Raw genomic sequence first — 72089 nt, 5'->3', positions numbered from 1 at the left:
ACGAAGGGGCCAGTAGTGGAAAAAGGAATATCTGCAAATAAAAACTACACAGAAGCATTCTGTGAAACTTCTTTATGTTCTCTGCATTCAACTAACAGAGTTGAACGTTACTTTTGATTGAGCAGTTCTGAAACTCTCTTTCTGTAGAAACTGCAAGTGGATATTCAGAACGCTTAGGGGCCTATAATGGAAAAAGGAATATCTTCAAATAAAAACTACACAGAAGCATTCTGTGAAACTTCTTTCTCTTCCGTGCATTCAACTAAGAGAGTTGAAGATTACTTTTGATTGAGCAGTTCTGAAAGACTCTTTCTGTTGAAACTGCAAGTGGACATTCGGAGCGCTAAAGGGCCTATAGTGGAAAAAGATATATCTTCAAATGAAAACTACCCAGAAGAATTCTGTGAAACTTCTTTCTGTTCTGTGCATTCAACTAACAGAGTTGAAGCTTACTTTTGATTGAGCAGTTCTGAAACACTCTTTTTGTGGAAACTGAAAGTGGACATTCAGAGCGCTAAGGGGCCTATAGTGGAGAAAGGAGTATCTTCAAATAAAAACTACACAGAAGCATTCTGTGAAACTTCTTTCTGTTCTATGCATTCAACTAACAGATTTGAACTTTACTTTTGTTAGAGCAGTTCTGAAACACTCTTTCTGTGGAAACTGCAAGTGGACTTTCAGAGCGCTACGGGGCCTATAGTGGAGAAAGGAATATCTCCAAATAAAACATACGCAGAAACGTTCTCTGAAATTACTTTCTGTTCTGTGCATTCAACTAACAGAGTTTAAGCTTTCTTTTGATTGAGCAGTTCTGAAACACTCTTTCTGGAGAAACTGCAAGAGGACATTCGGAGCATTCCCGGGCCTATTGAGGAAAAAGGCCTATAACCAATTAAAAACTACACAGAAGAATTCTGTGAAACTTCTTTCTGTTCTGTGAATTCAACTAACAGAGTTGAACCTTACTTTTGATTGAGCAGTTCTGAAACACTCTTTCTGGAGAAACTGCAAGAGGACATTCGGAGCATTCCCGGGCCTATAGAGGAAAAAGGCCTATAACCAATTAAAAACTACACAGAAGAATTCTGTGAAACTTCTTTCTGTTCTGTGAATTCAACTAACAGAATTGAACCTTACTTTTGATTGAGCAGTTCTGAATCATTCTTTCTGTAGAAAATGCAAGAGGATATTCCGTGCTCTAAGGGGCCTATAGTGGAAAAAGGAATATCTTCAATTAACAACTACACAGAAGCATTCTGCGAAACTTCTTTCTGTTCTGTGCATTCATCTAACAGAGTTGAAGCTTACTTTTGATTGCGCAGTTATGAAACACTCTTTCTGTAGAGAGTGTATGTGGACATTGGCAGCTCTATGGGGCCCATAGTGGAAAAAGGAGAATCTTCAAATAAAAACTACCCAGAAGCATTCTGCGAAACTTCTTTCTGTTCTGTGCATTCAACTAACAGAGAGGAAGCTTACTTTTGATTGAGCAGTTCTGAAACACTCTTTCTGTATAAACTGCAAGTGGACATTCACAGTGCTATTCTGCATGTATTGGAAAAAGGAATATCTTCAAATGAAAACTACACAGAAGCTTTCTGTGAAACTTCTTTCTGTTCTGTGCGTTCCACCAACAGAGTTGAACCTTAATTTTGATAGAGCAGTTCTGAAACACTCTTCCTGCAGAAACTGCAAGGGGATATTCTGAGCACGAAGGGGCCAATAGTGGAAAAAGCAATATCTGCAAATAAAAACTACACAGAAGCATTCTGTGAAACATCTTTATGTTCTCTGAATTCAACTAACAGAGTTGAACGTTACTTTTGATTGAGCAGTTCTGAAACTCTCTTTCTGTAGAAACTGCAAGTGGATATTCAGAACGCTTAGGGGCCTATAATGGAAAAAGGAATATCTTCAAATTAAAACTACACAGAAGCATTCTGTGAAACTTCTTTCTCTTCTGTGCATTCAACTAAGAGAGTTGAAGATTACTTTTGATTGAGCAGTTCTGAAAGACTCTTTCTGTTGAAACTGCAAGTGGACATTCGGAGCGCTAAAGGGCCTATAGTGGAAAAAGTTATATCTTCAAATGAAAACTACCCAGAAGAATTCTGTGAAACTTCTTTCTGTTCTGTGCATTCAACTAACAGAGTTGAAGCTTACTTTTGATTGAGCAGTTCTGAAACACTCTTTTTGTGGAAACTGAAAGTGGACATTCAGAGCGCTAAGGGGCCTATAGTGGAGAAAGGAATATCTTCAAATAAAAACTACACAGAAGCATTCTGTGAAACTTCTTTCTGTTCTATGCATTCAACTAACAGATTTGAACTTTACTTTTGTTAGAGCAGTTCTGAAACACTCTTTCTGTGGAAACTGCAAGTGGACTTTCAGAGCGCTACGGGGCCTATAGTGGAGAAAGGAATATCTCCAAATAAAACATACACAGAAACGTTCTCTGAAATTACTTTCTGTTCTGTGCATTCAACTAACAGAGTTTAAGCTTTCTTTTGATTGAGCAGTTCTGAAACACTCTTTCTGGAGAAACTGCAAGAGGACATTCGGAGCATTCCCGGGCCTATAGAGGAAAAAGGCATATAACCAATTAAAAACTACACAGAAGAATTCTGTGAAACTTCTTTCTGTTCTGTGAATTCAACTAACAGAGTTGAACCTTACTTTTGATTGAGCAGTTCTGAATCATTCTTTCTGTAGAAAATGCAAGAGGATATTCCGTGCTCTAAGGGGCCTATAGTGGAAAAAGTAATATCTTCAATTAACAACTACACAGAAGCATTCTGCGAAACTTCTTTCTGTTCTGTGCATTCAACCAACAGAGTTGAAGCTTACTTTTGATTGCGCAGTTCTGAAACACTCTTTCTGTAGAGAGTGCATGTGGACATTGGCAGCTCTATGGGGCCCATAGTGGAAAAAGGAGAATCTTCAAATAAAAACTACCCAGAATCATTCTGCGAAACTTCTTTCTGTTCTGTGCATTCAACTAACAGAGAGGAAGCTTACTTTTGATTGAGCAGTTCTGAAACACTCTTTCTGTGTAAACTGCAAGTGGACAATCACAGTGCTATGGAGCATGTACTGGAAAAAGGTATATCTTCAAATGAAAACTACACAGAAGCTTTCTGTGAAACTTCTTTCTGTTCTGTGCATTCCACCAACAGAGTTGAAACTTAGTTTTGATAGAGCAGGTCTGAAACACTCTTCCTGTAGAAACTGCAAGGGGATATTCTGAGCACGAAGGGGCCAATAGTGGAAAAAGGAATATCTGCAAATAAAAACTACACAGAAGCATTCTGTGAAACTTCTTTATGTTCTCTGCATTCAACTAACAGAGTTGAACGTTACTTTTGATTGAGCAGTTCTGAAACTCTCTTTCTGTAGAAACTGCAAGTGGATATTCAGAACGCTTAGGGGCCTATAATGGAAAAAGGAATATCTTCAAATAAAAACTACACAGAAGCATTCTGTGAAACTTCTTTCTCTTCTGTGCATTCAACTAAGAGAGTTGAAGATTACTTTTGATTGAGCAGTTCTGAAAGACTCTTTCTGTTGAAACTGCAAGTGGACATTCGGAGGGCTAAAGGGCCTATAGTGGAAAAAGATATATCTTCAAATGAAAACTACCCAGAAGAATTCTGTGAAACTTCTTTCTGTTCTGTGCATTCAACTAACAGAGTTGAAGCTTACTTTTGATTGAGCAGTTCTGAAACACTCTTTTTGTGGAAACTGAAAGTGGACATTCAGAGCGCTAAGGGGCCTATAGTGGAGAAAGGAGTATCTTCAAATAAAAACTACACAGAAGCATTCTGTGAAACTTCTTTCTGTTCTATGCATTCAACTAACAGATTTGAACTTTACTTTTGTTAGAGCAGTTCTGAAACACTCTTTCTGTGGAAACTGCAAGTGGACTTTCAGAGCGCTACGGGGCCTATAGTGGAGAAAGGAATATCTCCAAATAAAACATACGCAGAAACGTTCTCTGAAATTACTTTCTGTTCTGTGCATTCAACTAACAGAGTTTAAGCTTTCTTTTGATTGAGCAGTTCTGAAACACTCTTTCTGGAGAAACTGCAAGAGGACATTCGGAGCATTCCCGGGCCTATTGAGGAAAAAGGCCTATAACCAATTAAAAACTACACAGAAGAATTCTGTGAAACTTCTTTCTGTTCTGTGAATTCAACTAACAGAGTTGAACCTTACTTTTGATTGAGCAGTTCTGAAACACTCTTTCTGGAGAAACTGCAAGAGGACATTCGGAGCATTCCCGGGCCTATAGAGGAAAAAGGCCTATAACCAATTAAAAACTACACAGAAGAATTCTGTGAAACTTCTTTCTGTTCTGTGAATTCAACTAACAGAATTGAACCTTACTTTTGATTGAGCAGTTCTGAATCATTCTTTCTGTAGAAAATGCAAGAGGATATTCCGTGCTCTAAGGGGCCTATAGTGGAAAAAGGAATATCTTCAATTAACAACTACACAGAAGCATTCTGCGAAACTTCTTTCTGTTCTGTGCATTCATCTAACAGAGTTGAAGCTTACTTTTGATTGCGCAGTTATGAAACACTCTTTCTGTAGAGAGTGTATGTGGACATTGGCAGCTCTATGGGGCCCATAGTGGAAAAAGGAGAATCTTCAAATAAAAACTACCCAGAAGCATTCTGCGAAACTTCTTTCTGTTCTGTGCATTCAACTAACAGAGAGGAAGCTTACTTTTGATTGAGCAGTTCTGAAACACTCTTTCTGTATAAACTGCAAGTGGACATTCACAGTGCTATTCTGCATGTATTGGAAAAAGGAATATCTTCAAATGAAAACTACACAGAAGCTTTCTGTGAAACTTCTTTCTGTTCTGTGCGTTCCACCAACAGAGTTGAACCTTAATTTTGATAGAGCAGTTCTGAAACACTCTTCCTGCAGAAACTGCAAGGGGATATTCTGAGCACGAAGGGGCCAATAGTGGAAAAAGCAATATCTGCAAATAAAAACTACACAGAAGCATTCTGTGAAACATCTTTATGTTCTCTGAATTCAACTAACAGAGTTGAACGTTACTTTTGATTGAGCAGTTCTGAAACTCTCTTTCTGTAGAAACTGCAAGTGGATATTCAGAACGCTTAGGGGCCTATAATGGAAAAAGGAATATCTTCAAATTAAAACTACACAGAAGCATTCTGTGAAACTTCTTTCTCTTCTGTGCATTCAACTAAGAGAGTTGAAGATTACTTTTGATTGAGCAGTTCTGAAAGACTCTTTCTGTTGAAACTGCAAGTGGACATTCGGAGCGCTAAAGGGCCTATAGTGGAAAAAGTTATATCTTCAAATGAAAACTACCCAGAAGAATTCTGTGAAACTTCTTTCTGTTCTGTGCATTCAACTAACAGAGTTGAAGCTTACTTTTGATTGAGCAGTTCTGAAACACTCTTTTTGTGGAAACTGAAAGTGGACATTCAGAGCGCTAAGGGGCCTATAGTGGAGAAAGGAATATCTTCAAATAAAAACTACACAGAAGCATTCTGTGAAACTTCTTTCTGTTCTATGCATTCAACTAACAGATTTGAACTTTACTTTTGTTAGAGCAGTTCTGAAACACTCTTTCTGTGGAAACTGCAAGTGGACTTTCAGAGCGCTACGGGGCCTATAGTGGAGAAAGGAATATCTCCAAATAAAACATACACAGAAACGTTCTCTGAAATTACTTTCTGTTCTGTGCATTCAACTAACAGAGTTTAAGCTTTCTTTTGATTGAGCAGTTCTGAAACACTCTTTCTGGAGAAACTGCAAGAGGACATTCGGAGCATTCCCGGGCCTATAGAGGAAAAAGGCATATAACCAATTAAAAACTACACAGAAGAATTCTGTGAAACTTCTTTCTGTTCTGTGAATTCAACTAACAGAGTTGAACCTTACTTTTGATTGAGCAGTTCTGAATCATTCTTTCTGTAGAAAATGCAAGAGGATATTCCGTGCTCTAAGGGGCCTATAGTGGAAAAAGTAATATCTTCAATTAACAACTACACAGAAGCATTCTGCGAAACTTCTTTCTGTTCTGTGCATTCAACCAACAGAGTTGAAGCTTACTTTTGATTGCGCAGTTCTGAAACACTCTTTCTGTAGAGAGTGCATGTGGACATTGGCAGCTCTATGGGGCCCATAGTGGAAAAAGGAGAATCTTCAAATAAAAACTACCCAGAATCATTCTGCGAAACTTCTTTCTGTTCTGTGCATTCAACTAACAGAGAGGAAGCTTACTTTTGATGGAGCAGTTCTGAAACACTCTTTCTGTGTAAACTGCAAGTGGACAATCACAGTGCTATGGAGCATGTACTGGAAAAAGGTATATCTTCAAATGAAAACTACACAGAAGCTTTCTGTGAAACTTCTTTCTGTTCTGTGCATTCCACCAACAGAGTTGAAACTTAGTTTTGATAGAGCAGGTCTGAAACACTCTTCCTGTAGAAACTGCAAGGGGATATTCTGAGCACGAAGGGGCCAATAGTGGAAAAAGGAATATCTGCAAATAAAAACTACACAGAAGCATTCTGTGAAACTTCTTTATGTTCTCTGCATTCAACTAACAGAGTTGAACGTTACTTTTGATTGAGCAGTTCTGAAACTCTCTTTCTGTAGAAACTGCAAGTGGATATTCAGAACGCTTAGGGGCCTATAATGGAAAAAGGAATATCTTCAAATAAAAACTACACAGAAGCATTCTGTGAAACTTCTTTCTCTTCTGTGCATTCAACTAAGAGAGTTGAAGATTACTTTTGATTGAGCAGTTCTGAAAGACTCTTTCTGTTGAAACTGCAAGTGGACATTCGGAGGGCTAAAGGGCCTATAGTGGAAAAAGATATATCTTCAAATGAAAACTACCCAGAAGAATTCTGTGAAACTTCTTTCTGTTCTGTGCATTCAACTAACAGAGTTGAAGCTTACTTTTGATTGAGCAGTTCTGAAACACTCTTTTTGTGGAAACTGAAAGTGGACATTCAGAGCGCTAAGGGGCCTATAGTGGAGAAAGGAATATCTTCAAATAAAAACTACACAGAAGCATTCTGTGAAACTTCTTTCTGTTCTATGCATTCAACTAACAGATTTGAACTTTACTTTTGTTAGAGCAGTTCTGCAACACTCTTTCTGTGGAAACTGCAAGTGGACTTTCAGAGCGCTACGGGGCCTATAGTGGAGAAAGGAATATCTCCAAATAAAACATACGCAGAAACGTTCTCTGAAATTACTTTCTGTTCTGTGCATTCAACTAACAGAGTTTAAGCTTTCTTTTGATTGAGCAGTTCTGAAACACTCTTTCTGGAGAAACTGCAAGAGGACATTCGGAGCATTCCCGGGCCTATAGAGGAAAAAGGCCTATAACCAATTAAAAACTACACAGAAGAATTCTGTGAAACTTCTTTCTGTTCTGTGAATTCAACTAACAGAGTTGAACCTTACTTTTGATTGAGCAGTTCTGAAACACTCTTTCTGGAGAAACTGCAAGAGGACATTCGGAGCATTCCCGGGCCTATAGAGGAAAAAGGCATATAACCAATTAAAAACTACACAGAAGAATTCTGTGAAACTTCTTTCTGTTCTGTGAATTCAACTAACAGAGTTGAACCTTACTTTTGATTGAGCAGTTCTGAATCATTCTTTCTGTAGGAAATGCAAGAGGATATTCCGTGCTCTAAGGGGCCTATAGTGGAAAAAGTAATATCTTCAATTAACAACTACACAGAAGCATTCTGCGAAACTTCTTTCTGTTCTGTGCATTCAACCAACAGAGTTGAAGCTTACTTTTGATTGCGCAGTTCTGAAACACTCTTTCTGTAGAGAGTGCATGTGGACATTGGCAGCTCTATGGGGCCCATAGTGGAAAAAGGAGAATCTTCAAATAAAAACTACCCAGAATCATTCTGCGAAACTTCTTTCTGTTCTGTGCATTCAACTAACAGAGAGGAAGCTTACTTTTGATGGAGCAGTTCTGAAACACTCTTTCTGTGTAAACTGCAAGTGGACAATCACAGTGCTATGGAGCATGTACTGGAAAAAGGTATATCTTCAAATGAAAACTACACAGAAGCTTTCTGTGAAACTTCTTTCTGTTCTGTGCATTCCACCAACAGAGTTGAAACTTAGTTTTGATAGAGCAGGTCTGAAACACTCTTCCTGTAGAAACTGCAAGGGGATATTCTGAGCACGAAGGGGCCAATAGTGGAAAAAGGAATATCTGCAAATAAAAACTACACAGAAGCATTCTGTGAAACTTCTTTATGTTCTCTGCATTCAACTAACAGAGTTGAACGTTACTTTTGATTGAGCAGTTCTGAAACTCTCTTTCTGTAGAAACTGCAAGTGGATATTCAGAACGCTTAGGGGCCTATAATGGAAAAAGGAATATCTTCAAATAAAAACTACACAGAAGCATTCTGTGAAACTTCTTTCTCTTCTGTGCATTCAACTAAGAGAGTTGAAGATTACTTTTGATTGAGCAGTTCTGAAAGACTCTTTCTGTTGAAACTGCAAGTGGACATTCGGAGGGCTAAAGGGCCTATAGTGGAAAAAGATATATCTTCAAATGAAAACTACCCAGAAGAATTCTGTGAAACTTCTTTCTGTTCTGTGCATTCAACTAACAGAGTTGAAGCTTACTTTTGATTGAGCAGTTCTGAAACACTCTTTTTGTGGAAACTGAAAGTGGACATTCAGAGCGCTAAGGGGCCTATAGTGGAGAAAGGAATATCTTCAAATAAAAACTACACAGAAGCATTCTGTGAAACTTCTTTCTGTTCTATGCATTCAACTAACAGATTTGAACTTTACTTTTGTTAGAGCAGTTCTGCAACACTCTTTCTGTGGAAACTGCAAGTGGACTTTCAGAGCGCTACGGGGCCTATAGTGGAGAAAGGAATATCTCCAAATAAAACATACGCAGAAACGTTCTCTGAAATTACTTTCTGTTCTGTGCATTCAACTAACAGAGTTTAAGCTTTCTTTTGATTGAGCAGTTCTGAAACACTCTTTCTGGAGAAACTGCAAGAGGACATTCGGAGCATTCCCGGGCCTATAGAGGAAAAAGGCCTATAACCAATTAAAAACTACACAGAAGAATTCTGTGAAACTTCTTTCTGTTCTGTGAATTCAACTAACAGAGTTGAACCTTACTTTTGATTGAGCAGTTCTGAAACACTCTTTCTGGAGAAACTGCAAGAGGACATTCGGAGCATTCCCGGGCCTATAGAGGAAAAAGGCCTATAACCAATTAAAAACTACACAGAAGAATTCTGTGAAACTTCTTTCTGTTCTGTGAATTCAACTAACAGAATTGAACCTTACTTTTGATTGAGCAGTTCTGAATCATTCTTTCGGTAGAAAATGCAAGAGGATATTCCGTGCTCTAAGGGGCCTATAGTGGAAAAAGGAATATCTTCAATTAACAACTACACAGAAGCATTCTGCGAAACTTCTTTCTGTTCTGTGCATTCATCTAACAGAGTTGAAGCTTACTTTTGATTGCGCAGTTATGAAACACTCTTTCTGTAGAGAGTGTATGTGGACATGGGCTGCACGATGGGGCCCATAGTGGAAAAAGGAGAATCTTCAAATAAAAACTACCCAGAAGCATTCTGCGAAACTTCTTTCTGTTCTGTGCATTCAACTAACAGAGAGGAAGCTTACTTTTGATTGAGCAGTTCTGAAACACTCTTTCTGTATAAACTGCAAGTGGACATTCACAGTGCTATGGAGCATGTATTGGAAAAAGGAATATCTTCAAATGAAAACTACACAGAAGCTTTCTGTGAAACTTCTTTCTGTTCTGTGCGTTCCACCAACAGAGTTGAACCTTAATTTTGATAGAGCAGTTCTGAAACACTCTTCCTGCAGAAACTGCAAGGGGATATTCTGAGCACGAAGGGGCCAATAGTGGAAAAAGCAATATCTGCAAATAAAAACTACACAGAAGCATTCTGTGAAACATCTTTATGTTCTCTGCATTCAACTAACAGAGTTGAACGTTACTTTTGATTGAGCAGTTCTGAAACTCTCTTTCTGTAGAAACTGCAAGTGGATATTCAGAACGCTTAGGGGCCTATAATGGAAAAAGGAATATCTTCAAATTAAAACTACACAGAAGCATTCTGTGAAACTTCTTTCTGTTCTGTGCATTCAACTAAGAGAGTTGAAGATTACTTTTGATTGAGCAGTTCTGAAAGACTCTTTCTGTTGAAACTGCAAGTGGACATTCGGAGCGCTAAAGGGCCTATAGTGGAAAAAGTTATATCTTCAAATGAAAACTACCCAGAAGAATTCTGTGAAACTTCTTTCTGTTCTGTGCATTCAACTAACAGAGTTGAAGCTTACTTTTGATTGAGCAGTTCTGAAACACTCTTTTTGTGGAAACTGAAAGTGGACATTCAGAGCGCTAAGGGGCCTATAGTGGAGAAAGGAATATTTTCAAATAAAAACTACACAGAAGCATTCTGTGAAACTTCTTTCTGTTCTATGCATTCAACTAACAGATTTGAACTTTACTTTTGTTAGAGCAGTTCTGAAACACTCTTTCTGTGGAAACTGCAAGTGGACTTTCAGAGCGCTACGGGGCCTATAGTGGAGAAAGGAATATCTCCAAATAAAACATACACAGAAACGTTCTCTGAAATTACTTTCTGTTCTGTGCATTCAACTAACAGAGTTTAAGCTTTCTTTTGATTGAGCAGTTCTGAAACACTCTTTCTGGAGAAACTGCAAGAGGACATTCGGAGCATTCCCGGGCCTATAGAGGAAAAAGGCATATAACCAATTAAAAACTACACAGAAGAATTCTGTGAAACTTCTTTCTGTTCTGTGAATTCAACTAACAGAGTTGAACCTTACTTTTGATTGAGCAGTTCTGAATCATTCTTTCTGTAGAAAATGCAAGAGGATATTCCGTGCTCTAAGGGGCCTATAGTGGAAAAAGTAATATCTTCAATTAACAACTACACAGAAGCATTCTGCGAAACTTCTTTCTGTTCTGTGCATTCAACCAACAGAGTTGAAGCTTACTTTTGATTGCGCAGTTCTGAAACACTCTTTCTGTAGAGAGTGCATGTGGACATTGGCAGCTCTATGGGGCCCATAGTGGAAAAAGGAGAATCTTCAAATAAAAACTACCCAGAATCATTCTGCGAAACTTCTTTCTGTTCTGTGCATTCAACTAACAGAGAGGAAGCTTACTTTTGATTGAGCAGTTCTGAAACACTCTTTCTGTGTAAACTGCAAGTGGACAATCACAGTGCTATGGAGCATGTACTGGAAAAAGGTATATCTTCAAATGAAAACTACACAGAAGCTTTCTGTGAAACTTCTTTCTGTTCTGTGCATTCCACCAACAGAGTTGAAACTTAGTTTTGATAGAGCAGGTCTGAAACACTCTTCCTGTAGAAACTGCAAGGGGATATTCTGAGCACGAAGGGGCCAGTAGTGGAAAAAGGAATATCTGCAAATAAAAACTACACAGAAGCATTCTGTGAAACTTCTTTATGTTCTCTGCATTCAACTAACAGAGTTGAACGTTACTTTTGATTGAGCAGTTCTGAAACTCTCTTTCTGTAGAAACTGCAAGTGGATATTCAGAACGCTTAGGGGCCTATAATGGAAAAAGGAATATCTTCAAATAAAAACTACACAGAAGCATTCTGTGAAACTTCTTTCTCTTCCGTGCATTCAACTAAGAGAGTTGAAGATTACTTTTGATTGAGCAGTTCTGAAAGACTCTTTCTGTTGAAACTGCAAGTGGACATTCGGAGCGCTAAAGGGCCTATAGTGGAAAAAGATATATCTTCAAATGAAAACTACCCAGAAGAATTCTGTGAAACTTCTTTCTGTTCTGTGCATTCAACTAACAGAGTTGAAGCTTACTTTTGATTGAGCAGTTCTGAAACACTCTTTTTGTGGAAACTGAAAGTGGACATTCAGAGCGCTAAGGGGCCTATAGTGGAGAAAGGAGTATCTTCAAATAAAAACTACACAGAAGCATTCTGTGAAACTTCTTTCTGTTCTATGCATTCAACTAACAGATTTGAACTTTACTTTTGTTAGAGCAGTTCTGAAACACTCTTTCTGTGGAAACTGCAAGTGGACTTTCAGAGCGCTACGGGGCCTATAGTGGAGAAAGGAATATCTCCAAATAAAACATACGCAGAAACGTTCTCTGAAATTACTTTCTGTTCTGTGCATTCAACTAACAGAGTTTAAGCTTTCTTTTGATTGAGCAGTTCTGAAACACTCTTTCTGGAGAAACTGCAAGAGGACATTCGGAGCATTCCCGGGCCTATTGAGGAAAAAGGCCTATAACCAATTAAAAACTACACAGAAGAATTCTGTGAAACTTCTTTCTGTTCTGTGAATTCAACTAACAGAGTTGAACCTTACTTTTGATTGAGCAGTTCTGAAACACTCTTTCTGGAGAAACTGCAAGAGGACATTCGGAGCATTCCCGGGCCTATAGAGGAAAAAGGCCTATAACCAATTAAAAACTACACAGAAGAATTCTGTGAAACTTCTTTCTGTTCTGTGAATTCAACTAACAGAATTGAACCTTACTTTTGATTGAGCAGTTCTGAATCATTCTTTCTGTAGAAAATGCAAGAGGATATTCCGTGCTCTAAGGGGCCTATAGTGGAAAAAGGAATATCTTCAATTAACAACTACACAGAAGCATTCTGCGAAACTTCTTTCTGTTCTGTGCATTCATCTAACAGAGTTGAAGCTTACTTTTGATTGCGCAGTTATGAAACACTCTTTCTGTAGAGAGTGTATGTGGACATTGGCAGCTCTATGGGGCCCATAGTGGAAAAAGGAGAATCTTCAAATAAAAACTACCCAGAAGCATTCTGCGAAACTTCTTTCTGTTCTGTGCATTCAACTAACAGAGAGGAAGCTTACTTTTGATTGAGCAGTTCTGAAACACTCTTTCTGTATAAACTGCAAGTGGACATTCACAGTGCTATTCTGCATGTATTGGAAAAAGGAATATCTTCAAATGAAAACTACACAGAAGCTTTCTGTGAAACTTCTTTCTGTTCTGTGCGTTCCACCAACAGAGTTGAACCTTAATTTTGATAGAGCAGTTCTGAAACACTCTTCCTGCAGAAACTGCAAGGGGATATTCTGAGCACGAAGGGGCCAATAGTGGAAAAAGCAATATCTGCAAATAAAAACTACACAGAAGCATTCTGTGAAACATCTTTATGTTCTCTGAATTCAACTAACAGAGTTGAACGTTACTTTTGATTGAGCAGTTCTGAAACTCTCTTTCTGTAGAAACTGCAAGTGGATATTCAGAACGCTTAGGGGCCTATAATGGAAAAAGGAATATCTTCAAATTAAAACTACACAGAAGCATTCTGTGAAACTTCTTTCTCTTCTGTGCATTCAACTAAGAGAGTTGAAGATTACTTTTGATTGAGCAGTTCTGAAAGACTCTTTCTGTTGAAACTGCAAGTGGACATTCGGAGCGCTAAAGGGCCTATAGTGGAAAAAGTTATATCTTCAAATGAAAACTACCCAGAAGAATTCTGTGAAACTTCTTTCTGTTCTGTGCATTCAACTAACAGAGTTGAAGCTTACTTTTGATTGAGCAGTTCTGAAACACTCTTTTTGTGGAAACTGAAAGTGGACATTCAGAGCGCTAAGGGGCCTATAGTGGAGAAAGGAATATCTTCAAATAAAAACTACACAGAAGCATTCTGTGAAACTTCTTTCTGTTCTATGCATTCAACTAACAGATTTGAACTTTACTTTTGTTAGAGCAGTTCTGAAACACTCTTTCTGTGGAAACTGCAAGTGGACTTTCAGAGCGCTACGGGGCCTATAGTGGAGAAAGGAATATCTCCAAATAAAACATACACAGAAACGTTCTCTGAAATTACTTTCTGTTCTGTGCATTCAACTAACAGAGTTTAAGCTTTCTTTTGATTGAGCAGTTCTGAAACACTCTTTCTGGAGAAACTGCAAGAGGACATTCGGAGCATTCCCGGGCCTATAGAGGAAAAAGGCATATAACCAATTAAAAACTACACAGAAGAATTCTGTGAAACTTCTTTCTGTTCTGTGAATTCAACTAACAGAATTGAACCTTACTTTTGATTGAGCAGTTCTGAATCATTCTTTCGGTAGAAAATGCAAGAGGATATTCCGTGCTCTAAGGGGCCTATAGTGGAAAAAGGAATATCTTCAATTAACAACTACACAGAAGCATTCTGCGAAACTTCTTTCTGTTCTGTGCATTCATCTAACAGAGTTGAAGCTTACTTTTGATTGCGCAGTTATGAAACACTCTTTCTGTAGAGAGTGTATGTGGACATGGGCTGCACGATGGGGCCCATAGTGGAAAAAGGAGAATCTTCAAATAAAAACTACCCAGAAGCATTCTGCGAAACTTCTTTCTGTTCTGTGCATTCAACTAACAGAGAGGAAGCTTACTTTTGATTGAGCAGTTCTGAAACACTCTTTCTGTATAAACTGCAAGTGGACATTCACAGTGCTATGGAGCATGTATTGGAAAAAGGAATATCTTCAAATGAAAACTACACAGAAGCTTTCTGTGAAACTTCTTTCTGTTCTGTGCGTTCCACCAACAGAGTTGAACCTTAATTTTGATAGAGCAGTTCTGAAACACTCTTCCTGCAGAAACTGCAAGGGGATATTCTGAGCACGAAGGGGCCAATAGTGGAAAAAGCAATATCTGCAAATAAAAACTACACAGAAGCATTCTGTGAAACATCTTTATGTTCTCTGCATTCAACTAACAGAGTTGAACGTTACTTTTGATTGAGCAGTTCTGAAACTCTCTTTCTGTAGAAACTGCAAGTGGATATTCAGAACGCTTAGGGGCCTATAATGGAAAAAGGAATATCTTCAAATTAAAACTACACAGAAGCATTCTGTGAAACTTCTTTCTGTTCTGTGCATTCAACTAAGAGAGTTGAAGATTACTTTTGATTGAGCAGTTCTGAAAGACTCTTTCTGTTGAAACTGCAAGTGGACATTCGGAGCGCTAAAGGGCCTATAGTGGAAAAAGTTATATCTTCAAATGAAAACTACCCAGAAGAATTCTGTGAAACTTCTTTCTGTTCTGTGCATTCAACTAACAGAGTTGAAGCTTACTTTTGATTGAGCAGTTCTGAAACACTCTTTTTGTGGAAACTGAAAGTGGACATTCAGAGCGCTAAGGGGCCTATAGTGGAGAAAGGAATATTTTCAAATAAAAACTACACAGAAGCATTCTGTGAAACTTCTTTCTGTTCTATGCATTCAACTAACAGATTTGAACTTTACTTTTGTTAGAGCAGTTCTGAAACACTCTTTCTGTGGAAACTGCAAGTGGACTTTCAGAGCGCTACGGGGCCTATAGTGGAGAAAGGAATATCTCCAAATAAAACATACACAGAAACGTTCTCTGAAATTACTTTCTGTTCTGTGCATTCAACTAACAGAGTTTAAGCTTTCTTTTGATTGAGCAGTTCTGAAACACTCTTTCTGGAGAAACTGCAAGAGGACATTCGGAGCATTCCCGGGCCTATAGAGGAAAAAGGCATATAACCAATTAAAAACTACACAGAAGAATTCTGTGAAACTTCTTTCTGTTCTGTGAATTCAACTAACAGAGTTGAACCTTACTTTTGATTGAGCAGTTCTGAATCATTCTTTCTGTAGAAAATGCAAGAGGATATTCCGTGCTCTAAGGGGCCTATAGTGGAAAAAGTAATATCTTCAATTAACAACTACACAGAAGCATTCTGCGAAACTTCTTTCTGTTCTGTGCATTCAACCAACAGAGTTGAAGCTTACTTTTGATTGCGCAGTTCTGAAACACTCTTTCTGTAGAGAGTGCATGTGGACATTGGCAGCTCTATGGGGCCCATAGTGGAAAAAGGAGAATCTTCAAATAAAAACTACCCAGAATCATTCTGCGAAACTTCTTTCTGTTCTGTGCATTCAACTAACAGAGAGGAAGCTTACTTTTGATTGAGCAGTTCTGAAACACTCTTTCTGTGTAAACTGCAAGTGGACAATCACAGTGCTATGGAGCATGTACTGGAAAAAGGTATATCTTCAAATGAAAACTACACAGAAGCTTTCTGTGAAACTTCTTTCTGTTCTGTGCATTCCACCAACAGAGTTGAAACTTAGTTTTGATAGAGCAGGTCTGAAACACTCTTCCTGTAGAAACTGCAAGGGGATATTCTGAGCACGAAGGGGCCAGTAGTGGAAAAAGGAATATCTGCAAATAAAAACTACACAGAAGCATTCTGTGAAACTTCTTTATGTTCTCTGCATTCAACTAACAGAGTTGAACGTTACTTTTGATTGAGCAGTTCTGAAACTCTCTTTCTGTAGAAACTGCAAGTGGATATTCAGAACGCTTAGGGGCCTATAATGGAAAAAGGAATATCTTCAAATAAAAACTACACAGAAGCATTCTGTGAAACTTCTTTCTCTTCTGTGCATTCAACTAAGAGAGTTGAAGATTACTTTTGATTGAGCAGTTCTGAAAGACTCTTTCTGTTGAAACTGCAAGTGGACATTCGGAGGGCTAAAGGGCCTATAGTGGAAAAAGATATATCTTCAAATGAAAACTACCCAGAAGAATTCTGTGAAACTTCTTTCTGTTCTGTGCATTCAACTAACAGAGTTGAAGCTTACTTTTGATTGAGCAGTTCTGAAACACTCTTTTTGTGGAAACTGAAAGTGGACATTCAGAGCGCTAAGGGGCCTATAGTGGAGAAAGGAGTATCTTCAAATAAAAACTACACAGAAGCATTCTGTGAAACTTCTTTCTGTTCTATGCATTCAACTAACAGATTTGAACTTTACTTTTGTTAGAGCAGTTCTGAAACACTCTTTCTGTGGAAACTGCAAGTGGACTTTCAGAGCGCTACGGGGCCTATAGTGGAGAAAGGAATATCTCCAAATAAAACATACGCAGAAACGTTCTCTGAAATTACTTTCTGTTCTGTGCATTCAACTAACAGAGTTTAAGCTTTCTTTTGATTGAGCAGTTCTGAAACACTCTTTCTGGAGAAACTGCAAGAGGACATTCGGAGCATTCCCGGGCCTATTGAGGAAAAAGGCCTATAACCAATTAAAAACTACACAGAAGAATTCTGTGAAACTTCTTTCTGTTCTGTGAATTCAACTAACAGAGTTGAACCTTACTTTTGATTGAGCAGTTCTGAAACACTCTTTCTGGAGAAACTGCAAGAGGACATTCGGAGCATTCCCGGGCCTATAGAGGAAAAAGGCCTATAACCAATTAAAAACTACACAGAAGAATTCTGTGAAACTTCTTTCTGTTCTGTGAATTCAACTAACAGAATTGAACCTTACTTTTGATTGAGCAGTTCTGAATCATTCTTTCTGTAGAAAATGCAAGAGGATATTCCGTGCTCTAAGGGGCCTATAGTGGAAAAAGGAATATCTTCAATTAACAACTACACAGAAGCATTCTGCGAAACTTCTTTCTGTTCTGTGCATTCATCTAACAGAGTTGAAGCTTACTTTTGATTGCGCAGTTATGAAACACTCTTTCTGTAGAGAGTGTATGTGGACATTGGCAGCTCTATGGGGCCCATAGTGGAAAAAGGAGAATCTTCAAATAAAAACTACCCAGAAGCATTCTGCGAAACTTCTTTCTGTTCTGTGCATTCAACTAACAGAGAGGAAGCTTACTTTTGATTGAGCAGTTCTGAAACACTCTTTCTGTATAAACTGCAAGTGGACATTCACAGTGCTATTCTGCATGTATTGGAAAAAGGAATATCTTCAAATGAAAACTACACAGAAGCTTTCTGTGAAACTTCTTTCTGTTCTGTGCGTTCCACCAACAGAGTTGAACCTTAATTTTGATAGAGCAGTTCTGAAACACTCTTCCTGCAGAAACTGCAAGGGGATATTCTGAGCACGAAGGGGCCAATAGTGGAAAAAGCAATATCTGCAAATAAAAACTACACAGAAGCATTCTGTGAAACATCTTTATGTTCTCTGAATTCAACTAACAGAGTTGAACGTTACTTTTGATTGAGCAGTTCTGAAACTCTCTTTCTGTAGAAACTGCAAGTGGATATTCAGAACGCTTAGGGGCCTATAATGGAAAAAGGAATATCTTCAAATTAAAACTACACAGAAGCATTCTGTGAAACTTCTTTCTCTTCTGTGCATTCAACTAAGAGAGTTGAAGATTACTTTTGATTGAGCAGTTCTGAAAGACTCTTTCTGTTGAAACTGCAAGTGGACATTCGGAGCGCTAAAGGGCCTATAGTGGAAAAAGTTATATCTTCAAATGAAAACTACCCAGAAGAATTCTGTGAAACTTCTTTCTGTTCTGTGCATTCAACTAACAGAGTTGAAGCTTACTTTTGATTGAGCAGTTCTGAAACACTCTTTTTGTGGAAACTGAAAGTGGACATTCAGAGCGCTAAGGGGCCTATAGTGGAGAAAGGAATATCTTCAAATAAAAACTACACAGAAGCATTCTGTGAAACTTCTTTCTGTTCTATGCATTCAACTAACAGATTTGAACTTTACTTTTGTTAGAGCAGTTCTGAAACACTCTTTCTGTGGAAACTGCAAGTGGACTTTCAGAGCGCTACGGTGCCTATAGTGGAGAAAGGAATATCTCCAAATAAAACATACACAGAAACGTTCTCTGAAATTACTTTCTGTTCTGTGCATTCAACTAACAGAGTTTAAGCTTTCTTTTGATTGAGCAGTTCTGAAACACTCTTTCTGGAGAAACTGCAAGAGGACATTCGGAGCATTCCCGGGCCTATAGAGGAAAAAGGCATATAACCAATTAAAAACTACACAGAAGAATTCTGTGAAACTTCTTTCTGTTCTGTGAATTCAACTAACAGAGTTGAACCTTACTTTTGATTGAGCAGTTCTGAATCATTCTTTCTGTAGAAAATGCAAGAGGATATTCCGTGCTCTAAGGGGCCTATAGTGGAAAAAGTAATATCTTCAATTAACAACTACACAGAAGCATTCTGCGAAACTTCTTTCTGTTCTGTGCATTCAACCAACAGAGTTGAAGCTTACTTTTGATTGCGCAGTTCTGAAACACTCTTTCTGTAGAGAGTGCATGTGGACATTGGCAGCTCTATGGGGCCCATAGTGGAAAAAGGAGAATCTTCAAATAAAAACTACCCAGAATCATTCTGCGAAACTTCTTTCTGTTCTGTGCATTCAACTAACAGAGAGGAAGCTTACTTTTGATGGAGCAGTTCTGAAACACTCTTTCTGTGTAAACTGCAAGTGGACAATCACAGTGCTATGGAGCATGTACTGGAAAAAGGTATATCTTCAAATGAAAACTACACAGAAGCTTTCTGTGAAACTTCTTTCTGTTCTGTGCATTCCACCAACAGAGTTGAAACTTAGTTTTGATAGAGCAGGTCTGAAACACTCTTCCTGTAGAAACTGCAAGGGGATATTCTGAGCACGAAGGGGCCAATAGTGGAAAAAGGAATATCTGCAAATAAAAACTACACAGAAGCATTCTGTGAAACTTCTTTATGTTCTCTGCATTCAACTAACAGAGTTGAACGTTACTTTTGATTGAGCAGTTCTGAAACTCTCTTTCTGTAGAAACTGCAAGTGGATATTCAGAACGCTTAGGGGCCTATAATGGAAAAAGGAATATCTTCAAATAAAAACTACACAGAAGCATTCTGTGAAACTTCTTTCTCTTCTGTGCATTCAACTAAGAGAGTTGAAGATTACTTTTGATTGAGCAGTTCTGAAAGACTCTTTCTGTTGAAACTGCAAGTGGACATTCGGAGGGCTAAAGGGCCTATAGTGGAAAAAGATATATCTTCAAATGAAAACTACCCAGAAGAATTCTGTGAAACTTCTTTCTGTTCTGTGCATTCAACTAACAGAGTTGAAGCTTACTTTTGATTGAGCAGTTCTGAAACACTCTTTTTGTGGAAACTGAAAGTGGACATTCAGAGCGCTAAGGGGCCTATAGTGGAGAAAGGAATATCTTCAAATAAAAACTACACAGAAGCATTCTGTGAAACTTCTTTCTGTTCTATGCATTCAACTAACAGATTTGAACTTTACTTTTGTTAGAGCAGTTCTGCAACACTCTTTCTGTGGAAACTGCAAGTGGACTTTCAGAGCGCTACGGGGCCTATAGTGGAGAAAGGAATATCTCCAAATAAAACATACGCAGAAACGTTCTCTGAAATTACTTTCTGTTCTGTGCATTCAACTAACAGAGTTTAAGCTTTCTTTTGATTGAGCAGTTCTGAAACACTCTTTCTGGAGAAACTGCAAGAGGACATTCGGAGCATTCCCGGGCCTATAGAGGAAAAAGGCCTATAACCAATTAAAAACTACACAGAAGAATTCTGTGAAACTTCTTTCTGTTCTGTGAATTCAACTAACAGAGTTGAACCTTACTTTTGATTGAGCAGTTCTGAAACACTCTTTCTGGAGAAACTGCAAGAGGACATTCGGAGCATTCCCGGGCCTATAGAGGAAAAAGGCCTATAACCAATTAAAAACTACACAGAAGAATTCTGTGAAACTTCTTTCTGTTCTGTGAATTCAACTAACAGAATTGAACCTTACTTTTGATTGAGCAGTTCTGAATCATTCTTTCGGTAGAAAATGCAAGAGGATATTCCGTGCTCTAAGGGGCCTATAGTGGAAAAAGGAATATCTTCAATTAACAACTACACAGAAGCATTCTGCGAAACTTCTTTCTGTTCTGTGCATTCATCTAACAGAGTTGAAGCTTACTTTTGATTGCGCAGTTATGAAACACTCTTTCTGTAGAGAGTGTATGTGGACATGGGCTGCACGATGGGGCCCATAGTGGAAAAAGGAGAATCTTCAAATAAAAACTACCCAGAAGCATTCTGCGAAACTTCTTTCTGTTCTGTGCATTCAACTAACAGAGAGGAAGCTTACTTTTGATTGAGCAGTTCTGAAACACTCTTTCTGTATAAACTGCAAGTGGACATTCACAGTGCTATTCTGCATGTATTGGAAAAAGGAATATCTTCAAATGAAAACTACACAGAAGCTTTCTGTGAAACTTCTTTCTGTTCTGTGCGTTCCACCAACAGAGTTGAACCTTAATTTTGATAGAGCAGTTCTGAAACACTCTTCCTGCAGAAACTGCAAGGGGATATTCTGAGCACGAAGGGGCCAATAGTGGAAAAAGCAATATCTGCAAATAAAAACTACACAGAAGCATTCTGTGAAACATCTTTATGTTCTCTGCATTCAACTAACAGAGTTGAACGTTACTTTTGATTGAGCAGTTCTGAAACTCTCTTTCTGTAGAAACTGCAAGTGGATATTCAGAACGCTTAGGGGCCTATAATGGAAAAAGGAATATCTTCAAATTAAAACTACACAGAAGCATTCTGTGAAACTTCTTTCTGTTCTGTGCATTCAACTAAGAGAGTTGAAGATTACTTTTGATTGAGCAGTTCTGAAAGACTCTTTCTGTTGAAACTGCAAGTGGACATTCGGAGCGCTAAAGGGCCTATAGTGGAAAAAGTTATATCTTCAAATGAAAACTACCCAGAAGAATTCTGTGAAACTTCTTTCTGTTCTGTGCATTCAACTAACAGAGTTGAAGCTTACTTTTGATTGAGCAGTTCTGAAACACTCTTTTTGTGGAAACTGAAAGTGGACATTCAGAGCGCTAAGGGGCCTATAGTGGAGAAAGGAATATTTTCAAATAAAAACTACACAGAAGCATTCTGTGAAACTTCTTTCTGTTCTATGCATTCAACTAACAGATTTGAACTTTACTTTTGTTAGAGCAGTTCTGAAACACTCTTTCTGTGGAAACTGCAAGTGGACTTTCAGAGCGCTACGGGGCCTATAGTGGAGAAAGGAATATCTCCAAATAAAACATACACAGAAACGTTCTCTGAAATTACTTTCTGTTCTGTGCATTCAACTAACAGAGTTTAAGCTTTCTTTTGATTGAGCAGTTCTGAAACACTCTTTCTGGAGAAACTGCAAGAGGACATTCGGAGCATTCCCGGGCCTATAGAGGAAAAAGGCATATAACCAATTAAAAACTACACAGAAGAATTCTGTGAAACTTCTTTCTGTTCTGTGAATTCAACTAACAGAGTTGAACCTTACTTTTGATTGAGCAGTTCTGAATCATTCTTTCTGTAGAAAATGCAAGAGGATATTCCGTGCTCTAAGGGGCCTATAGTGGAAAAAGTAATATCTTCAATTAACAACTACACAGAAGCATTCTGCGAAACTTCTTTCTGTTCTGTGCATTCAACCAACAGAGTTGAAGCTTACTTTTGATTGCGCAGTTCTGAAACACTCTTTCTGTAGAGAGTGCATGTGGACATTGGCAGCTCTATGGGGCCCATAGTGGAAAAAGGAGAATCTTCAAATAAAAACTACCCAGAATCATTCTGCGAAACTTCTTTCTGTTCTGTGCATTCAACTAACAGAGAGGAAGCTTACTTTTGATTGAGCAGTTCTGAAACACTCTTTCTGTGTAAACTGCAAGTGGACAATCACAGTGCTATGGAGCATGTACTGGAAAAAGGTATATCTTCAAATGAAAACTACACAGAAGCTTTCTGTGAAACTTCTTTCTGTTCTGTGCATTCCACCAACAGAGTTGAAACTTAGTTTTGATAGAGCAGGTCTGAAACACTCTTCCTGTAGAAACTGCAAGGGGATATTCTGAGCACGAAGGGGCCAGTAGTGGAAAAAGGAATATCTGCAAATAAAAACTACACAGAAGCATTCTGTGAAACTTCTTTATGTTCTCTGCATTCAACTAACAGAGTTGAACGTTACTTTTGATTGAGCAGTTCTGAAACTCTCTTTCTGTAGAAACTGCAAGTGGATATTCAGAACGCTTAGGGGCCTATAATGGAAAAAGGAATATCTTCAAATAAAAACTACACAGAAGCATTCTGTGAAACTTCTTTCTCTTCCGTGCATTCAACTAAGAGAGTTGAAGATTACTTTTGATTGAGCAGTTCTGAAAGACTCTTTCTGTTGAAACTGCAAGTGGACATTCGGAGCGCTAAAGGGCCTATAGTGGAAAAAGATATATCTTCAAATGAAAACTACCCAGAAGAATTCTGTGAAACTTCTTTCTGTTCTGTGCATTCAACTAACAGAGTTGAAGCTTACTTTTGATTGAGCAGTTCTGAAACACTCTTTTTGTGGAAACTGAAAGTGGACATTCAGAGCGCTAAGGGGCCTATAGTGGAGAAAGGAGTATCTTCAAATAAAAACTACACAGAAGCATTCTGTGAAACTTCTTTCTGTTCTATGCATTCAACTAACAGATTTGAACTTTACTTTTGTTAGAGCAGTTCTGAAACACTCTTTCTGTGGAAACTGCAAGTGGACTTTCAGAGCGCTACGGGGCCTATAGTGGAGAAAGGAATATCTCCAAATAAAACATACGCAGAAACGTTCTCTGAAATTACTTTCTGTTCTGTGCATTCAACTAACAGAGTTTAAGCTTTCTTTTGATTGAGCAGTTCTGAAACACTCTTTCTGGAGAAACTGCAAGAGGACATTCGGAGCATTCCCGGGCCTATTGAGGAAAAAGGCCTATAACCAATTAAAAACTACACAGAAGAATTCTGTGAAACTTCTTTCTGTTCTGTGAATTCAACTAACAGAGTTGAACCTTACTTTTGATTGAGCAGTTCTGAAACACTCTTTCTGGAGAAACTGCAAGAGGACATTCGGAGCATTCCCGGGCCTATAGAGGAAAAAGGCCTATAACCAATTAAAAACTACACAGAAGAATTCTGTGAAACTTCTTTCTGTTCTGTGAATTCAACTAACAGAATTGAACCTTACTTTTGATTGAGCAGTTCTGAATCATTCTTTCTGTAGAAAATGCAAGAGGATATTCCGTGCTCTAAGGGGCCTATAGTGGAAAAAGGAATATCTTCAATTAACAACTACACAGAAGCATTCTGCGAAACTTCTTTCTGTTCTGTGCATTCATCTAACAGAGTTGAAGCTTACTTTTGATTGCGCAGTTATGAAACACTCTTTCTGTAGAGAGTGTATGTGGACATTGGCAGCTCTATGGGGCCCATAGTGGAAAAAGGAGAATCTTCAAATAAAAACTACCCAGAAGCATTCTGCGAAACTTCTTTCTGTTCTGTGCATTCAACTAACAGAGAGGAAGCTTACTTTTGATTGAGCAGTTCTGAAACACTCTTTCTGTATAAACTGCAAGTGGACATTCACAGTGCTATTCTGCATGTATTGGAAAAAGGAATATCTTCAAATGAAAACTACACAGAAGCTTTCTGTGAAACTTCTTTCTGTTCTGTGCGTTCCACCAACAGAGTTGAACCTTAATTTTGATAGAGCAGTTCTGAAACACTCTTCCTGCAGAAACTGCAAGGGGATATTCTGAGCACGAAGGGGCCAATAGTGGAAAAAGCAATATCTGCAAATAAAAACTACACAGAAGCATTCTGTGAAACATCTTTATGTTCTCTGAATTCAACTAACAGAGTTGAACGTTACTTTTGATTGAGCAGTTCTGAAACTCTCTTTCTGTAGAAACTGCAAGTGGATATTCAGAACGCTTAGGGGCCTATAATGGAAAAAGGAATATCTTCAAATTAAAACTACACAGAAGCATTCTGTGAAACTTCTTTCTCTTCTGTGCATTCAACTAAGAGAGTTGAAGATTACTTTTGATTGAGCAGTTCTGAAAGACTCTTTCTGTTGAAACTGCAAGTGGACATTCGGAGCGCTAAAGGGCCTATAGTGGAAAAAGTTATATCTTCAAATGAAAACTACCCAGAAGAATTCTGTGAAACTTCTTTCTGTTCTGTGCATTCAACTAACAGAGTTGAAGCTTACTTTTGATTGAGCAGTTCTGAAACACTCTTTTTGTGGAAACTGAAAGTGGACATTCAGAGCGCTAAGGGGCCTATAGTGGAGAAAGGAATATCTTCAAATAAAAACTACACAGAAGCATTCTGTGAAACTTCTTTCTGTTCTATGCATTCAACTAACAGATTTGAACTTTACTTTTGTTAGAGCAGTTCTGAAACACTCTTTCTGTGGAAACTGCAAGTGGACTTTCAGAGCGCTACGGGGCCTATAGTGGAGAAAGGAATATCTCCAAATAAAACATACACAGAAACGTTCTCTGAAATTACTTTCTGTTCTGTGCATTCAACTAACAGAGTTTAAGCTTTCTTTTGATTGAGCAGTTCTGAAACACTCTTTCTGGAGAAACTGCAAGAGGACATTCGGAGCATTCCCGGGCCTATAGAGGAAAAAGGCATATAACCAATTAAAAACTACACAGAAGAATTCTGTGAAACTTCTTTCTGTTCTGTGAATTCAACTAACAGAATTGAACCTTACTTTTGATTGAGCAGTTCTGAATCATTCTTTCGGTAGAAAATGCAAGAGGATATTCCGTGCTCTAAGGGGCCTATAGTGGAAAAAGGAATATCTTCAATTAACAACTACACAGAAGCATTCTGCGAAACTTCTTTCTGTTCTGTGCATTCATCTAACAGAGTTGAAGCTTACTTTTGATTGCGCAGTTATGAAACACTCTTTCTGTAGAGAGTGTATGTGGACATGGGCTGCACGATGGGGCCCATAGTGGAAAAAGGAGAATCTTCAAATAAAAACTACCCAGAAGCATTCTGCGAAACTTCTTTCTGTTCTGTGCATTCAACTAACAGAGAGGAAGCTTACTTTTGATTGAGCAGTTCTGAAACACTCTTTCTGTATAAACTGCAAGTGGACATTCACAGTGCTATTCTGCATGTATTGGAAAAAGGAATATCTTCAAATGAAAACTACACAGAAGCTTTCTGTGAAACTTCTTTCTGTTCTGTGCGTTCCACCAACAGAGTTGAACCTTAATTTTGATAGAGCAGTTCTGAAACACTCTTCCTGCAGAAACTGCAAGGGGATATTCTGAGCACGAAGGGGCCAATAGTGGAAAAAGCAATATCTGCAAATAAAAACTACACAGAAGCATTCTGTGAAACATCTTTATGTTCTCTGCATTCAACTAACAGAGTTGAACGTTACTTTTGATTGAGCAGTTCTGAAACTCTCTTTCTGTAGAAACTGCAAGTGGATATTCAGAACGCTTAGGGGCCTATAATGGAAAAAGGAATATCTTCAAATTAAAACTACACAGAAGCATTCTGTGAAACTTCTTTCTGTTCTGTGCATTCAACTAAGAGAGTTGAAGATTACTTTTGATTGAGCAGTTCTGAAAGACTCTTTCTGTTGAAACTGCAAGTGGACATTCGGAGCGCTAAAGGGCCTATAGTGGAAAAAGTTATATCTTCAAATGAAAACTACCCAGAAGAATTCTGTGAAACTTCTTTCTGTTCTGTGCATTCAACTAACAGAGTTGAAGCTTACTTTTGATTGAGCAGTTCTGAAACACTCTTTTTGTGGAAACTGAAAGTGGACATTCAGAGCGCTAAGGGGCCTATAGTGGAGAAAGGAATATTTTCAAATAAAAACTACACAGAAGCATTCTGTGAAACTTCTTTCTGTTCTATGCATTCAACTAACAGATTTGAACTTTACTTTTGTTAGAGCAGTTCTGAAACACTCTTTCTGTGGAAACTGCAAGTGGACTTTCAGAGCGCTACGGGGCCTATAGTGGAGAAAGGAATATCTCCAAATAAAACATACACAGAAACGTTCTCTGAAATTACTTTCTGTTCTGTGCATTCAACTAACAGAGTTTAAGCTTTCTTTTGATTGAGCAGTTCTGAAACACTCTTTCTGGAGAAACTGCAAGAGGACATTCGGAGCATTCCCGGGCCTATAGAGGAAAAAGGCATATAACCAATTAAAAACTACACAGAAGAATTCTGTGAAACTTCTTTCTGTTCTGTGAATTCAACTAACAGAGTTGAACCTTACTTTTGATTGAGCAGTTCTGAATCATTCTTTCTGTAGAAAATGCAAGAGGATATTCCGTGCTCTAAGGGGCCTATAGTGGAAAAAGTAATATCTTCAATTAACAACTACACAGAAGCATTCTGCGAAACTTCTTTCTGTTCTGTGCATTCAACCAACAGAGTTGAAGCTTACTTTTGATTGCGCAGTTCTGAAACACTCTTTCTGTAGAGAGTGCATGTGGACATTGGCAGCTCTATGGGGCCCATAGTGGAAAAAGGAGAATCTTCAAATAAAAACTACCCAGAATCATTCTGCGAAACTTCTTTCTGTTCTGTGCATTCAACTAACAGAGAGGAAGCTTACTTTTGATTGAGCAGTTCTGAAACACTCTTTCTGTGTAAACTGCAAGTGGACAATCACAGTGCTATGGAGCATGTACTGGAAAAAGGTATATCTTCAAATGAAAACTACACAGAAGCTTTCTGTGAAACTTCTTTCTGTTCTGTGCATTCCACCAACAGAGTTGAAACTTAGTTTTGATAGAGCAGGTCTGAAACACTCTTCCTGTAGAAACTGCAAGGGGATATTCTGAGCACGAAGGGGCCAGTAGTGGAAAAAGGAATATCTGCAAATAAAAACTACACAGAAGCATTCTGTGAAACTTCTTTATGTTCTCTGCATTCAACTAACAGAGTTGAACGTTACTTTTGATTGAGCAGTTCTGAAACTCTCTTTCTGTAGAAACTGCAAGTGGATATTCAGAACGCTTAGGGGCCTATAATGGAAAAAGGAATATCTTCAAATAAAAACTACACAGAAGCATTCTGTGAAACTTCTTTCTCTTCTGTGCATTCAACTAAGAGAGTTGAAGATTACTTTTGATTGAGCAGTTCTGAAAGACTCTTTCTGTTGAAACTGCAAGTGGACATTCGGAGGGCTAAAGGGCCTATAGTGGAAAAAGATATATCTTCAAATGAAAACTACCCAGAAGAATTCTGTGAAACTTCTTTCTGTTCTGTGCATTCAACTAACAGAGTTGAAGCTTACTTTTGATTGAGCAGTTCTGAAACACTCTTTTTGTGGAAACTGAAAGTGGACATTCAGAGCGCTAAGGGGCCTATAGTGGAGAAAGGAGTATCTTCAAATAAAAACTACACAGAAGCATTCTGTGAAACTTCTTTCTGTTCTATGCATTCAACTAACAGATTTGAACTTTACTTTTGTTAGAGCAGTTCTGAAACACTCTTTCTGTGGAAACTGCAAGTGGACTTTCAGAGCGCTACGGGGCCTATAGTGGAGAAAGGAATATCTCCAAATAAAACATACGCAGAAACGTTCTCTGAAATTACTTTCTGTTCTGTGCATTCAACTAACAGAGTTTAAGCTTTCTTTTGATTGAGCAGTTCTGAAACACTCTTTCTGGAGAAACTGCAAGAGGACATTCGGAGCATTCCCGGGCCTATTGAGGAAAAAGGCCTATAACCAATTAAAAACTACACAGAAGAATTCTGTGAAACTTCTTTCTGTTCTGTGAATTCAACTAACAGAGTTGAACCTTACTTTTGATTGAGCAGTTCTGAAACACTCTTTCTGGAGAAACTGCAAGAGGACATTCGGAGCATTCCCGGGCCTATAGAGGAAAAAGGCCTATAACCAATTAAAAACTACACAGAAGAATTCTGTGAAACTTCTTTCTGTTCTGTGAATTCAACTAACAGAATTGAACCTTACTTTTGATTGAGCAGTTCTGAATCATTCTTTCTGTAGAAAATGCAAGAGGATATTCCGTGCTCTAAGGGGCCTATAGTGGAAAAAGGAATATCTTCAATTAACAACTACACAGAAGCATTCTGCGAAACTTCTTTCTGTTCTGTGCATTCATCTAACAGAGTTGAAGCTTACTTTTGATTGCGCAGTTATGAAACACTCTTTCTGTAGAGAGTGTATGTGGACATTGGCAGCTCTATGGGGCCCATAGTGGAAAAAGGAGAATCTTCAAATAAAAACTACCCAGAAGCATTCTGCGAAACTTCTTTCTGTTCTGTGCATTCAACTAACAGAGAGGAAGCTTACTTTTGATTGAGCAGTTCTGAAACACTCTTTCTGTATAAACTGCAAGTGGACATTCACAGTGCTATTCTGCATGTATTGGAAAAAGGAATATCTTCAAATGAAAACTACACAGAAGCTTTCTGTGAAACTTCTTTCTGTTCTGTGCGTTCCACCAACAGAGTTGAACCTTAATTTTGATAGAGCAGTTCTGAAACACTCTTCCTGCAGAAACTGCAAGGGGATATTCTGAGCACGAAGGGGCCAATAGTGGAAAAAGCAATATCTGCAAATAAAAACTACACAGAAGCATTCTGTGAAACATCTTTATGTTCTCTGAATTCAACTAACAGAGTTGAACGTTACTTTTGATTGAGCAGTTCTGAAACTCTCTTTCTGTAGAAACTGCAAGTGGATATTCAGAACGCTTAGGGGCCTATAATGGAAAAAGGAATATCTTCAAATTAAAACTACACAGAAGCATTCTGTGAAACTTCTTTCTCTTCTGTGCATTCAACTAAGAGAGTTGAAGATTACTTTTGATTGAGCAGTTCTGAAAGACTCTTTCTGTTGAAACTGCAAGTGGACATTCGGAGCGCTAAAGGGCCTATAGTGGAAAAAGTTATATCTTCAAATGAAAACTACCCAGAAGAATTCTGTGAAACTTCTTTCTGTTCTGTGCATTCAACTAACAGAGTTGAAGCTTACTTTTGATTGAGCAGTTCTGAAACACTCTTTTTGTGGAAACTGAAAGTGGACATTCAGAGCGCTAAGGGGCCTATAGTGGAGAAAGGAATATCTTCAAATAAAAACTACACAGAAGCATTCTGTGAAACTTCTTTCTGTTCTATGCATTCAACTAACAGATTTGAACTTTACTTTTGTTAGAGCAGTTCTGAAACACTCTTTCTGTGGAAACTGCAAGTGGACTTTCAGAGCGCTACGGGGCCTATAGTGGAGAAAGGAATATCTCCAAATAAAACATACACAGAAACGTTCTCTGAAATTACTTTCTGTTCTGTGCATTCAACTAACAGAGTTTAAGCTTTCTTTTGATTGAGCAGTTCTGAAACACTCTTTCTGGAGAAACTGCAAGAGGACATTCGGAGCATTCCCGGGCCTATAGAGGAAAAAGGCATATAACCAATTAAAAACTACACAGAAGAATTCTGTGAAACTTCTTTCTGTTCTGTGAATTCAACTAACAGAGTTGAACCTTACTTTTGATTGAGCAGTTCTGAATCATTCTTTCTGTAGAAAATGCAAGAGGATATTCCGTGCTCTAAGGGGCCTATAGTGGAAAAAGTAATATCTTCAATTAACAACTACACAGAAGCATTCTGCGAAACTTCTTTCTGTTCTGTGCATTCAACCAACAGAGTTGAAGCTTACTTTTGATTGCGCAGTTCTGAAACACTCTTTCTGTAGAGAGTGCATGTGGACATTGGCAGCTCTATGGGGCCCATAGTGGAAAAAGGAGAATCTTCAAATAAAAACTACCCAGAATCATTCTGCGAAACTTCTTTCTGTTCTGTGCATTCAACTAACAGAGAGGAAGCTTACTTTTGATGGAGCAGTTCTGAAACACTCTTTCTGTGTAAACTGCAAGTGGACAATCACAGTGCTATGGAGCATGTACTGGAAAAAGGTATATCTTCAAATGAAAACTACACAGAAGCTTTCTGTGAAACTTCTTTCTGTTCTGTGCATTCCACCAACAGAGTTGAAACTTAGTTTTGATAGAGCAGGTCTGAAACACTCTTCCTGTAGAAACTGCAAGGGGATATTCTGAGCACGAAGGGGCCAATAGTGGAAAAAGGAATATCTGCAAATAAAAACTACACAGAAGCATTCTGTGAAACTTCTTTATGTTCTCTGCATTCAACTAACAGAGTTGAACGTTACTTTTGATTGAGCAGTTCTGAAACTCTCTTTCTGTAGAAACTGCAAGTGGATATTCAGAACGCTTAGGGGCCTATAATGGAAAAAGGAATATCTTCAAATTAAAACTACACAGAAGCATTCTGTGAAACTTCTTTCTCTTCTGTGCATTCAACTAAGAGAGTTGAAGATTACTTTTGATTGAGCAGTTCTGAAAGACTCTTTCTGTTGAAACTGCAAGTGGACATTCGGAGGGCTAAAGGGCCTATAGTGGAAAAAGATATATCTTCAAATGAAAACTACCCAGAAGAATTCTGTGAAACTTCTTTCTGTTCTGTGCATTCAACTAACAGAGTTGAAGCTTACTTTTGATTGAGCAGTTCTGAAACACTCTTTTTGTGGAAACTGAAAGTGGACATTCAGAGCGCTAAGGGGCCTATAGTGGAGAAAGGAATATCTTCAAATAAAAACTACACAGAAGCATTCTGTGAAACTTCTTTCTGTTCTATGCATTCAACTAACAGATTTGAACTTTACTTTTGTTAGAGCAGTTCTGCAACACTCTTTCTGTGGAAACTGCAAGTGGACTTTCAGAGCGCTACGGGGCCTATAGTGGAGAAAGGAATATCTCCAAATAAAACATACGCAGAAACGTTCTCTGAAATTACTTTCTGTTCTGTGCATTCAACTAACAGAGTTTAAGCTTTCTTTTGATTGAGCAGTTCTGAAACACTCTTTCTGGAGAAACTGCAAGAGGACATTCGGAGCATTCCCGGGCCTATAGAGGAAAAAGGCCTATAACCAATTAAAAACTACACAGAAGAATTCTGTGAAACTTCTTTCTGTTCTGTGAATTCAACTAACAGAGTTGAACCTTACTTTTGATTGAGCAGTTCTGAAACACTCTTTCTGGAGAAACTGCAAGAGGACATTCGGAGCATTCCCGGGCCTATAGAGGAAAAAGGCCTATAACCAATTAAAAACTACACAGAAGAATTCTGTGAAACTTCTTTCTGTTCTGTGAATTCAACTAACAGAATTGAACCTTACTTTTGATTGAGCAGTTCTGAATCATTCTTTCGGTAGAAAATGCAAGAGGATATTCCGTGCTCTAAGGGGCCTATAGTGGAAAAAGGAATATCTTCAATTAACAACTACACAGAAGCATTCTGCGAAACTTCTTTCTGTTCTGTGCATTCATCTAACAGAGTTGAAGCTTACTTTTGATTGCGCAGTTATGAAACACTCTTTCTGTAGAGAGTGTATGTGGACATGGGCTGCACGATGGGGCCCATAGTGGAAAAAGGAGAATCTTCAAATAAAAACTACCCAGAAGCATTCTGCGAAACTTCTTTCTGTTCTGTGCATTCAACTAACAGAGAGGAAGCTTACTTTTGATTGAGCAGTTCTGAAACACTCTTTCTGTATAAACTGCAAGTGGACATTCACAGTGCTATGGAGCATGTATTGGAAAAAGGAATATCTTCAAATGAAAACTACACAGAAGCTTTCTGTGAAACTTCTTTCTGTTCTGTGCGTTCCACCAACAGAGTTGAACCTTAATTTTGATAGAGCAGTTCTGAAACACTCTTCCTGCAGAAACTGCAAGGGGATATTCTGAGCACGAAGGGGCCAATAGTGGAAAAAGCAATATCTGCAAATAAAAACTACACAGAAGCATTCTGTGAAACATCTTTATGTTCTCTGCATTCAACTAACAGAGTTGAACGTTACTTTTGATTGAGCAGTTCTGAAACTCTCTTTCTGTAGAAACTGCAAGTGGATATTCAGAACGCTTAGGGGCCTATAATGGAAAAAGGAATATCTTCAAATTAAAACTACACAGAAGCATTCTGTGAAACTTCTTTCTGTTCTGTGCATTCAACTAAGAGAGTTGAAGATTACTTTTGATTGAGCAGTTCTGAAAGACTCTTTCTGTTGAAACTGCAAGTGGACATTCGGAGCGCTAAAGGGCCTATAGTGGAAAAAGTTATATCTTCAAATGAAAACTACCCAGAAGAATTCTGTGAAACTTCTTTCTGTTCTGTGCATTCAACTAACAGAGTTGAAGCTTACTTTTGATTGAGCAGTTCTGAAACACTCTTTTTGTGGAAACTGAAAGTGGACATTCAGAGCGCTAAGGGGCCTATAGTGGAGAAAGGAATATTTTCAAATAAAAACTACACAGAAGCATTCTGTGAAACTTCTTTCTGTTCTATGCATTCAACTAACAGATTTGAACTTTACTTTTGTTAGAGCAGTTCTGAAACACTCTTTCTGTGGAAACTGCAAGTGGACTTTCAGAGCGCTACGGGGCCTATAGTGGAGAAAGGAATATCTCCAAATAAAACATACACAGAAACGTTCTCTGAAATTACTTTCTGTTCTGTGCATTCAACTAACAGAGTTTAAGCTTTCTTTTGATTGAGCAGTTCTGAAACACTCTTTCTGGAGAAACTGCAAGAGGACATTCGGAGCATTCCCGGGCCTATAGAGGAAAAAGGCATATAACCAATTAAAAACTACACAGAAGAATTCTGTGAAACTTCTTTCTGTTCTGTGAATTCAACTAACAGAGTTGAACCTTACTTTTGATTGAGCAGTTCTGAAACACTCTTTCTGGAGAAACTGCAAGAGGACATTCGGAGCATTCCCGGGCCTATAGAGGAAAAAGGCCTATAACCAATTAAAAACTACACAGAAGAATTCTGTGAAACTTCTTTCTGTTCTGTGAATTCAACTAACAGAATTGAACCTTACTTTTGATTGAGCAGTTCTGAATCATTCTTTCTGTAGAAAATGCAAGAGGATATTCCGTGCTCTAAGGGGCCTATAGTGGAAAAAGGAATATCTTCAATTAACAACTACACAGAAGCATTCTGCGAAACTTCTTTCTGTTCTGTGCATTCATCTAACAGAGTTGAAGCTTACTTTTGATTGCGCAGTTATGAAACACTCTTTCTGTAGAGAGTGTATGTGGACATTGGCAGCTCTATGGGGCCCATAGTGGAAAAAGGAGAATCTTCAAATAAAAACTACCCAGAAGCATTCTGCGAAACTTCTTTCTGTTCTGTGCATTCAACTAACAGAGAGGAAGCTTACTTTTGATTGAGCAGTTCTGAAACACTCTTTCTGTATAAACTGCAAGTGGACATTCACAGTGCTATTCTGCATGTATTGGAAAAAGGAATATCTTCAAATGAAAACTACACAGAAGCTTTCTGTGAAACTTCTTTCTGTTCTGTGCGTTCCACCAACAGAGTTGAACCTTAATTTTGATAGAGCAGTTCTGAAACACTCTTCCTGCAGAAACTGCAAGGGGATATTCTGAGCACGAAGGGGCCAATAGTGGAAAAAGCAATATCTGCAAATAAAAACTACACAGAAGCATTCTGTGAAACATCTTTATGTTCTCTGAATTCAACTAACAGAGTTGAACGTTACTTTTGATTGAGCAGTTCTGAAACTCTCTTTCTGTAGAAACTGCAAGTGGATATTCAGAACGCTTAGGGGCCTATAATGGAAAAAGGAATATCTTCAAATTAAAACTACACAGAAGCATTCTGTGAAACTTCTTTCTCTTCTGTGCATTCAACTAAGAGAGTTGAAGATTACTTTTGATTGAGCAGTTCTGAAAGACTCTTTCTGTTGAAACTGCAAGTGGACATTCGGAGCGCTAAAGGGCCTATAGTGGAAAAAGTTATATCTTCAAATGAAAACTACCCAGAAGAATTCTGTGAAACTTCTTTCTGTTCTGTGCATTCAACTAACAGAGTTGAAGCTTACTTTTGATTGAGCAGTTCTGAAACACTCTTTTTGTGGAAACTGAAAGTGGACATTCAGAGCGCTAAGGGGCCTATAGTGGAGAAAGGAATATCTTCAAATAAAAACTACACAGAAGCATTCTGTGAAACTTCTTTCTGTTCTATGCATTCAACTAACAGATTTGAACTTTACTTTTGTTAGAGCAGTTCTGAAACACTCTTTCTGTGGAAACTGCAAGTGGACTTTCAGAGCGCTACGGGGCCTATAGTGGAGAAAGGAATATCTCCAAATAAAACATACACAGAAACGTTCTCTGAAATTACTTTCTGTTCTGTGCATTCAACTAACAGAGTTTAAGCTTTCTTTTGATTGAGCAGTTCTGAAACACTCTTTCTGGAGAAACTGCAAGAGGACATTCGGAGCATTCCCGGGCCTATAGAGGAAAAAGGCATATAACCAATTAAAAACTACACAGAAGAATTCTGTGAAACTTCTTTCTGTTCTGTGAATTCAACTAACAGAGTTGAACCTTACTTTTGATTGAGCAGTTCTGAATCATTCTTTCTGTAGAAAATGCAAGAGGATATTCCGTGCTCTAAGGGGCCTATAGTGGAAAAAGTAATATCTTCAATTAACAACTACACAGAAGCATTCTGCGAAACTTCTTTCTGTTCTGTGCATTCAACCAACAGAGTTGAAGCTTACTTTTGATTGCGCAGTTCTGAAACACTCTTTCTGTAGAGAGTGCATGTGGACATTGGCAGCTCTATGGGGCCCATAGTGGAAAAAGGAGAATCTTCAAATAAAAACTACCCAGAATCATTCTGCGAAACTTCTTTCTGTTCTGTGCATTCAACTAACAGAGAGGAAGCTTACTTTTGATTGAGCAGTTCTGAAACACTCTTTCTGTGTAAACTGCAAGTGGACAATCACAGTGCTATGGAGCATGTACTGGAAAAAGGTATATCTTCAAATGAAAACTACACAGAAGCTTTCTGTGAAACTTCTTTCTGTTCTGTGCATTCCACCAACAGAGTTGAAACTTAGTTTTGATAGAGCAGGTCTGAAACACTCTTCCTGTAGAAACTGCAAGGGGATATTCTGAGCACGAAGGGGCCAATAGTGGAAAAAGGAATATCTGCAAATAAAAACTACACAGAAGCATTCTGTGAAACTTCTTTATGTTCTCTGCATTCAACTAACAGAGTTGAACGTTACTTTTGATTGAGCAGTTCTGAAACTCTCTTTCTGTAGAAACTGCAAGTGGATATTCAGAACGCTTAGGGGCCTATAATGGAAAAAGGAATATCTTCAAATAAAAACTACACAGAAGCATTCTGTGAAACTTCTTTCTCTTCTGTGCATTCAACTAAGAGAGTTGAAGATTACTTTTGATTGAGCAGTTCTGAAAGACTCTTTCTGTTGAAACTGCAAGTGGACATTCGGAGGGCTAAAGGGCCTATAGTGGAAAAAGATATATCTTCAAATGAAAACTACCCAGAAGAATTCTGTGAAACTTCTTTCTGTTCTGTGCATTCAACTAACAGAGTTGAAGCTTACTTTTGATTGAGCAGTTCTGAAACACTCTTTTTGTGGAAACTGAAAGTGGACATTCAGAGCGCTAAGGGGCCTATAGTGGAGAAAGGAGTATCTTCAAATAAAAACTACACAGAAGCATTCTGTGAAACTTCTTTCTGTTCTATGCATTCAACTAACAGATTTGAACTTTACTTTTGTTAGAGCAGTTCTGAAACACTCTTTCTGTGGAAACTGCAAGTGGACTTTCAGAGCGCTACGGGGCCTATAGTGGAGAAAGGAATATCTCCAAATAAAACATACGCAGAAACGTTCTCTGAAATTACTTTCTGTTCTGTGCATTCAACTAACAGAGTTTAAGCTTTCTTTTGATTGAGCAGTTCTGAAACACTCTTTCTGGAGAAACTGCAAGAGGACATTCGGAGCATTCCCGGGCCTATTGAGGAAAAAGGCCTATAACCAATTAAAAACTACACAGAAGAATTCTGTGAAACTTCTTTCTGTTCTGTGAATTCAACTAACAGAGTTGAACCTTACTTTTGATTGAGCAGTTCTGAAACACTCTTTCTGGAGAAACTGCAAGAGGACATTCGGAGCATTCCCGGGCCTATAGAGGAAAAAGGCCTATAACCAATTAAAAACTACACAGAAGAATTCTGTGAAACTTCTTTCTGTTCTGTGAATTCAACTAACAGAATTGAACCTTACTTTTGATTGAGCAGTTCTGAATCATTCTTTCTGTAGAAAATGCAAGAGGATATTCCGTGCTCTAAGGGGCCTATAGTGGAAAAAGGAATATCTTCAATTAACAACTACACAGAAGCATTCTGCGAAACTTCTTTCTGTTCTGTGCATTCATCTAACAGAGTTGAAGCTTACTTTTGATTGCGCAGTTATGAAACACTCTTTCTGTAGAGAGTGTATGTGGACATTGGCAGCTCTATGGGGCCCATAGTGGAAAAAGGAGAATCTTCAAATAAAAACTACCCAGAAGCATTCTGCGAAACTTCTTTCTGTTCTGTGCATTCAACTAACAGAGAGGAAGCTTACTTTTGATTGAGCAGTTCTGAAACACTCTTTCTGTATAAACTGCAAGTGGACATTCACAGTGCTATTCTGCATGTATTGGAAAAAGGAATATCTTCAAATGAAAACTACACAGAAGCTTTCTGTGAAACTTCTTTCTGTTCTGTGCGTTCCACCAACAGAGTTGAACCTTAATTTTGATAGAGCAGTTCTGAAACACTCTTCCTGCAGAAACTGCAAGGGGATATTCTGAGCACGAAGGGGCCAATAGTGGAAAAAGCAATATCTGCAAATAAAAACTACACAGAAGCATTCTGTGAAACATCTTTATGTTCTCTGAATTCAACTAACAGAGTTGAACGTTACTTTTGATTGAGCAGTTCTGAAACTCTCTTTCTGTAGAAACTGCAAGTGGATATTCAGAACGCTTAGGGGCCTATAATGGAAAAAGGAATATCTTCAAATTAAAACTACACAGAAGCATTCTGTGAAACTTCTTTCTCTTCTGTGCATTCAACTAAGAGAGTTGAAGATTACTTTTGATTGAGCAGTTCTGAAAGACTCTTTCTGTTGAAACTGCAAGTGGACATTCGGAGCGCTAAAGGGCCTATAGTGGAAAAAGTTATATCTTCAAATGAAAACTACCCAGAAGAATTCTGTGAAACTTCTTTCTGTTCTGTGCATTCAACTAACAGAGTTGAAGCTTACTTTTGATTGAGCAGTTCTGAAACACTCTTTTTGTGGAAACTGAAAGTGGACATTCAGAGCGCTAAGGGGCCTATAGTGGAGAAAGGAATATCTTCAAATAAAAACTACACAGAAGCATTCTGTGAAACTTCTTTCTGTTCTATGCATTCAACTAACAGATTTGAACTTTACTTTTGTTAGAGCAGTTCTGAAACACTCTTTCTGTGGAAACTGCAAGTGGACTTTCAGAGCGCTACGGGGCCTATAGTGGAGAAAGGAATATCTCCAAATAAAACATACACAGAAACGTTCTCTGAAATTACTTTCTGTTCTGTGCATTCAACTAACAGAGTTTAAGCTTTCTTTTGATTGAGCAGTTCTGAAACACTCTTTCTGGAGAAACTGCAAGAGGACATTCGGAGCATTCCCGGGCCTATAGAGGAAAAAGGCATATAACCAATTAAAAACTACACAGAAGAATTCTGTGAAACTTCTTTCTGTTCTGTGAATTCAACTAACAGAGTTGAACCTTACTTTTGATTGAGCAGTTCTGAATCATTCTTTCTGTAGAAAATGCAAGAGGATATTCCGTGCTCTAAGGGGCCTATAGTGGAAAAAGTAATATCTTCAATTAACAACTACACAGAAGCATTCTGCGAAACTTCTTTCTGTTCTGTGCATTCAACCAACAGAGTTGAAGCTTACTTTTGATTGCGCAGTTCTGAAACACTCTTTCTGTAGAGAGTGCATGTGGACATTGGCAGCTCTATGGGGCCCATAGTGGAAAAAGGAGAATCTTCAAATAAAAACTACCCAGAATCATTCTGCGAAACTTCTTTCTGTTCTGTGCATTCAACTAACAGAGAGGAAGCTTACTTTTGATGGAGCAGTTCTGAAACACTCTTTCTGTGTAAACTGCAAGTGGACAATCACAGTGCTATGGAGCATGTACTGGAAAAAGGTATATCTTCAAATGAAAACTACACAGAAGCTTTCTGTGAAACTTCTTTCTGTTCTGTGCATTCCACCAACAGAGTTGAAACTTAGTTTTGATAGAGCAGGTCTGAAACACTCTTCCTGTAGAAACTGCAAGGGGATATTCTGAGCACGAAGGGGCCAATAGTGGAAAAAGGAATATCTGCAAATAAAAACTACACAGAAGCATTCTGTGAAACTTCTTTATGTTCTCTGCATTCAACTAACAGAGTTGAACGTTACTTTTGATTGAGCAGTTCTGAAACTCTCTTTCTGTAGAAACTGCAAGTGGATATTCAGAACGCTTAGGGGCCTATAATGGAAAAAGGAATATCTTCAAATAAAAACTACACAGAAGCATTCTGTGAAACTTCTTTCTCTTCTGTGCATTCAACTAAGAGAGTTGAAGATTACTTTTGATTGAGCAGTTCTGAAAGACTCTTTCTGTTGAAACTGCAAGTGGACATTCGGAGGGCTAAAGGGCCTATAGTGGAAAAAGATATATCTTCAAATGAAAACTACCCAGAAGAATTCTGTGAAACTTCTTTCTGTTCTGTGCATTCAACTAACAGAGTTGAAGCTTACTTTTGATTGAGCAGTTCTGAAACACTCTTTTTGTGGAAACTGAAAGTGGACATTCAGAGCGCTAAGGGGCCTATAGTGGAGAAAGGAATATCTTCAAATAAAAACTACACAGAAGCATTCTGTGAAACTTCTTTCTGTTCTATGCATTCAACTAACAGATTTGAACTTTACTTTTGTTAGAGCAGTTCTGCAACACTCTTTCTGTGGAAACTGCAAGTGGACTTTCAGAGCGCTACGGGGCCTATAGTGGAGAAAGGAATATCTCCAAATAAAACATACGCAGAAACGTTCTCTGAAATTACTTTCTGTTCTGTGCATTCAACTAACAGAGTTTAAGCTTTCTTTTGATTGAGCAGTTCTGAAACACTCTTTCTGGAGAAACTGCAAGAGGACATTCGGAGCATTCCCGGGCCTATAGAGGAAAAAGGCCTATAACCAATTAAAAACTACACAGAAGAATTCTGTGAAACTTCTTTCTGTTCTGTGAATTCAACTAACAGAGTTGAACCTTACTTTTGATTGAGCAGTTCTGAAACACTCTTTCTGGAGAAACTGCAAGAGGACATTCGGAGCATTCCCGGGCCTATAGAGGAAAAAGGCCTATAACCAATTAAAAACTACACAGAAGAATTCTGTGAAACTTCTTTCTGTTCTGTGAATTCAACTAACAGAATTGAACCTTACTTTTGATTGAGCAGTTCTGAATCATTCTTTCGGTAGAAAATGCAAGAGGATATTCCGTGCTCTAAGGGGCCTATAGTGGAAAAAGGAATATCTTCAATTAACAACTACACAGAAGCATTCTGCGAAACTTCTTTCTGTTCTGTGCATTCATCTAACAGAGTTGAAGCTTACTTTTGATTGCGCAGTTATGAAACACTCTTTCTGTAGAGAGTGTATGTGGACATGGGCTGCACGATGGGGCCCATAGTGGAAAAAGGAGAATCTTCAAATAAAAACTACCCAGAAGCATTCTGCGAAACTTCTTTCTGTTCTGTGCATTCAACTAACAGAGAGGAAGCTTACTTTTGATTGAGCAGTTCTGAAACACTCTTTCTGTATAAACTGCAAGTGGACATTCACAGTGCTATGGAGCATGTATTGGAAAAAGGAATATCTTCAAATGAAAACTACACAGAAGCTTTCTGTGAAACTTCTTTCTGTTCTGTGCGTTCCACCAACAGAGTTGAACCTTAATTTTGATAGAGCAGTTCTGAAACACTCTTCCTGCAGAAACTGCAAGGGGATATTCTGAGCACGAAGGGGCCAATAGTGGAAAAAGCAATATCTGCAAATAAAAACTACACAGAAGCATTCTGTGAAACATCTTTATGTTCTCTGCATTCAACTAACAGAGTTGAACGTTACTTTTGATTGAGCAGTTCTGAAACTCTCTTTCTGTAGAAACTGCAAGTGGATATTCAGAACGCTTAGGGGCCTATAATGGAAAAAGGAATATCTTCAAATTAAAACTACACAGAAGCATTCTGTGAAACTTCTTTCTGTTCTGTGCATTCAACTAAGAGAGTTGAAGATTACTTTTGATTGAGCAGTTCTGAAAGACTCTTTCTGTTGAAACTGCAAGTGGACATTCGGAGCGCTAAAGGGCCTATAGTGGAAAAAGTTATATCTTCAAATGAAAACTACCCAGAAGAATTCTGTGAAACTTCTTTCTGTTCTGTGCATTCAACTAACAGAGTTGAAGCTTACTTTTGATTGAGCAGTTCTGAAACACTCTTTTTGTGGAAACTGAAAGTGGACATTCAGAGCGCTAAGGGGCCTATAGTGGAGAAAGGAATATTTTCAAATAAAAACTACACAGAAGCATTCTGTGAAACTTCTTTCTGTTCTATGCATTCAACTAACAGATTTGAACTTTACTTTTGTTAGAGCAGTTCTGAAACACTCTTTCTGTGGAAACTGCAAGTGGACTTTCAGAGCGCTACGGGGCCTATAGTGGAGAAAGGAATATCTCCAAATAAAACATACACAGAAACGTTCTCTGAAATTACTTTCTGTTCTGTGCATTCAACTAACAGAGTTTAAGCTTTCTTTTGATTGAGCAGTTCTGAAACACTCTTTCTGGAGAAACTGCAAGAGGACATTCGGAGCATTCCCGGGCCTATAGAGGAAAAAGGCATATAACCAATTAAAAACTACACAGAAGAATTCTGTGAAACTTCTTTCTGTTCTGTGAATTCAACTAACAGAGTTGAACCTTACTTTTGATTGAGCAGTTCTGAATCATTCTTTCTGTAGAAAATGCAAGAGGATATTCCGTGCTCTAAGGGGCCTATAGTGGAAAAAGTAATATCTTCAATTAACAACTACACAGAAGCATTCTGCGAAACTTCTTTCTGTTCTGTGCATTCAACCAACAGAGTTGAAGCTTACTTTTGATTGCGCAGTTCTGAAACACTCTTTCTGTAGAGAGTGCATGTGGACATTGGCAGCTCTATGGGGCCCATAGTGGAAAAAGGAGAATCTTCAAATAAAAACTACCCAGAATCATTCTGCGAAACTTCTTTCTGTTCTGTGCATTCAACTAACAGAGAGGAAGCTTACTTTTGATTGAGCAGTTCTGAAACACTCTTTCTGTGTAAACTGCAAGTGGACAATCACAGTGCTATGGAGCATGTACTGGAAAAAGGTATATCTTCAAATGAAAACTACACAGAAGCTTTCTGTGAAACTTCTTTCTGTTCTGTGCATTCCACCAACAGAGTTGAAACTTAGTTTTGATAGAGCAGGTCTGAAACACTCTTCCTGTAGAAACTGCAAGGGGATATTCTGAGCACGAAGGGGCCAGTAGTGGAAAAAGGAATATCTGCAAATAAAAACTACACAGAAGCATTCTGTGAAACTTCTTTATGTTCTCTGCATTCAACTAACAGAGTTGAACGTTACTTTTGATTGAGCAGTTCTGAAACTCTCTTTCTGTAGAAACTGCAAGTGGATATTCAGAACGCTTAGGGGCCTATAATGGAAAAAGGAATATCTTCAAATAAAAACTACACAGAAGCATTCTGTGAAACTTCTTTCTCTTCCGTGCATTCAACTAAGAGAGTTGAAGATTACTTTTGATTGAGCAGTTCTGAAAGACTCTTTCTGTTGAAACTGCAAGTGGACATTCGGAGCGCTAAAGGGCCTATAGTGGAAAAAGATATATCTTCAAATGAAAACTACCCAGAAGAATTCTGTGAAACTTCTTTCTGTTCTGTGCATTCAACTAACAGAGTTGAAGCTTACTTTTGATTGAGCAGTTCTGAAACACTCTTTTTGTGGAAACTGAAAGTGGACATTCAGAGCGCTAAGGGGCCTATAGTGGAGAAAGGAGTATCTTCAAATAAAAACTACACAGAAGCATTCTGTGAAACTTCTTTCTGTTCTATGCATTCAACTAACAGATTTGAACTTTACTTTTGTTAGAGCAGTTCTGAAACACTCTTTCTGTGGAAACTGCAAGTGGACTTTCAGAGCGCTACGGGGCCTATAGTGGAGAAAGGAATATCTCCAAATAAAACATACGCAGAAACGTTCTCTGAAATTACTTTCTGTTCTGTGCATTCAACTAACAGAGTTTAAGCTTTCTTTTGATTGAGCAGTTCTGAAACACTCTTTCTGGAGAAACTGCAAGAGGACATTCGGAGCATTCCCGGGCCTATTGAGGAAAAAGGCCTATAACCAATTAAAAACTACACAGAAGAATTCTGTGAAACTTCTTTCTGTTCTGTGAATTCAACTAACAGAGTTGAACCTTACTTTTGATTGAGCAGTTCTGAAACACTCTTTCTGGAGAAACTGCAAGAGGACATTCGGAGCATTCCCGGGCCTATAGAGGAAAAAGGCCTATAACCAATTAAAAACTACACAGAAGAATTCTGTGAAACTTCTTTCTGTTCTGTGAATTCAACTAACAGAATTGAACCTTACTTTTGATTGAGCAGTTCTGAATCATTCTTTCTGTAGAAAATGCAAGAGGATATTCCGTGCTCTAAGGGGCCTATAGTGGAAAAAGGAATATCTTCAATTAACAACTACACAGAAGCATTCTGCGAAACTTCTTTCTGTTCTGTGCATTCATCTAACAGAGTTGAAGCTTACTTTTGATTGCGCAGTTATGAAACACTCTTTCTGTAGAGAGTGTATGTGGACATTGGCAGCTCTATGGGGCCCATAGTGGAAAAAGGAGAATCTTCAAATAAAAACTACCCAGAAGCATTCTGCGAAACTTCTTTCTGTTCTGTGCATTCAACTAACAGAGAGGAAGCTTACTTTTGATTGAGCAGTTCTGAAACACTCTTTCTGTATAAACTGCAAGTGGACATTCACAGTGCTATTCTGCATGTATTGGAAAAAGGAATATCTTCAAATGAAAACTACACAGAAGCTTTCTGTGAAACTTCTTTCTGTTCTGTGCGTTCCACCAACAGAGTTGAACCTTAATTTTGATAGAGCAGTTCTGAAACACTCTTCCTGCAGAAACTGCAAGGGGATATTCTGAGCACGAAGGGGCCAATAGTGGAAAAAGCAATATCTGCAAATAAAAACTACACAGAAGCATTCTGTGAAACATCTTTATGTTCTCTGAATTCAACTAACAGAGTTGAACGTTACTTTTGATTGAGCAGTTCTGAAACTCTCTTTCTGTAGAAACTGCAAGTGGATATTCAGAACGCTTAGGGGCCTATAATGGAAAAAGGAATATCTTCAAATTAAAACTACACAGAAGCATTCTGTGAAACTTCTTTCTCTTCTGTGCATTCAACTAAGAGAGTTGAAGATTACTTTTGATTGAGCAGTTCTGAAAGACTCTTTCTGTTGAAACTGCAAGTGGACATTCGGAGCGCTAAAGGGCCTATAGTGGAAAAAGTTATATCTTCAAATGAAAACTACCCAGAAGAATTCTGTGAAACTTCTTTCTGTTCTGTGCATTCAACTAACAGAGTTGAAGCTTACTTTTGATTGAGCAGTTCTGAAACACTCTTTTTGTGGAAACTGAAAGTGGACATTCAGAGCGCTAAGGGGCCTATAGTGGAGAAAGGAATATCTTCAAATAAAAACTACACAGAAGCATTCTGTGAAACTTCTTTCTGTTCTATGCATTCAACTAACAGATTTGAACTTTACTTTTGTTAGAGCAGTTCTGAAACACTCTTTCTGTGGAAACTGCAAGTGGACTTTCAGAGCGCTACGGGGCCTATAGTGGAGAAAGGAATATCTCCAAATAAAACATACACAGAAACGTTCTCTGAAATTACTTTCTGTTCTGTGCATTCAACTAACAGAGTTTAAGCTTTCTTTTGATTGAGCAGTTCTGAAACACTCTTTCTGGAGAAACTGCAAGAGGACATTCGGAGCATTCCCGGGCCTATAGAGGAAAAAGGCATATAACCAATTAAAAACTACACAGAAGAATTCTGTGAAACTTCTTTCTGTTCTGTGAATTCAACTAACAGAGTTGAACCTTACTTTTGATTGAGCAGTTCTGAATCATTCTTTCTGTAGAAAATGCAAGAGGATATTCCGTGCTCTAAGGGGCCTATAGTGGAAAAAGTAATATCTTCAATTAACAACTACACAGAAGCATTCTGCGAAACTTCTTTCTGTTCTGTGCATTCAACCAACAGAGTTGAAGCTTACTTTTGATTGCGCAGTTCTGAAACACTCTTTCTGTAGAGAGTGCATGTGGACATTGGCAGCTCTATGGGGCCCATAGTGGAAAAAGGAGAATCTTCAAATAAAAACTACCCAGAATCATTCTGCGAAACTTCTTTCTGTTCTGTGCATTCAACTAACAGAGAGGAAGCTTACTTTTGATGGAGCAGTTCTGAAACACTCTTTCTGTGTAAACTGCAAGTGGACAATCACAGTGCTATGGAGCATGTACTGGAAAAAGGTATATCTTCAAATGAAAACTACACAGAAGCTTTCTGTGAAACTTCTTTCTGTTCTGTGCATTCCACCAACAGAGTTGAAACTTAGTTTTGATAGAGCAGGTCTGAAACACTCTTCCTGTAGAAACTGCAAGGGGATATTCTGAGCACGAAGGGGCCAATAGTGGAAAAAGGAATATCTGCAAATAAAAACTACACAGAAGCATTCTGTGAAACTTCTTTATGTTCTCTGCATTCAACTAACAGAGTTGAACGTTACTTTTGATTGAGCAGTTCTGAAACTCTCTTTCTGTAGAAACTGCAAGTGGATATTCAGAACGCTTAGGGGCCTATAATGGAAAAAGGAATATCTTCAAATAAAAACTACACAGAAGCATTCTGTGAAACTTCTTTCTCTTCTGTGCATTCAACTAAGAGAGTTGAAGATTACTTTTGATTGAGCAGTTCTGAAAGACTCTTTCTGTTGAAACTGCAAGTGGACATTCGGAGGGCTAAAGGGCCTATAGTGGAAAAAGATATATCTTCAAATGAAAACTACCCAGAAGAATTCTGTGAAACTTCTTTCTGTTCTGTGCATTCAACTAACAGAGTTGAAGCTTACTTTTGATTGAGCAGTTCTGAAACACTCTTTTTGTGGAAACTGAAAGTGGACATTCAGAGCGCTAAGGGGCCTATAGTGGAGAAAGGAATATCTTCAAATAAAAACTACACAGAAGCATTCTGTGAAACTTCTTTCTGTTCTATGCATTCAACTAACAGATTTGAACTTTACTTTTGTTAGAGCAGTTCTGCAACACTCTTTCTGTGGAAACTGCAAGTGGACTTTCAGAGCGCTACGGGGCCTATAGTGGAGAAAGGAATATCTCCAAATAAAACATACGCAGAAACGTTCTCTGAAATTACTTTCTGTTCTGTGCATTCAACTAACAGAGTTTAAGCTTTCTTTTGATTGAGCAGTTCTGAAACACTCTTTCTGGAGAAACTGCAAGAGGACATTCGGAGCATTCCCGGGCCTATAGAGGAAAAAGGCCTATAACCAATTAAAAACTACACAGAAGAATTCTGTGAAACTTCTTTCTGTTCTGTGAATTCAACTAACAGAGTTGAACCTTACTTTTGATTGAGCAGTTCTGAAACACTCTTTCTGGAGAAACTGCAAGAGGACATTCGGAGCATTCCCGGGCCTATAGAGGAAAAAGGCCTATAACCAATTAAAAACTACACAGAAGAATTCTGTGAAACTTCTTTCTGTTCTGTGAATTCAACTAACAGAATTGAACCTTACTTTTGATTGAGCAGTTCTGAATCATTCTTTCGGTAGAAAATGCAAGAGGATATTCCGTGCTCTAAGGGGCCTATAGTGGAAAAAGGAATATCTTCAATTAACAACTACACAGAAGCATTCTGCGAAACTTCTTTCTGTTCTGTGCATTCATCTAACAGAGTTGAAGCTTACTTTTGATTGCGCAGTTATGAAACACTCTTTCTGTAGAGAGTGTATGTGGACATGGGCTGCACGATGGGGCCCATAGTGGAAAAAGGAGAATCTTCAAATAAAAACTACCCAGAAGCATTCTGCGAAACTTCTTTCTGTTCTGTGCATTCAACTAACAGAGAGGAAGCTTACTTTTGATTGAGCAGTTCTGAAACACTCTTTCTGTATAAACTGCAAGTGGACATTCACAGTGCTATGGAGCATGTATTGGAAAAAGGAATATCTTCAAATGAAAACTACACAGAAGCTTTCTGTGAAACTTCTTTCTGTTCTGTGCGTTCCACCAACAGAGTTGAACCTTAATTTTGATAGAGCAGTTCTGAAACACTCTTCCTGCAGAAACTGCAAGGGGATATTCTGAGCACGAAGGGGCCAATAGTGGAAAAAGCAATATCTGCAAATAAAAACTACACAGAAGCATTCTGTGAAACATCTTTATGTTCTCTGCATTCAACTAACAGAGTTGAACGTTACTTTTGATTGAGCAGTTCTGAAACTCTCTTTCTGTAGAAACTGCAAGTGGATATTCAGAACGCTTAGGGGCCTATAATGGAAAAAGGAATATCTTCAAATTAAAACTACACAGAAGCATTCTGTGAAACTTCTTTCTGTTCTGTGCATTCAACTAAGAGAGTTGAAGATTACTTTTGATTGAGCAGTTCTGAAAGACTCTTTCTGTTGAAACTGCAAGTGGACATTCGGAGCGCTAAAGGGCCTATAGTGGAAAAAGTTATATCTTCAAATGAAAACTACCCAGAAGAATTCTGTGAAACTTCTTTCTGTTCTGTGCATTCAACTAACAGAGTTGAAGCTTACTTTTGATTGAGCAGTTCTGAAACACTCTTTTTGTGGAAACTGAAAGTGGACATTCAGAGCGCTAAGGGGCCTATAGTGGAGAAAGGAATATTTTCAAATAAAAACTACACAGAAGCATTCTGTGAAACTTCTTTCTGTTCTATGCATTCAACTAACAGATTTGAACTTTACTTTTGTTAGAGCAGTTCTGAAACACTCTTTCTGTGGAAACTGCAAGTGGACTTTCAGAGCGCTACGGGGCCTATAGTGGAGAAAGGAATATCTCCAAATAAAACATACACAGAAACGTTCTCTGAAATTACTTTCTGTTCTGTGCATTCAACTAACAGAGTTTAAGCTTTCTTTTGATTGAGCAGTTCTGAAACACTCTTTCTGGAGAAACTGCAAGAGGACATTCGGAGCATTCCCGGGCCTATAGAGGAAAAAGGCATATAACCAATTAAAAACTACACAGAAGAATTCTGTGAAACTTCTTTCTGTTCTGTGAATTCAACTAACAGAGTTGAACCTTACTTTTGATTGAGCAGTTCTGAATCATTCTTTCTGTAGAAAATGCAAGAGGATATTCCGTGCTCTAAGGGGCCTATAGTGGAAAAAGTAATATCTTCAATTAACAACTACACAGAAGCATTCTGCGAAACTTCTTTCTGTTCTGTGCATTCAACCAACAGAGTTGAAGCTTACTTTTGATTGCGCAGTTCTGAAACACTCTTTCTGTAGAGAGTGCATGTGGACATTGGCAGCTCTATGGGGCCCATAGTGGAAAAAGGAGAATCTTCAAATAAAAACTACCCAGAATCATTCTGCGAAACTTCTTTCTGTTCTGTGCATTCAACTAACAGAGAGGAAGCTTACTTTTGATTGAGCAGTTCTGAAACACTCTTTCTGTGTAAACTGCAAGTGGACAATCACAGTGCTATGGAGCATGTACTGGAAAAAGGTATATCTTCAAATGAAAACTACACAGAAGCTTTCTGTGAAACTTCTTTCTGTTCTGTGCATTCCACCAACAGAGTTGAAACTTAGTTTTGATAGAGCAGGTCTGAAACACTCTTCCTGTAGAAACTGCAAGGGGATATTCTGAGCACGAAGGGGCCAGTAGTGGAAAAAGGAATATCTGCAAATAAAAACTACACAGAAGCATTCTGTGAAACTTCTTTATGTTCTCTGCATTCAACTAACAGAGTTGAACGTTACTTTTGATTGAGCAGTTCTGAAACTCTCTTTCTGTAGAAACTGCAAGTGGATATTCAGAACGCTTAGGGGCCTATAATGGAAAAAGGAATATCTTCAAATAAAAACTACACAGAAGCATTCTGTGAAACTTCTTTCTCTTCCGTGCATTCAACTAAGAGAGTTGAAGATTACTTTTGATTGAGCAGTTCTGAAAGACTCTTTCTGTTGAAACTGCAAGTGGACATTCGGAGCGCTAAAGGGCCTATAGTGGAAAAAGATATATCTTCAAATGAAAACTACCCAGAAGAATTCTGTGAAACTTCTTTCTGTTCTGTGCATTCAACTAACAGAGTTGAAGCTTACTTTTGATTGAGCAGTTCTGAAACACTCTTTTTGTGGAAACTGAAAGTGGACATTCAGAGCGCTAAGGGGCCTATAGTGGAGAAAGGAGTATCTTCAAATAAAAACTACACAGAAGCATTCTGTGAAACTTCTTTCTGTTCTATGCATTCAACTAACAGATTTGAACTTTACTTTTGTTAGAGCAGTTCTGAAACACTCTTTCTGTGGAAACTGCAAGTGGACTTTCAGAGCGCTACGGGGCCTATAGTGGAGAAAGGAATATCTCCAAATAAAACATACGCAGAAACGTTCTCTGAAATTACTTTCTGTTCTGTGCATTCAACTAACAGAGTTTAAGCTTTCTTTTGATTGAGCAGTTCTGAAACACTCTTTCTGGAGAAACTGCAAGAGGACATTCGGAGCATTCCCGGGCCTATTGAGGAAAAAGGCCTATAACCAATTAAAAACTACACAGAAGAATTCTGTGAAACTTCTTTCTGTTCTGTGAATTCAACTAACAGAGTTGAACCTTACTTTTGATTGAGCAGTTCTGAAACACTCTTTCTGGAGAAACTGCAAGAGGACATTCGGAGCATTCCCGGGCCTATAGAGGAAAAAGGCCTATAACCAATTAAAAACTACACAGAAGAATTCTGTGAAACTTCTTTCTGTTCTGTGAATTCAACTAACAGAATTGAACCTTACTTTTGATTGAGCAGTTCTGAATCATTCTTTCTGTAGAAAATGCAAGAGGATATTCCGTGCTCTAAGGGGCCTATAGTGGAAAAAGGAATATCTTCAATTAACAACTACACAGAAGCATTCTGCGAAACTTCTTTCTGTTCTGTGCATTCATCTAACAGAGTTGAAGCTTACTTTTGATTGCGCAGTTATGAAACACTCTTTCTGTAGAGAGTGTATGTGGACATTGGCAGCTCTATGGGGCCCATAGTGGAAAAAGGAGAATCTTCAAATAAAAACTACCCAGAAGCATTCTGCGAAACTTCTTTCTGTTCTGTGCATTCAACTAACAGAGAGGAAGCTTACTTTTGATTGAGCAGTTCTGAAACACTCTTTCTGTATAAACTGCAAGTGGACATTCACAGTGCTATTCTGCATGTATTGGAAAAAGGAATATCTTCAAATGAAAACTACACAGAAGCTTTCTGTGAAACTTCTTTCTGTTCTGTGCGTTCCACCAACAGAGTTGAACCTTAATTTTGATAGAGCAGTTCTGAAACACTCTTCCTGCAGAAACTGCAAGGGGATATTCTGAGCACGAAGGGGCCAATAGTGGAAAAAGCAATATCTGCAAATAAAAACTACACAGAAGCATTCTGTGAAACATCTTTATGTTCTCTGAATTCAACTAACAGAGTTGAACGTTACTTTTGATTGAGCAGTTCTGAAACTCTCTTTCTGTAGAAACTGCAAGTGGATATTCAGAACGCTTAGGGGCCTATAATGGAAAAAGGAATATCTTCAAATTAAAACTACACAGAAGCATTCTGTGAAACTTCTTTCTCTTCTGTGCATTCAACTAAGAGAGTTGAAGATTACTTTTGATTGAGCAGTTCTGAAAGACTCTTTCTGTTGAAACTGCAAGTGGACATTCGGAGCGCTAAAGGGCCTATAGTGGAAAAAGTTATATCTTCAAATGAAAACTACCCAGAAGAATTCTGTGAAACTTCTTTCTGTTCTGTGCATTCAACTAACAGAGTTGAAGCTTACTTTTGATTGAGCAGTTCTGAAACACTCTTTTTGTGGAAACTGAAAGTGGACATTCAGAGCGCTAAGGGGCCTATAGTGGAGAAAGGAATATCTTCAAATAAAAACTACACAGAAGCATTCTGTGAAACTTCTTTCTGTTCTATGCATTCAACTAACAGATTTGAACTTTACTTTTGTTAGAGCAGTTCTGAAACACTCTTTCTGTGGAAACTGCAAGTGGACTTTCAGAGCGCTACGGGGCCTATAGTGGAGAAAGGAATATCTCCAAATAAAACATACACAGAAACGTTCTCTGAAATTACTTTCTGTTCTGTGCATTCAACTAACAGAGTTTAAGCTTTCTTTTGATTGAGCAGTTCTGAAACACTCTTTCTGGAGAAACTGCAAGAGGACATTCGGAGCATTCCCGGGCCTATAGAGGAAAAAGGCATATAACCAATTAAAAACTACACAGAAGAATTCTGTGAAACTTCTTTCTGTTCTGTGAATTCAACTAACAGAGTTGAACCTTACTTTTGATTGAGCAGTTCTGAATCATTCTTTCTGTAGAAAATGCAAGAGGATATTCCGTGCTCTAAGGGGCCTATAGTGGAAAAAGTAATATCTTCAATTAACAACTACACAGAAGCATTCTGCGAAACTTCTTTCTGTTCTGTGCATTCAACCAACAGAGTTGAAGCTTACTTTTGATTGCGCAGTTCTGAAACACTCTTTCTGTAGAGAGTGCATGTGGACATTGGCAGCTCTATGGGGCCCATAGTGGAAAAAGGAGAATCTTCAAATAAAAACTACCCAGAATCATTCTGCGAAACTTCTTTCTGTTCTGTGCATTCAACTAACAGAGAGGAAGCTTACTTTTGATGGAGCAGTTCTGAAACACTCTTTCTGTGTAAACTGCAAGTGGACAATCACAGTGCTATGGAGCATGTACTGGAAAAAGGTATATCTTCAAATGAAAACTACACAGAAGCTTTCTGTGAAACTTCTTTCTGTTCTGTGCATTCCACCAACAGAGTTGAAACTTAGTTTTGATAGAGCAGGTCTGAAACACTCTTCCTGTAGAAACTGCAAGGGGATATTCTGAGCACGAAGGGGCCAATAGTGGAAAAAGGAATATCTGCAAATAAAAACTACACAGAAGCATTCTGTGAAACTTCTTTATGTTCTCTGCATTCAACTAACAGAGTTGAACGTTACTTTTGATTGAGCAGTTCTGAAACTCTCTTTCTGTAGAAACTGCAAGTGGATATTCAGAACGCTTAGGGGCCTATAATGGAAAAAGGAATATCTTCAAATAAAAACTACACAGAAGCATTCTGTGAAACTTCTTTCTCTTCTGTGCATTCAACTAAGAGAGTTGAAGATTACTTTTGATTGAGCAGTTCTGAAAGACTCTTTCTGTTGAAACTGCAAGTGGACATTCGGAGGGCTAAAGGGCCTATAGTGGAAAAAGATATATCTTCAAATGAAAACTACCCAGAAGAATTCTGTGAAACTTCTTTCTGTTCTGTGCATTCAACTAACAGAGTTGAAGCTTACTTTTGATTGAGCAGTTCTGAAACACTCTTTTTGTGGAAACTGAAAGTGGACATTCAGAGCGCTAAGGGGCCTATAGTGGAGAAAGGAATATCTTCAAATAAAAACTACACAGAAGCATTCTGTGAAACTTCTTTCTGTTCTATGCATTCAACTAACAGATTTGAACTTTACTTTTGTTAGAGCAGTTCTGCAACACTCTTTCTGTGGAAACTGCAAGTGGACTTTCAGAGCGCTACGGGGCCTATAGTGGAGAAAGGAATATCTCCAAATAAAACATACGCAGAAACGTTCTCTGAAATTACTTTCTGTTCTGTGCATTCAACTAACAGAGTTTAAGCTTTCTTTTGATTGAGCAGTTCTGAAACACTCTTTCTGGAGAAACTGCAAGAGGACATTCGGAGCATTCCCGGGCCTATAGAGGAAAAAGGCCTATAACCAATTAAAAACTACACAGAAGAATTCTGTGAAACTTCTTTCTGTTCTGTGAATTCAACTAACAGAGTTGAACCTTACTTTTGATTGAGCAGTTCTGAAACACTCTTTCTGGAGAAACTGCAAGAGGACATTCGGAGCATTCCCGGGCCTATAGAGGAAAAAGGCCTATAACCAATTAAAAACTACACAGAAGAATTCTGTGAAACTTCTTTCTGTTCTGTGAATTCAACTAACAGAATTGAACCTTACTTTTGATTGAGCAGTTCTGAATCATTCTTTCGGTAGAAAATGCAAGAGGATATTCCGTGCTCTAAGGGGCCTATAGTGGAAAAAGGAATATCTTCAATTAACAACTACACAGAAGCATTCTGCGAAACTTCTTTCTGTTCTGTGCATTCATCTAACAGAGTTGAAGCTTACTTTTGATTGCGCAGTTATGAAACACTCTTTCTGTAGAGAGTGTATGTGGACATGGGCTGCACGATGGGGCCCATAGTGGAAAAAGGAGAATCTTCAAATAAAAACTACCCAGAAGCATTCTGCGAAACTTCTTTCTGTTCTGTGCATTCAACTAACAGAGAGGAAGCTTACTTTTGATTGAGCAGTTCTGAAACACTCTTTCTGTATAAACTGCAAGTGGACATTCACAGTGCTATGGAGCATGTATTGGAAAAAGGAATATCTTCAAATGAAAACTACACAGAAGCTTTCTGTGAAACTTCTTTCTGTTCTGTGCGTTCCACCAACAGAGTTGAACCTTAATTTTGATAGAGCAGTTCTGAAACACTCTTCCTGCAGAAACTGCAAGGGGATATTCTGAGCACGAAGGGGCCAATAGTGGAAAAAGCAATATCTGCAAATAAAAACTACACAGAAGCATTCTGTGAAACATCTTTATGTTCTCTGCATTCAACTAACAGAGTTGAACGTTACTTTTGATTGAGCAGTTCTGAAACTCTCTTTCTGTAGAAACTGCAAGTGGATATTCAGAACGCTTAGGGGCCTATAATGGAAAAAGGAATATCTTCAAATTAAAACTACACAGAAGCATTCTGTGAAACTTCTTTCTGTTCTGTGCATTCAACTAAGAGAGTTGAAGATTACTTTTGATTGAGCAGTTCTGAAAGACTCTTTCTGTTGAAACTGCAAGTGGACATTCGGAGCGCTAAAGGGCCTATAGTGGAAAAAGTTATATCTTCAAATGAAAACTACCCAGAAGAATTCTGTGAAACTTCTTTCTGTTCTGTGCATTCAACTAACAGAGTTGAAGCTTACTTTTGATTGAGCAGTTCTGAAACACTCTTTTTGTGGAAACTGAAAGTGGACATTCAGAGCGCTAAGGGGCCTATAGTGGAGAAAGGAATATTTTCAAATAAAAACTACACAGAAGCATTCTGTGAAACTTCTTTCTGTTCTATGCATTCAACTAACAGATTTGAACTTTACTTTTGTTAGAGCAGTTCTGAAACACTCTTTCTGTGGAAACTGCAAGTGGACTTTCAGAGCGCTACGGGGCCTATAGTGGAGAAAGGAATATCTCCAAATAAAACATACACAGAAACGTTCTCTGAAATTACTTTCTGTTCTGTGCATTCAACTAACAGAGTTTAAGCTTTCTTTTGATTGAGCAGTTCTGAAACACTCTTTCTGGAGAAACTGCAAGAGGACATTCGGAGCATTCCCGGGCCTATAGAGGAAAAAGGCATATAACCAATTAAAAACTACACAGAAGAATTCTGTGAAACTTCTTTCTGTTCTGTGAATTCAACTAACAGAGTTGAACCTTACTTTTGATTGAGCAGTTCTGAATCATTCTTTCTGTAGAAAATGCAAGAGGATATTCCGTGCTCTAAGGGGCCTATAGTGGAAAAAGTAATATCTTCAATTAACAACTACACAGAAGCATTCTGCGAAACTTCTTTCTGTTCTGTGCATTCAACCAACAGAGTTGAAGCTTACTTTTGATTGCGCAGTTCTGAAACACTCTTTCTGTAGAGAGTGCATGTGGACATTGGCAGCTCTATGGGGCCCATAGTGGAAAAAGGAGAATCTTCAAATAAAAACTACCCAGAATCATTCTGCGAAACTTCTTTCTGTTCTGTGCATTCAACTAACAGAGAGGAAGCTTACTTTTGATTGAGCAGTTCTGAAACACTCTTTCTGTGTAAACTGCAAGTGGACAATCACAGTGCTATGGAGCATGTACTGGAAAAAGGTATATCTTCAAATGAAAACTACACAGAAGCTTTCTGTGAAACTTCTTTCTGTTCTGTGCATTCCACCAACAGAGTTGAAACTTAGTTTTGATAGAGCAGGTCTGAAACACTCTTTCTGTAGAAACTGCAAGGGGATATTCTGAGCACGAAGGGGCCAGTAGTGGAAAAAGGAATATCTGCAAATAAAAACTACACAGAAGCATTCTGTGAAACTTCTTTATGTTCTCTGCATTCAACTAACAGAGTTGAACGTTACTTTTGATTGAGCAGTTCTGAAACTCTCTTTCTGTAGAAACTGCAAGTGGATATTCAGAACGCTTAGGGGCCTATAATGGAAAAAGGAATATCTTCAAATAAAAACTACACAGAAGCATTCTGTGAAACTTCTTTCTCTTCCGTGCATTCAACTAAGAGAGTTGAAGATTACTTTTGATTGAGCAGTTCTGAAAGACTCTTTCTGTTGAAACTGCAAGTGGACATTCGGAGCGCTAAAGGGCCTATAGTGGAAAAAGATATATCTTCAAATGAAAACTACCCAGAAGAATTCTGTGAAACTTCTTTCTGTTCTGTGCATTCAACTAACAGAGTTGAAGCTTACTTTTGATTGAGCAGTTCTGAAACACTCTTTTTGTGGAAACTGAAAGTGGACATTCAGAGCGCTAAGGGGCCTATAGTGGAGAAAGGAATATCTTCAAATAAAAACTACACAGAAGCATTCTGTGAAACTTCTTTCTGTTCTATGCATTCAAGTAACAGATTTGAACTTTACTTTTGTTAGAGCAATTCTGCAACACTCTTTCTGTGGAAACTGCAAGTGGACTTTCAGAGCGCTACGGGGCCTATAGTGGAGAAAGGAATATCTCCAAATAAAACATACGCAGAAACGTTCTCTGAAATTACTTTCTGTTCTGTGCATTCAACTAACAGAGTTTAAGCTTTCTTTTGATTGAGCAGTTCTGAAACACTCTTTCTGGAGAAACTGCAAGAGGACATTCGGAGCATTCCCGGGCCTATAGAGGAAAAAGGCCTATAACCAATTAAAAACTACACAGAAGAATTCTGTGAAACTTCTTTCTGTTCTGTGAATTCAACTAACAGAGTTGAACCTTACTTTTGATTGAGCAGTTCTGAAACACTCTTTCTGGAGAAACTGCAAGAGGACATTCGGAGCATTCCCGGGCCTATAGAGGAAAAAGGCCTATAACCAATTAAAAACTACACAGAAGAATTCTGTGAAACTTCTTTCTGTTCTGTGAATTCAACTAACAGAATTGAACCTTACTTTTGATTGAGCAGTTCTGAATCATTCTTTCTGTAGAAAATGCAAGAGGATATTCCGTGCTCTAAGGGGCCTATAGTGGAAAAAGGAATATCTTCAATTAACAACTACACAGAAGCATTCTGCGAAACTTCTTTCTGTTCTGTGCATTCATCTAACAGAGTTGAAGCTTACTTTTGATTGCGCAGTTATGAAACACTCTTTCTGTAGAGAGTGTATGTGGACATTGGCAGCTCTATGGGGCCCATAGTGGAAAAAGGAGAATCTTCAAATAAAAACTACCCAGAAGCATTCTGCGAAACTTCTTTCTGTTCTGTGCATTCAACTAACAGAGAGGAAGCTTACTTTTGATTGAGCAGTTCTGAAACACTCTTTCTGTATAAACTGCAAGTGGACATTCACAGTGCTATTCTGCATGTATTGGAAAAAGGAATATCTTCAAATGAAAACTACACAGAAGCTTTCTGTGAAACTTCTTTCTGTTCTGTGCGTTCCACCAACAGAGTTGAACCTTAATTTTGATAGAGCAGTTCTGAAACACTCTTCCTGCAGAAACTGCAAGGGGATATTCTGAGCACGAAGGGGCCAATAGTGGAAAAAGCAATATCTGCAAATAAAAACTACACAGAAGCATTCTGTGAAACATCTTTATGTTCTCTGCATTCAACTAACAGAGTTGAACTTTACTATTGATTGAGCAGTTCTGAAACTCTCTTTCTGTAGAAACTGCAAGTGGATATTCAGAACGCTTAGGGGCCTATAATGGAAAAAGGAATATCTTCAAATTAAAACTACACAGAAGCATTCTGTGAAACTTCTTTCTCTTCTGTGCATTCAACTAAGAGAGTTGAAGATTACTTTTGATTGAGCAGTTCTGAAAGACTCTTTCTGTTGAAACTGCAAGTGGACATTCGGAGGGCTAAAGGGCCTATAGTGGAAAAAGATATATCTTCAAATGAAAACTACCCAGAAGAATTCTGTGAAACTTCTTTCTGTTCTGTGCATTCAACTAACAGAGTTGAAGCTTACTTTTGATTGAGCAGTTCTGAAACACTCTTTTTGTGGAAACTGAAAGTGGACATTCAGAGCGCTAAGGGGCCTATAGTGGAGAAAGGAATATCTTCAAATAAAAACTACACAGAAGCATTCTGTGAAACTTCTTTCTGTTCTACGCATTCAACTAACAGATTTGAACTTTACTTTTGTTAGAGCAGTTCTGCAACACTCTTTCTGTGGAAACTGCAAGTGGACTTTCAGAGCGCTACGGGGCCTATAGTGGAGGAAGGAATATCTCCAAATAAAACATACGCAGAAACGTTCTCTGAAATTACTTTCTGTTCTGTGCATTCAACTAACAGAGTTTAAGCTTTCTTTTGATTGAGCAGTTCTGAAACACTCTTTCTGGAGAAACTGCAAGAGGACATTCGGAGCATTCCCGGGCCTATAGAGGAAAAAGGCCTATAACCAATTAAAAACTACACAGAAGAATTCTGTGAAACTTCTTTCTGTTCTGTGAATTCAACTAACAGAGTTGAACCTTACTTTTGATTGAGCAGTTCTGAAACACTCTTTCTGGAGAAACTGCAAGAGGACATTCGGAGCATTCCCGGGCCTATAGAGGAAAAAGGCCTATAACCAATTAAAAACTACACAGAAGAATTCTGTGAAACTTCTTTCTGTTCTGTGAATTCAACTAACAGAATTGAACCTTACTTTTGATTGAGCAGTTCTGAATCATTCTTTCTGTAGAAAATGCAAGAGGATATTCCGTGCTCTAAGGGGCCTATAGTGGAAAAAGGAATATCTTCAATTAACAACTACACAGAAGCATTCTGCGAAACTTCTTTCTGTTCTGTGCATTCATCTAACAGAGTTGAAGCTTACTTTTGATTGCGCAGTTATGAAACACTCTTTCTGTAGAGAGTGTATGTGGACATTGGCAGCTCTATGGGGCCCATAGTGGAAAAAGGAGAATCTTCAAATAAAAACTACCCAGAAGCATTCTGCGAAACTTCTTTCTGTTCTGTGCATTCAACTAACAGAGAGGAAGCTTACTTTTGATTGAGCAGTTCTGAAACACTCTTTCTGTATAAACTGCAAGTGGACATTCACAGTGCTATTCTGCATGTATTGGAAAAAGGAATATCTTCAAATGAAAACTACACAGAAGCTTTCTGTGAAACTTCTTTCTGTTCTGTGCGTTCCACCAACAGAGTTGAACCTTAATTTTGATAGAGCAGTTCTGAAACACTCTTCCTGCAGAAACTGCAAGGGGATATTCTGAGCACGAAGGGGCCAATAGTGGAAAAAGCAATATCTGCAAATAAAAACTACACAGAAGCATTCTGTGAAACATCTTTATGTTCTCTGCATTCAACTAACAGAGTTGAACGTTACTTTTGATTGAGCAGTTCTGAAACTCTCTTTCTGTAGAAACTGCAAGTGGATATTCAGAACGCTTAGGGGCCTATAATGGAAAAAGGAATATCTTCAAATTAAAACTACACAGAAGCATTCTGTGAAACTTCTTTCTGTTCTGTGCATTCAACTAAGAGAGTTGAAGATTACTTTTGATTGAGCAGTTCTGAAAGACTCTTTCTGTTGAAACTGCAAGTGGACATTCGGAGCGCTAAAGGGCCTATAGTGGAAAAAGTTATATCTTCAAATGAAAACTACCCAGAAGAATTCTGTGAAACTTCTTTCTGTTCTGTGCATTCAACTAACAGAGTTGAAGCTTACTTTTGATTGAGCAGTTCTGAAACACTCTTTTTGTGGAAACTGAAAGTGGACATTCAGAGCGCTAAGGGGCCTATAGTGGAGAAAGGAATATCTTCAAATAAAAACTACACAGAAGCATTCTGTGAAACTTCTTTCTGTTCTATGCATTCAACTAACAGATTTGAACTTTACTTTTGTTAGAGCAGTTCTGAAACACTCTTTCTGTGGAAACTGCAAGTGGACTTTCAGAGCGCTACGGGGCCTATAGTGGAGAAAGGAATATCTCCAAATAAAACATACACAGAAACGTTCTCTGAAATTACTTTCTGTTCTGTGCATTCAACTAACAGAGTTTAAGCTTTCTTTTGATTGAGCAGTTCTGAAACACTCTTTTTGGAGAAACTGCAAGAGGACATTCGGAGCATTCCCGGGCCTATAGAGGAAAAAGGCATATAACCAATTAAAAACTACACAGAAGAATTCTGTGAAACTTCTTTCTGTTCTGTGAATTCAACTAACAGAGTTGAACCTTACTTTTGATTGAGCAGTTCTGAATCATTCTTTCTGTAGAAAATGCAAGAGGATATTCCGTGCTCTAAGGGGCCTATAGTGGAAAAAGGAATATCTTCAGTTAACAACTACACAGAAGCATTCTGCGAAACTTCTTTCTGTTCTGTGCATTCAACCAACAGAGTTGAAGCTTACTTTTGATTGCGCAGTTCTGAAACACTCTTTCTGTAGAGAGTGCATGTGGACATTGGCAGCTCTATGGGGCCCATAGTGGAAAAAGGAGAATCTTCAAATAAAAACTACCCAGAATCATTCTGCGAAACTTCTTTCTGTTCTGTGCATTCAACTAACAGAGAGGAAGCTTACTTTTGATTGAGCAGTTCTGAAACACTCTTTCTCTGTAAACTGCAAGTGGACAATCACAGTGCTATGGAGCATGTACTGGAAAAAGGTATATCTTCAAATGAAAACTACACAGAAGCTTTCTGTGAAACTTCTTTCTGTTCTGTGCATTCCACCAACAGAGTTGAAACTTAGTTTTGATAGAGCAGGTCTGAAACACTCTTCCTGTAGAAACTGCAAGGGGATATTCTGAGCACGAAGGAGCCAATAGTGGAAAAAGGAATATCTGCAAATAAAAACTACACAGAAGCATTCTGTGAAACTTCTTTATGTTCTCTGCATTCAACTAACAGAGTTGAACGTTACTTTTGATTGAGCAGTTCTGAAACTCTCTTTCTGTAGAAACTGCAAGTGGATATTCAGAACGCTTAGGGGCCTATAATGGAAAAAGGAATATCTTCAAATAAAAACTACACAGAAGCATTCTGTGAAACTTCTTTCTCTTCTGTGCATTCAACTAAGAGAGTTGAAGATTACTTTTGATTGAGCAGTTCTGAAAGACTCTTTCTGTTGAAACTGCAAGTGGGCATTCGGAGGGCTAAAGGGCCTATAGTGGAAAAAGATATATCTTCAAATGAAAACTACCCAGAAGAATTCTGTGAAACTTCTTTCTGTTCTGTGCATTCAACTAACAGAGTTGAAGCATACTTTTGATTGAGCAGTTCTGAAACACTCTTTTTGTGGAAACTGAAAGTGGACATTCAGAGCGCTAAGGGGCCTATAGTGGAGAAAGGAATATCTTCAAATAAAAACTACACAGAAGCATTCTGTGAAACTTCTTTCTGTTCTATGCATTCAACTAACAGATTTGAACTTTACTTTTGTTAGAGCAGTTCTGAAACACTCTTTCTGTGGAAACTGCAAGTGGACTTTCAGAGCGCTACGGGGCCTATAGTGGAGAAAGGAATATCTCCAAATAAAACATACGCAGAAACGTTCTCTGAAATTACTTTCTGTTCTGTGCATTCAACTAACAGAGTTTAAGCTTTCTTTTGATTGAGCAGTTCTGAAACACTCTTTCTGGAGAAACTGCAAGAGGACATTCGGAGCATTCCCGGGCCTATAGAGGAAAAAGGCCTATAACCAATTAAAAACTACACAGAAGAATTCTGTGAAACTTCTTTCTGTTCTGTGAATTCAACTAACAGAGTTGAACCTTACTTTTGATTGAGCAGTTCTGAAACACTCTTTCTGGAGAAACTGCAAGAGGACATTCGGAGCATTCCCGGGCCTATAGAGGAAAAAGGCCTATAACCAATTAAAAACTACACAGAAGAATTCTGTGAAACTTCTTTCTGTTCTGTGAATTCAACTAACAGAATTGAACCTTACTTTTGATTGAGCAGTTCTGAATCATTCTTTCTGTAGAAAATGCAAGAGGATATTCCGTGCTCTAAGGGGCCTATAGTGGAAAAAGGAATATCTTCAATTAACAACTACACAGAAGCATTCTGCGAAACTTCTTTCTGTTCTGTGCATTCATCTAACAGAGTTGAAGCTTACTTTTGATTGCGCAGTTATGAAACACTCTTTCTGTAGAGAGTGTATGTGGACATTGGCAGCTCTATGGGGCCCATAGTGGAAAAAGGAGAATCTTCAAATAAAAACTACCCAGAAGCATTCTGCGAAACTTCTTTCTGTTCTGTGCATTCAACTAACAGAGAGGAAGCTTACTTTTGATTGAGCAGTTCTGAAACACTCTTTCTGTATAAACTGCAAGTGGACATTCACAGTGCTATTCTGCATGTATTGGAAAAAGGAATATCTTCAAATGAAAACTACACAGAAGCTTTCTGTGAAACTTCTTTCTGTTCTGTGCGTTCCACCAACAGAGTTGAACCTTAATTTTGATAGAGCAGTTCTGAAACACTCTTCCTGCAGAAACTGCAAGGGGATATTCTGAGCACGAAGGGGCCAATAGTGGAAAAAGCAATATCTGCAAATAAAAACTACACAGAAGCATTCTGTGAAACATCTTTATGTTCTCTGCATTCAACTAACAGAGTTGAACGTTACTTTTGATTGAGCAGTTCTGAAACTCTCTTTCTGTAGAAACTGCAAGTGGATATTCAGAACGCTTAGGGGCCTATAATGGAAAAAGGAATATCTTCAAATTAAAACTACACAGAAGCATTCTGTGAAACTTCTTTCTGTTCTGTGCATTCAACTAAGAGAGTTGAAGATTACTTTTGATTGAGCAGTTCTGAAAGACTCTTTCTGTTGAAACTGCAAGTGGACATTCGGAGCGCTAAAGGGCCTATAGTGGAAAAAGTTATATCTTCAAATGAAAACTACCCAGAAGAATTCTGTGAAACTTCTTTCTGTTCTGTGCATTCAACTAACAGAGTTGAAGCTTACTTTTGATTGAGCAGTTCTGAAACACTCTTTTTGTGGAAACTGAAAGTGGACATTCAGAGCGCTAAGGGGCCTATAGTGGAGAAAGGAATATCTTCAAATAAAAACTACACAGAAGCATTCTGTGAAACTTCTTTCTGTTCTATGCATTCAACTAACAGATTTGAACTTTACTTTTGTTAGAGCAGTTCTGAAACACTCTTTCTGTGGAAACTGCAAGTGGACTTTCAGAGCGCTACGGGGCCTATAGTGGAGAAAGGAATATCTCCAAATAAAACATACACAGAAACGTTCTCTGAAATTACTTTCTGTTCTGTGCATTCAACTAACAGAGTTTAAGCTTTCTTTTGATTGAGCAGTTCTGAAACACTCTTTTTGGAGAAACTGCAAGAGGACATTCGGAGCATTCCCGGGCCTATAGAGGAAAAAGGCATATAACCAATTAAAAACTACACAGAAGAATTCTGTGAAACTTCTTTCTGTTCTGTGAATTCAACTAACAGAGTTGAACCTTACTTTTGATTGAGCAGTTCTGAATCATTCTTTCTGTAGAAAATGCAAGAGGATATTCCGTGCTCTAAGGGGCCTATAGTGGAAAAAGGAATATCTTCAGTTAACAACTACACAGAAGCATTCTGCGAAACTTCTTTCTGTTCTGTGCATTCAACCAACAGAGTTGAAGCTTACTTTTGATTGCGCAGTTCTGAAACACTCTTTCTGTAGAGAGTGCATGTGGACATTGGCAGCTCTATGGGGCCCATAGTGGAAAAAGGAGAATCTTCAAATAAAAACTACCCAGAATCATTCTGCGAAACTTCTTTCTGTTCTGTGCATTCAACTAACAGAGAGGAAGCTTACTTTTGATTGAGCAGTTCTGAAACACTCTTTCTCTGTAAACTGCAAGTGGACAATCACAGTGCTATGGAGCATGTACTGGAAAAAGGTATATCTTCAAATGAAAACTACACAGAAGCTTTCTGTGAAACTTCTTTCTGTTCTGTGCATTCCACCAACAGAGTTGAAACTTAGTTTTGATAGAGCAGGTCTGAAACACTCTTCCTGTAGAAACTGCAAGGGGATATTCTGAGCACGAAGGAGCCAATAGTGGAAAAAGGAATATCTGCAAATAAAAACTACACAGAAGCATTCTGTGAAACTTCTTTATGTTCTCTGCATTCAACTAACAGAGTTGAACGTTACTTTTGATTGAGCAGTTCTGAAACTCTCTTTCTGTAGAAACTGCAAGTGGATATTCAGAACGCTTAGGGGCCTATAATGGAAAAAGGAATATCTTCAAATAAAAACTACACAGAAGCATTCTGTGAAACTTCTTTCTCTTCTGTGCATTCAACTAAGAGAGTTGAAGATTACTTTTGATTGAGCAGTTCTGAAAGACTCTTTCTGTTGAAACTGCAAGTGGGCATTCGGAGGGCTAAAGGGCCTATAGTGGAAAAAGATATATCTTCAAATGAAAACTATCCAGAAGAATTCTGTGAAACTTCTTTCTGTTCTGTGCATTCAACTAACAGAGTTGAAGCATACTTTTGATTGAGCAGTTCTGAAACACTCTTTTTGTGGAAACTGAAAGTGGACATTCAGAGCGCTAAGGGGCCTATAGTGGAGAAAGGAATATCTTCAAATAAAAACTACACAGAAGCATTCTGTGAAACTTCTTTCTGTTCTATGCATTCAACTAACAGATTTGAACTTTACTTTTGTTAGAGCAGTTCTGAAACACTCTTTCTGTGGAAACTGCAAGTGGACTTTCAGAGCGCTACGGGGCCTATAGTGGAGAAAGGAATATCTCCAAATAAAACATACGCAGAAACGTTCTCTGAAATTACTTTCTGTTCTGTGCATTCAACTAACAGAGTTTAAGCTTTCTTTTGATTGAGCAGTTCTGAAACACTCTTTCTGGAGAAACTGCAAGAGGACATTCGGAGCATTCCCGGGCCTATAGAGGAAAAAGGCCTATAACCAATTAAAAACTACACAGAAGAATTCTGTGAAACTTCTTTCTGTTCTGTGAATTCAACTAACAGAGTTGAACCTTACTTTTGATTGAGCAGTTCTGAAACACTCTTTCTGGAGAAACTGCAAGAGGACATTCGGAGCATTCCCGGGCCTATAGAGGAAAAAGGCCTATAACCAATTAAAAACTACACAGAAGAATTCTGTGAAACTTCTTTCTGTTCTGTGAATTCAACTAACAGAATTGAACCTTACTTTTGATTGAGCAGTTCTGAATCATTCTTTCTGTAGAAAATGCAAGAGGATATTCCGTGCTCTAAGGGGCCTATAGTGGAAAAAGGAATATCTTCAATTAACAACTACACAGAAGCATTCTGCGAAACTTCTTTCTGTTCTGTGCATTCATCTAACAGAGTTGAAGCTTACTTTTGATTGCGCAGTTATGAAAAACTCTTTCTGTAGAGAGTGTATGTGGACATTGGCAGCTCTATGGGGCCCATAGTGGAAAAAGGAGAATCTTCAAATAAAAACTACCCAGAAGCATTCTGCGAAACTTCTTTCTGTTCTGTGCATTCAACTAACAGAGAGGAAGCTTACTTTTGGTTGAGCAGTTCTGAAACACTCTTTCTGTATAAACTGCAAGTGGACATTCACAGTGCTATTCTGCATGTATTGGAAAAAGGAATATCTTCAAATGAAAACTACACAGAAGCTTTCTGTGAAACTTCTTTCTGTTCTGTGCGTTCCACCAACAGAGTTGAACCTTAATTTTGATAGAGCAGTTCTGAAACACTCTTCCTGCAGAAACTGCAAGGGGATATTCTGAGCACGAAGGGGCCAATAGTGGAAAAAGCAATATCTGCAAATAAAAACTACACAGAAGCATTCTGTGAAACATCTTTATGTTCTCTGCATTCAACTAACAGAGTTGAACGTTACTTTTGATTGAGCAGTTCTGAAACTCTCTTTCTGTAGAAACTGCAACTGGATATTCAGAACGCTTAGGGGCCTATAATGGAAAAAGGAATATCTTCAAATTAAAACTACACAGAAGCATTCTGTGAAACTTCTTTCTGTTCTGTGCATTCAACTAAGAGAGTTGAAGATTACTTTTGATTGACCAGTTCTGAAAGACTCTTTCTGTTGAAACTGCAAGTGGACATTCGGAGCGCTAAAGGGCCTATAGTGGAAAAAGTTATATCTTCAAATGAAAACTACCCAGAAGAATTCTGTGAAACTTCTTTCTGTTCTGTGCATTCAACTAACAGAGTTAAAGCTTACTTTTGATTGAGCAGTTCTGAAACACTCTTTTTGTGGAAACTGAAAGTGGACATTCAGAGCGCTAAGGGGCCTATAGTGGAGAAAGGAATATCTTCAAATAAAAACTACACAGAAGCATTCTGTGAAACTTCTTTCTGTTCTATGCATTCAACTAACAGATTTGAACTTTACTTTTGTTAGAGCAGTTCTGAAACACTCTTTCTGTGGAAACTGCAAGTGGACTTTCAGAGCGCTACGGGGCCTATAGTGGAGAAAGGAATATCTCCAAATAAAACATACACAGAAACGTTCTCTGAAATTACTTTCTGTTCTGTGCATTCAACTAACAGAGTTTAAGCTTTCTTTTGATTGAGCAGTTCTGAAACACTCTTTCTGGAGAAACTGCAAGAGGACATTCGGAGCATTCCCGGGCCTATAGAGGAAAAAGGCATATAACCAATTAAAAACTACACAGAAGAATTCTGTGAAACTTCTTTCTGTTCTGTGAATTCAACTAACAGAGTTGAACCTTACTTTTGATTGAGCAGTTCTGAATCATTCTTTCTGTAGAAAATGCAAGAAGATATTCCGTGCTCTAAGGGGCCTATAGTGGAAAAAGGAATATCTTCAGTTAACAACTACACAGAAGTATTCTGCGAAACTTCTTTCTGTTCTGTGCATTCAACCAACAGAGTTGAAGCTTACTTTTGATTGCGCAGTTCTGAAACACTCTTTCTGTAGAGAGTGCATGTGGACATTGGCAGCTCTATGGGGCCCATAGTGGAAAAAGGAGAATCTTCAAATAAAAACTACCCAGAATCATTCTGCGAAACTTCTTTCTGTTCTGTGCATTCAACTAACAGAGAGGAAGCTTACTTTTGATTGAGCAGTTCTGAAACACTCTTTCTCTGTAAACTGCATGTGGACAATCACAGTGCTATGGAGCATGTACTGGAAAAAGGTATATCTTCAAATGAAAACTACACAGAAGCTTTCTGTGAAACTTCTTTCTGTTCTGTGCATTCCACCAACAGAGTTGAAACTTAGTTTTGATAGAGCAGGTCTGAAACACTCTTCCTGTAGAAACTGCAAGGGGATATTCTGAGCACGAAGGAGCCAATAGTGGAAAAAGGAATATCTGCAAATAAAAACTACACAGAAGCATTCTGTGAAACTTCTTTATGTTCTCTGCATTCAACTAACAGAGTTGAACGTTACTTTTGATTGAGCAGTTCTGAAACTCTCTTTCTGTAGAAACTGCAAGTGGATATTCAGAACGCTTAGGGGCCTATAATGGAAAAAGGAATATCTTCAAATAAAAACTACACAGAAGCATTCTGTGAAACTTCTTTCTCTTCTGTGCATTCAACTAAGAGAGTTGAAGATTACTTTTGATTGAGCAGTTCTGAAAGACTCTTTCTGTTGAAACTGCAAGTGGGCATTCGGAGGGCTAAAGGGCCTATAGTGGAAAAAGATATATCTTCAAATGAAAACTACCCAGAAGAATTCTGTGAAACTTCTTTCTGTTCTGTGCATTCAACTAACAGAGTTGAAGCATACTTTTGATTGAGCAGTTCTGAAACACTCTTTTTGTGGAAACTGAAAGTGGACATTCAGAGCGCTAAGGGGCCTATAGTGGAGAAAGGAATATCTTCAAATAAAAACTACACAGAAGCATTCTGTGAAACTTCTTTCTGTTCTATGCATTCAACTAACAGATTTGAACTTTACTTTTGTTAGAGCAGTTCTGAAACACTCTTTCTGTGGAAACTGCAAGTGGACTTTCAGAGCGCTACGGGGCCTATAGTGGAGAAAGGAATATCTCCAAATAAAACATACGCAGAAACGTTCTCTGAAATTACTTTCTGTTCTGTGCATTCAACTAACAGAGTTTAAGCTTTCTTTTGATTGAGCAGTTCTGAAACACTCTTTCTGGAGAAACTGCAAGAGGACATTCGGAGCATTCCCGGGCCTATAGAGGAAAAAGGCCTATAACCAATTAAAAACTACACAGAAGAATTCTGTGAAACTTCTTTCTGTTCTGTGAATTCAACTAACAGAGTTGAACCTTACTTTTGATTGAGCAGTTCTGAAACACTCTTTCTGGAGAAACTGCAAGAGGACATTCGGAGCATTCCCGGGCCTATAGAGGAAAAAGGCCTATAACCAATTAAAAACTACACAGAAGAATTCTGTGAAACTTCTTTCTGTTCTGTGAATTCAACTAACAGAATTGAACCTTACTTTTGATTGAGCAGTTCTGAATCATTCTTTCTGTAGAAAATGCAAGAGGATATTCCGTGCTCTAAGGGGCCTATAGTGGAAAAAGGAATATCTTCAATTAACAACTACACAGAAGCATTCTGCGAAACTTCTTTCTGTTCTGTGCATTCATCTAACAGAGTTGAAGCTTACTTTTGATTGCGCAGTTATGAAAAACTCTTTCTGTAGAGAGTGTATGTGGACATTGGCAGCTCTATGGGGCCCATAGTGGAAAAAGGAGAATCTTCAAATAAAAACTACCCAGAAGCATTCTGCGAAACTTCTTTCTGTTCTGTGCATTCAACTAACAGAGAGGAAGCTTACTTTTGGTTGAGCAGTTCTGAAACACTCTTTCTGTATAAACTGCAAGTGGACATTCACAGTGCTATTCTGCATGTATTGGAAAAAGGAATATCTTCAAATGAAAACTACACAGAAGCTTTCTGTGAAACTTCTTTCTGTTCTGTGCGTTCCACCAACAGAGTTGAACCTTAATTTTGATAGAGCAGTTCTGAAACACTCTTCCTGCAGAAACTGCAAGGGGATATTCTGAGCACGAAGGGGCCAATAGTGGAAAAAGCAATATCTGCAAATAAAAACTACACAGAAGCATTCTGTGAAACATCTTTATGTTCTCTGCATTCAACTAACAGAGTTGAACGTTACTTTTGATTGAGCAGTTCTGAAACTCTCTTTCTGTAGAAACTGCAAGTGGATATTCAGAACGCTTAGGGGCCTATAATGGAAAAAGGAATATCTTCAAATTAAAACTACACAGAAGCATTCTGTGAAACTTCTTTCTGTTCTGTGCATTCAACTAAGAGAGTTGAAGATTACTTTTGATTGACCAGTTCTGAAAGACTCTTTCTGTTGAAACTGCAAGTGGACATTCGGAGCGCTAAAGGGCCTATAGTGGAAAAAGTTATATCTTCAAATGAAAACTACCCAGAAGAATTCTGTGAAACTTCTTTCTGTTCTGTGCATTCAACTAACAGAGTTAAAGCTTACTTTTGATTGAGCAGTTCTGAAACACTCTTTTTGTGGAAACTGAAAGTGGACATTCAGAGCGCTAAGGGGCCTATAGTGGAGAAAGGAATATCTTCAAATAAAAACTACACAGAAGCATTCTGTGAAACTTCTTTCTGTTCTATGCATTCAACTAACAGATTTGAACTTTACTTTTGTTAGAGCAGTTCTGAAACACTCTTTCTGTGGAAACTGCAAGTGGACTTTCAGAGCGCTACGGGGCCTATAGTGGAGAAAGGAATATCTCCAAATAAAACATACACAGAAACGTTCTCTGAAATTATTTTCTGTTCTGTGCATTCAACTAACAGAGTTTAAGCTTTCTTTTGATTGAGCAGTTCTGAAACACTCTTTCTGGAGAAACTGCAAGAGGACATTCGGAGCATTCCCGGGCCTATAGAGGAAAAAGGCATATAACCAATTAAAAACTACACAGAAGAATTCTGTGAAACTTCTTTCTGTTCTGTGAATTCAACTAACAGAGTTGAACCTTACTTTTGATTGAGCAGTTCTGAATCATTCTTTCTGTAGAAAATGCAAGAGGATATTCCGTGCTCTAAGGGGCCTATAGTGGAAAAAGGAATATCTTCAGTTAACAACTACACAGAAGCATTCTGCGAAACTTCTTTCTGTTCTGTGCATTCAACCAACAGAGTTGAAGCTTACTTTTGATTGCGCAGTTCTGAAACACTCTTTCTGTAGAGAGTGCATGTGGACATTGGCAGCTCTATGGGGCCCATAGTGGAAAAAGGAGAATCTTCAAATAAAAACTACCCAGAATCATTCTGCGAAACTTCTTTCTGTTCTGTGCATTCAACTAACAGAGAGGAAGCTTACTTTTGATTGAGCAGTTCTGAAACACTCTTTCTGTGTAAACTGCAAGTGGACAATCACAGTGCTATGGAGCATGTACTGGAAAAAGGTATATCTTCAAATGAAAACTACACAGAAGCTTTCTGTGAAACTTCTTTCTGTTCTGTGCATTCCACCAACAGAGTTGAAACTTAGTTTTGATAGAGCAGGTCTGAAACACTCTTCCTGTAGAAACTGCAAGGGGATATTCTGAGCACGAAAGAGCCAATAGTGGAAAAAGGAATATCTGCAAATAAAAACTACACAGAAGCATTCTGTGAAACTTCTTTATGTTCTCTGCATTCAACTAACAGAGTTGAACGTTACTTTTGATTGAGCAGTTCTGAAACTCTCTTTCTGTAGAAACTGCAAGTGGATATTCAGAACGCTTAGGGGCCTATAATGGAAAAAGGAATATCTTCAAATAAAAACTACACAGAAGCATTCTGTGAAACTTCTTTCTCTTCTGTGCATTCAACTAAGAGAGTTGAAGATTACTTTTGATTGAGCAGTTCTGAAAGACTCTTTCTGTTGAAACTGCAAGTGGACATTCGGAGGGCTAAAGGGCCTATAGTGGAAAAAGATATATCTTCAAATGAAAACTACCCAGAAGAATTCTGTGAAACTTCTTTCTGTTCTGTGCATTCAACTAACAGAGTTGAAGCATACTTTTGATTGAGCAGTTCTGAAACACTGTTTTTGTGGAAACTGAAAGTGGACATTCAGAGCGCTAAGGGGCCTATAGTGGAGAAAGGAATATCTTCAAATAAAAACTACACAGAAGCATTCTGTGAAACTTCTTTCTGTTCTATGCATTCAACTAACAGATTTGAACTTTACTTTTGTTAGAGCAGTTCTGAAACACTCTTTCTGTGGAAACTGCAAGTGGACTTTCAGAGCGCTACGGGGCCTATAGTGGAGAAAGGAATATCTCCAAATAAAACATACGCAGAAACGTTCTCTGAAATTACTTTCTGTTCTGTGCATTCAACTAACAGAGTTTAAGCTTTCTTTTGATTGAGCAGTTCTGAAACACTCTTTCTGGAGAAACTGCAAGAGGACATTCGGAGCATTCCCGGGCCTATAGAGGAAAAAGGCCTATAACCAATTAAAAACTACACAGAAGAATTCTGTGAAACTTCTTTCTGTTCTGTGAATTCAACTAACAGAGTTGAACCTTACTTTTGATTGAGCAGTTCTGAAACACTCTTTCTGGAGAAACTGCAAGAGGACATTCGGAGCATTCCCGGGCCTATAGAGGAAAAAGGCCTATAACCAATTAAAAACTACACAGAAGAATTCTGTGAAACTTCTTTCTGTTCTGTGAATTCAACTAACAGAATTGAACCTTACTTTTGATTGAGCAGTTCTGAATCATTCTTTCTGTAGAAAATGCAAGAGGATATTCCGTGCTCTAAGGGGCCTATAGTGGAAAAAGGAATATCTTCAATTAACAACTACACAGAAGCATTCTGCGAAACTTCTTTCTGTTCTGTGCATTCATCTAACAGAGTTGAAGCTTACTTTTGATTGCGCAGTTATGAAACACTCTTTCTGTAGAGAGTGTATGTGGACATTGGCAGCTCTAAGGGGCCCATAGTGGAAAAAGGAGAATCTTCAAATAAAAACTACCCAGAAGCATTCTGCGAAACTTCTTTCTGTTCTGTGCATTCAACTAACAGAGAGGAAGCTTACTTTTGATTGAGCAGTTCTGAAACACTCTTTCTGTATAAACTGCAAGTGGACATTCACAGTGCTATTCTGCATGTATTGGAAAAAGGAATATCTTCAAATGAAAACTACACAGAAGCTTTCTGTGAAACTTCTTTCTGTTCTGTGCCTTCCACCAACAGAGTTCAACCTTAATTTTGATAGAGCAGTTCTGAAACACACTTCCTGCAGAAACTGCAAGGGGATATTCTGAGCACGAAGGGGCCAATAGTGGAAAAAGGAATATCTGCAAATAAAAACTACACAGAAGCATTCTGTGAAACATCTTTATGTTCTCTGCATTCAACTAACAGAGTTGAACGTTACTTTTGATTGAGCAGTTCTGAAACTCTCTTTCTGTAGAAACTGCAAGTGGATATTCAGAACGCTTAGGGGCCTATAATGGAAAAAGGAATATCTTCAAATTAAAACTACACAGAAGCATTCTGTGAAACTTCTTTCTGTTCTGTGCATTCAACTAAGAGAGTTGAAGATTACTTTTGATTGAGCAGTTCTGAAAGACTCTTTCTGTTGAAACTGCAAGTGGACATTCGGAGCGCTAAAGGGCCTATAGTGGAAAAAGTTATATCTTCAAATGAAAACTACCCAGAAGAATTCTGTGAAACTTCTTTCTGTTCTGTGCATTCAACTAACAG

Source organism: Symphalangus syndactylus, chromosome 24 (assembly GCF_028878055.3).
Source record: "Symphalangus syndactylus isolate Jambi chromosome 24, NHGRI_mSymSyn1-v2.1_pri, whole genome shotgun sequence".
In the NCBI taxonomy this organism is placed as follows: Eukaryota; Metazoa; Chordata; class Mammalia; order Primates; family Hylobatidae; genus Symphalangus; species Symphalangus syndactylus.
This window is presented reverse-complemented; position numbering follows the sequence as displayed.